At 37.1% G+C, this 71,295-nt stretch overlaps 6 protein-coding genes across 11 annotated transcripts; 3 read left to right on the top strand and 3 right to left on the bottom strand.

Annotated features, from left to right (window-relative positions):
• The first annotated feature begins 12,739 nt into the window (after nt 1-12,739).
• LOC126689983 (uncharacterized protein At2g29880-like) lies at nt 12,740-15,593 on the top strand. Its single transcript, XM_050385132.1, has 3 exons — nt 12,740-12,868; nt 12,947-13,051; nt 15,006-15,593. The coding sequence occupies exons 1-3, from the start codon at nt 12,740-12,742 to the stop codon at nt 15,591-15,593; spliced, it is 822 nt and encodes a 273-aa protein (XP_050241089.1).
• Nucleotides 15,594-30,238: 14,645 nt separating this feature from the next.
• Nucleotides 30,239-31,876, top strand: LOC126733254 (uncharacterized protein At5g64816). Of its 2 annotated transcripts, none has more exons than XM_050436481.1 (2): nt 30,239-30,365; nt 31,320-31,876. In XM_050436481.1, exon 2 carries the CDS (start codon nt 31,353-31,355, stop codon nt 31,731-31,733), a length of 381 nt encoding a protein of 126 aa, XP_050292438.1. In that variant the 5' UTR covers nt 30,239-30,365; nt 31,320-31,352; the 3' UTR covers nt 31,734-31,876. The 2 variants fall into 2 exon arrangements, with proteins under 2 accessions (XP_050292438.1, XP_050292439.1); XM_050436482.1 differs by having other exon boundaries at nt 30,265-30,365; nt 31,323-31,876.
• A 1,176-nt stretch (nt 31,877-33,052) lies between these two features.
• LOC126689982 (uncharacterized) lies at nt 33,053-33,613 on the bottom strand. The gene is made up of 2 exons (XM_050385131.1): nt 33,369-33,613; nt 33,053-33,266 (listed from the first exon to the last, which is right to left on the bottom strand). Exons 1-2 carry the CDS (start codon nt 33,611-33,613, stop codon nt 33,053-33,055), a joined length of 459 nt encoding a protein of 152 aa, XP_050241088.1.
• A 2,360-nt stretch (nt 33,614-35,973) lies between these two features.
• On the top strand, nt 35,974-40,849 carry LOC126733253 (DNA-directed RNA polymerase II subunit 4). Its single transcript, XM_050436480.1, has 6 exons — nt 35,974-36,156; nt 36,989-37,097; nt 38,509-38,586; nt 39,428-39,461; nt 39,553-39,621; nt 40,631-40,849. The coding sequence occupies exons 1-6, from the start codon at nt 36,108-36,110 to the stop codon at nt 40,706-40,708; spliced, it is 417 nt and encodes a 138-aa protein (XP_050292437.1). The 5' UTR covers nt 35,974-36,107; the 3' UTR covers nt 40,709-40,849.
• Nucleotides 40,850-41,785: 936 nt separating this feature from the next.
• Nucleotides 41,786-46,974, bottom strand: LOC126733252 (uncharacterized). 5 transcript variants are annotated; one of them, XM_050436478.1, is made up of 8 exons: nt 46,634-46,974; nt 45,291-45,521; nt 45,107-45,190; nt 44,917-45,014; nt 44,508-44,803; nt 43,526-43,760; nt 42,633-42,837; nt 41,786-42,150 (listed from the first exon to the last, which is right to left on the bottom strand). In XM_050436478.1, the coding sequence occupies exons 2-8, from the start codon at nt 45,381-45,383 to the stop codon at nt 42,028-42,030; spliced, it is 1,134 nt and encodes a 377-aa protein (XP_050292435.1). In that variant the 5' UTR covers nt 45,384-45,521; nt 46,634-46,974; the 3' UTR covers nt 41,786-42,027. The 5 variants fall into 5 exon arrangements, with proteins under 5 accessions (XP_050292435.1, XP_050292434.1, XP_050292432.1 ...); XM_050436477.1 differs by having other exon boundaries at nt 45,291-45,441; XM_050436475.1 differs by having other exon boundaries at nt 45,291-45,427.
• Nucleotides 46,975-63,751: 16,777 nt separating this feature from the next.
• Nucleotides 63,752-70,732, bottom strand: LOC126733250 (ABC transporter F family member 5). The gene is made up of 9 exons (XM_050436474.1): nt 69,613-70,732; nt 68,128-68,469; nt 66,601-66,741; nt 66,318-66,497; nt 65,963-66,118; nt 65,033-65,134; nt 64,799-64,927; nt 64,274-64,378; nt 63,752-64,158 (listed from the first exon to the last, which is right to left on the bottom strand). Exons 1-9 carry the CDS (start codon nt 70,468-70,470, stop codon nt 64,063-64,065), a joined length of 2,109 nt encoding a protein of 702 aa, XP_050292431.1. The 5' UTR covers nt 70,471-70,732; the 3' UTR covers nt 63,752-64,062.
• Nucleotides 70,733-71,295: the final 563 nt, after the last annotated feature.

Genomic DNA, 71,295 nt, shown 5'->3' with positions numbered 1-71,295 from the left:
TTATCGAAGGACACAGGTATAAGAAGTCCATTGCATGCCTAATGAGCATCAAGCAACGGGAAGACGAGACACTGAGGTCTTACATAACCCGTCTCAACAAGGAAGCTCTCTCGATAGATAAAGCTAATGATAAGATACTTGTTGCTGCATTCACCAATGGTCTGCAGAAGGGAAAGTTTTTATTCTCCTTATACAAAAACGACCAAAAGACCATGACAGATGTGCTTTATCGAGCTACTAAGTATATGAACACAGAGGATGCGCTGCTAGCCCGAGAGGAGAAACCCAAGAAGAGGGAAAGGTAAGAAGAAGCCCGGCAGGAAAAGGGATGGAAGATGACTAAAACCAGAGACTGACGGGAGGACAGGCGCTCTGAACCCCCCCACTAAAAGGTTCACCGACTTCACCCCGCTAACTGCCTCGATTGATCAGGTGTTAATGCAGATCAAGGATGACACGACCTTGACGTGGCCCGGCAAGTTAAAGGGAGATCCCAACAAAAGGTTCAAAGACAAATATTGCCATTTTCATCGGGACCATGGTCACGACATGTGTTATGACCTGAAGCAGCCAATTGAAGCCCTTATTAGACAAGGGAAACTACAACAATTCATCAGCAAAGAAAGGGCGGATCCACCACAGGAGCAAGTTGCTAGAAGGGAAAACGAGCACCCCAGGCCAAGGACGATTGTAAAGGACACCACGACTTTAGGTTCATCCAAGAAGGCCCATAAGACCTACCTTAAGATGGTTCAGAACGTCTAGCTGACAGGCTTCATCCCAAAGACAACCCTATAATTGGGTTCTCAGAAGAAGACGCTACCACCCACACGACAATGCACTCTTTATTAGTATTCGAGTAAGGTACTACAATACTCACTGGGTCCTGGTTGATAATGGAAGCTCTGCTGATATCCTCTACTACCCGACATTCCAACAGATGAGGATCGAGAGAGAACGACTCATACCAGCCAACGTGCCACTCATTGGGTTCAAAGGAACGAGGGTATACCCCCTCGGCGTGGTCACATTGCCCATGACGGTCGACGACTACTCTCAGCAAATTACTAAGGATGTTACATTCCTCGTTGTCGACTGCTAATCTGCCTACAATGCCATACTAGGTCGACCTACCCTCAACTCATTGAAGGTCGTGATTTCAACCTATCACCTGATGATCAAATTCCCCACTAAGTATGGAGTAGCATGTGGGGACCAAGTGGCAGCACGAAAGTGTTACATAGCAATGTTGGAGATGGATGACTAGTTGCAAACCATAAACATTGAAGAACAAAGGGCGATTGCAGAGCCCATGAAAGGATTGGAGGAGATACTTCTCGATAACTCTAGGTCTAAACGAATGACTAGGATCGGCACCCTTGCCAATCTACCAGTTCGTCAAGCTCTCACAGCAATCCTAAGAGAAAACCATGACGTCTTTGCTTGGAATCCTGAAGAGATGCCCAGGACCGACCTTTCAGTCATGGTGCACAGGTTGAATGTGTCACCCTTTTTTCTCCCTATCCGTCAAAAGAAACGAGTGTTCACCCAAGAACAAGACTGAGCTATAGCGGAAGAAGTCCGCAAATTGCAAGATGCAGAGTTCATCAGGGAGGTGTACTACCCTAACTGGTTGGTCAATGTAGTGATGGTTAAAAAAGCCAACGGAAAATGGAGGATGTGTGTAGACTTCATGGACTTGAACAAGGCGTACTCCAAGGATAGCTACCTCTCCCGCAGTTTGACATCCTAGTAGACTCAACGGCAAAACATCAATTATTGAGCTTTATCAACGCATTTTCTGGTTACAACCAAATCAAATTGGACAAAGCTGACCAAGAGAAAACTTTGTTCGTCACCAGCCAAGACCTCTTCTACTATAAGGTAATGCCGCTCGGTCTCAAGAATGTGGGCACAATGTATCAGAGGCTTATGAACAAAATGTTTGCACATCAGATTGGAAGAAATGTCCAAGTTTACATGGATGACATGCTAGTGAAAAGCCAAAGAGAGGACAATCATTTAGACAACCTTAAGGAGACCTTTGACACCCTCCACTCTTACAACATGAAGCTCAATCCAAGCAAATATGCATTTGGAGTGACGGTTGGAAAATTCTTAGGGTTCATGGTGTCTCAAAGAGGTATCAAAATCAACCCAGACAAAATCCGGGCCATAATGGAGATGGCACCACCAAGGAACACAAAAGAAGTGCAATGCCTCAACAGCAAGGCAACTACGCTGAACAGGTTTGTTTCAAGGCCGACAAACAAATGTCTACCTTTCTTTCGCATGTTGAAGAAGTCCTTCGAGTGGACGCCCAAATGCGAACAAGCCTTTAATGATCTAAAAGCATACCTCTCCTTCCCACTGTTGCTAAGTCCCTCCTAGCCAAAGGAAGACCTATTTCTCTATCCAACCGTCTCCCCAACTGCTGTTAGTGCGGCCTTAGTCAGGAGAAGCAGACGGGGTGCAGAAGGCCGTGTACTACACTAGCCAAGCACTCCGTGGCGTAGAGGAGTAGTACCCACTCATGGAAAAGTTCACCTTCACTTTAGTTACCGCAGCTCGTAAGCTCAAGCCATACTTCCAGGCCCATATTGTGGTCGTTCTGACAGATAAACCTCTACGAAGGGCAATGAGTAACCCTGAAGCGGCTGGATGGATGACACTATGGGTAATAGAGTTAAGCGAATTCGATGTACAATATCGCTTGCATACTACCATAAAGAGACAGGTGGTCGCTAACTTCATTGTAGAATTCACCAACATGGAAGGCCAAGGAGCAGGAGAACATGCCCAATGGAGTATTCACATGGATGGATCGTCTAACAGGCAGGCTGGTGGAGCAGGCATAGTGCTTCGTTCTCCAGAAAAGGGCGAGTTTCAGACTAAGTTTGTTCGAATCCCCAATGAAGAGAACGAGTAGGTCGACCGTCTTATGAAAGCCGCATCAACAGAACACATGCTCATCCCCAGTAAGGTACTTTCTTTTGTTCAGCTCTTACCTTTGATACATGGTGTCAGAGTGCAGGAAATAGGCTTGGGAAGCAACTGGACCACACTGATAGTTTCTTATTTAAAAGACGGCACACTACCTGACAGTTAGGAGGCCACAAGAAAGCTGAAGGTCCAAGTAGCACGTTTCATCTTGATAAAGGATGTCTTATAGAAAAGAGACTTCTCCCGCCCATACCTAAGGTGCTTAGGCCCCGAGGAAGCAGACTATATCATGAAAGAAATCCATGAGAGGATCTGCGAGAACCATTTTGGGTCATGGTCGTTGGTGCACAAGCTAATTTGGGATGGATACTATTGGCTCACCATACAGAAGGATGCCCAAGCCTATGTCAAATCATGTGATAAATGTCAAAGGTTTTGCCACGTCATCAGACAGCCTTTAGAAGAGCTCACTCTGATGACGGCCCTATGGCCTTTTGCTTAATAGGGGTTAGACATCATGGGCCCATTCCCAATAATGATGAGACAGGTGAAGTTCCTAATGGTCGGTATAGATTACTTTACCAAATGGGTGGAAGCTGAAGCCCTGGGCACCATCACAGAGAAGAACATACGAAGCTTTGTATAGAGGAACATCTTCTACAGGTACGACATACCTAGAGTACTGATTTCAAACAATGGGAAGCAGTTCGACAACGACTCGTTCAAAGATTTTTGCTCGCAATTGGGAATCAAGAATCACTACTCCTCACCCGCCCACCCTCAGGCCAACGGACAAGTTGAGGTCACAAACCGATCCTTGCTCAAAATTATCAAGACTCAGCTCGATGAGGCAAAGGGTATATGGCCGGAAGAATTGCCAAGAGTTCTATGGGCGTACAGGACAACGGCAAGGATGCCTACAGGAGAGACACCATTTCAACTAGCATACAAAAGCGAGGCCATCATCCTAGTTGAGGTTGGACTCATAAGCTACAGAGTAGGAAACCATGATGAGAGCAGGAACGATGAAGTTATGCACTTACAGCTTGACTTGGTGGATGAGGTCAGAGTAGCGGCTGAACAAAGGTTAGCGCGGTACTAGAACCTCATGGCCATGGACTACAACATGAGAGTTAGGCACAAAGACTTTCAAGTTAGAGATCTCGTCTTGTGAAAGGTGACAGGCACTATAAGAGATCTCTCCCAGGGAAAGCTAGGACCTAATTAAGAAGGACCCTACAAAATCGCTTCATGGAAAAGGAAGGGAACCTACCACCTAGAGATGCTAGATGGGCAAAAGTTGCACCACTCGTGGAACACGAAGCACTTGAAGAAATACTACCAGTAGACAACGGCACGAAGAACAACACTCCTCATTTCCATTTTACTTCATTTTAGTTAATTTTTACTATCTACAGTACTTTTTAAGCCCAAAGGGAAGCTTTTTATTCTTTCAAGAACAATTTTTTACTTATGCATGCATTTATCACAATAAGAGGAGTTATTCAGATATGACCTATGTATGAATATATGTCTCTACAAAACTACATCTATTATTAAGTCCACAAGTGGACGAATTCATTATTAAGTACACAAGTGGATGAGTTCATCCCATAAGGATGCCTTGAAATTGTTAAATTCCACAAGTGGATGAATTCATTATTAAGTCCACAAGTGGATGAGTTCATCCCATAGGGATACCTTGAAATTGTTAAAATCCACAAATGGACGAGTTCATTATTAGGTCCACAAGTGGACGAGTTCATCCCATAGTGATGCCTTGAAATTATTAAGTCCACAAGTGGACGAGTTCATTATTAAGTCCACAAGTGGACGAGTTCATCCCTTAGGGATGCCTTGAAATTATTAAGTCCACAAGCAGACGAGTTCATTATTAGGTCCATAAGTGGACGAATTCATCCCATGGGGATGCCTTGAAATTATGAAATCCACAAGTGGATGAGTTCATCCCATAGGGATGCCTTGAAATTGTTTAGTCCACAAGTGGATGAGTTCCTCATTAAATCCCTAAATGGATGGGCTTATTATTAAAGTCCTAAGAGGACGGGTTAAATGTTAAATCCACTAGTGGACAAGCTCAGCCTATGGGAGGCTTTGAAAACATTAAGTCCTCAAAAGGGATGATTACATTCAAGTAGACGGATACATCCAAGTAAACGGATGCATCCTAACACGTATGTAAAGGCATATGGATAAACACAATAGGAAACAAGGCTAAAAGCGACGAATGTAATAAAATATTAAATAAAGCCCATAAAAAAGGGAAAACGTTTGCAACAAATCCCAAAAACAAAGGCATTTAATATTGTTTGGAAATAAGAGTGGATACATAAAAAACTAAGAATTAAAGATAAGCATTCGAGGCGTCCTGGGTAGCAAGGTTCTGGGTGTTTTGAGTAGAGGAGTTCGGGGCGTTCTGGGCAGCGAAGTTCTGGGCATCATGAGCAAGAGGGTCGACACAATAGATGAGACCAAGGGAGTGACAGGCTTCTCAAGGGCAGGTTGAGCAAGGACCACACCGTCGTCTTTCGGATCCTGCTCTGTATGAGTGGAGTCGTCGGTCTCCTCGCTGACAATGTCGCCAAATGCAGGAGTCGTCGACATCGAGTCGTCCATGGTAACCTTAGATAAGTCAAGGTTTAGATAGACAGACCCAACCTACTTCAGGTAGTCTTCAAACCCGTCACCATAGTACACTACACATGCATCGATAAAAGGCTGGGAAGCCTTGAACTCTGCTATGGCATCAGCCTTGGCCGTCTCTACCTGCCCACAAATAGCCATTAGCTCTGCCTCCAAATTCACCTTGGCCTCTTACACCATCTCTTGGAGAATGGATTCTTGCTTCAGTTTTTCAATAACAGCCGTCAGCTCCTTGTTAAGTGTGCAAACAGCCTCCTTGTACTGATCCATCTCATTGTTTTGGATATCTTGACGCTTACGAAGTCGACAGATCACTCCCTCTCTGACGACGCACCTATCCTAGAGTGCCTTCATGTGCATCAATGCCTAGAAACAAAAACAACCATCATCAAGAGAAGAAAATATGAAATAGAACAAAGTATGAGAAAAACATACCCTGGCTAAGTCGAAGAGACTCGATGCACCTAGGTCTTCCGTCAACTGCTCAACACAAAGGTCGAAGTCCGTCTCCTTGATAATTGACTCAACCATCTCAACGGCATGTTCCTTATGTGTGAGAAGACGACATATAGTTCCCTGCGTGACGGGACCAGCCGATGTCATTAGACCTTTACCAGCTCCATGGCTAGGTTTGGGAGGCGATGACAGCTTTGGCTGTTTGTCAACAGTAAGAACGCTCGGTCCTTTCTTAAGCGGACAGTCATCCTTCCCGTCGCTCTTCCCCTTGGATGTTCCCTTGTCGACACCCTTAGGAGCTGACAAGGAGGTCCCCTCCTTCTCCTTCTCCTTCTGCTTGCGCGCCACGGCTGACACCCTTACCAAGGCTCTTTGCCTCACTGCCTCCATTTCTACTAAGGGTAAGAGACAGACGTTAGATAAGCAAATGAAAATAAGAACAACGGGAAGAAAGAAGCAAAGGAACAGGAACTTACGCCGTCGGGAGTATGTGTTTAGTTTACGAGCTGCAAGCGTCAACACAGGACCACCACCATAGGCGTGCAGTGTATCAAGGGTGATTAGGTCCCTGCACTTCCTTTCGTCAAAGGGTATCTCAAGTACCCAACAGATGAAAGCCTCCTGCTCGTCGGTTATACATGGAAGCTGAAAAAGAGAAAAAGCAGTCGACGTTAAACACTTAGACAAATAAATAATGAAAAAGTGAAAGGACGGACGGTACTAGACCTGAATCCTTGACAATACCCCAAGTATTGTCAAAACCTTGAGGCATCGTCACCCACTCTTCCTGATGGCATACCCAATTCGTCCCTTAAACAAAAAAGTATCTACCCTTCCAATTTCTATTGGAGCCGGGCATGTCCGACACCAGCCTAAGTGTCTTCTTCCTCGCTGCAAAATGATATATCCCCTGAGATGAGGAGATATGTTGGGGTCTGTAGCACCAAAAGAACTCGTCCAGAGTAAGCTGACAGTTCCCCTCACTAAGACGACTCTAAAGGATTTCAGCCCCTATGAATATACTCCAAGCATTTAGGGCAATTTGGCTGACGGATAGACTAAGGAAAATGGCCAACTGACGGTGCAATGCCATCAAAGGCAATCTCAATCTTGCCGCAAACATGGCGTCATACATGCCGACATCTGCGGCCTTCCTAGAGTAGCACTTTTCATACTTCCCAGGCAGATGGATTGGAATGTTGCCAGGGATTTGGTAACGATCCCTTAAGTTATTAAAAATTTTGGTCGTCATCGTCAGCTTAAAATCATTGACGGTTCATATCGTAGGAAGGATAAAAGGACAAGTATAACCATCCCTTAGGCTTCCTGAACTTCCTTCCATAGAAGCACTCCCGCCGCTCTCACCCTTATCCTCGTCATCCTCTCCCTCACAACCCTTCTCGTTCTCCTTATCCTCTCCTCCCTTTCCTTCTTCCTCTCCGTCATAACTTTCCTCTTCGTCATCAGGAGAATGGGCAGATGGTTCCCTCTCTGACAACCAGGATATGCTCTCTTTGGGCCCATGACCTGACGGGTAGACTTCATCGTAGCCCGCTCCCTCACAGACTAATGACGACTACTCACTTGTCGCTTCTCTATCACTTGACATCTATTCACCTACAAGCGATGGAGACATTCTAAGAACCTATTTGACAAGTCTCTCAATAAAAGTGATGACCAACTAGGAAAACGAAAATAAAAAAGGAATGAAAAGAGAAGAGAACTTACAAGAATAGTAGACGATTCCGTAAAGGTGACGGGATCGGTAAGTTAACGGCAACAAAGTTAATGAAATTACAGCTCTCTCTCTTAAGATTAGCAAAGTTGAAATAAGGGAAAATGAGAAGAGGTGGTGAACTATATATAAGGCAAAAGAGCACGACAAATGAAGCGATGCCTTTGTTTAGAAATGAGGCCAATTAGCCTATGCCACTTGTCCTAGCATTAAATGAAATCTGCTCAAAGAAGCCATTAATGAGCACCCCTTTTTCCAACGAATAAATAACAAAAGGAAAGTTACATTCCACGACCCGTCAGTTAAGGCTGACGGAGCCATGGAGTAAGGGGCAGCTGACAAGAGTGTTTTTAGGAAGAAATAAAAGAAGCTAACGAATTCATTAAGCCCGTCAGCTTCATATGCGTGTGAAGTAGTGCGGAATTGACAACGCCATAAGTTGATGACATCACCTCAATACCCGACAGTATCTACATAAGATGATGAGGATTCCCAAGCCGACGAGAAGAGAGAAGCTGACGGGAGTAAAAGAAGCCAACGAGAATAAAGAGCATGATGAGTCCAGCATGGCCTTACTTGACCCCCACGGATATCTATACAAGGAAATATCTTACACCTCACAATTAACCCTAATCAAGGGAATCCCTATAAGGAAAGGATCCCGCCAATTTCGTGCACTTATGAGGATGTTCCCTACAAGGAAAAACCCTCTTCACCAAGAAACGAATGCCAGCTCTACGCCATTATAAGAACTCCAAAACTCTCACAAACCAAGATACGCATAATTTACCCTAACTCTAGTACTCTAAAGTTGTGAAAGTTTTCTAACTTAACATTCAGAGGGTATTTGGCGGATATCACACCGGTACTCTCTGCAAGGTTTTCTTTGTTTCTATTTCGCAGGTTCTGTCTAGAGCACATGAGGACTGTATGACTCACTGACGATTTTTGGCATCGTCACACCCTTATGTTCAAGGGATTTTTTTTCATTTTGGATCTTATTTTCTCGTGTTTTCATTTTATCCATCTTAAAATTCTCTTTTCAACTATACTCATTTTATGAATGTTTTGCTTCTTGACATCCCAACATTCGATATTGTAGAGAATAATTGGTCTTATATATAGTAGTCTTATAAAATTTTCCTTTCAACTTAATAGAAATTCTATGATCACATGATACTATTGATGTGCTTTTCCACTTCATCTATCCTACTCTTTTTCTATATTTCACATCATCTTCAATCTCTCCATCTTTATATATGAATTATTGATCATAGATATCAACAGTGTTTACTCTTTATTATCTCTTGGAGTTTCATATAGAAACACGATCATAATAAATCACTAGTGAGTTGCCCAAAAAAAAGGAGAGAAAAAAAAAACAAAACAAAACAAAGAAGCCTAATGCGAGATTCTAGGAGGCTGTTTGGTTTGTCCTTTCAAAACACAGTGTTCAGTGTTTAAACACTGAACACTAGTGTCCAAAATTTGAAAAAATATGTTTGGTGACAGAGGTCAAAACAAGGTTGTTTGGAAATGGTTGCTCAAAAACCCATGTTTGAAATACATTTTTGGAACGTGCTCGGCTGTGATTTTAAACACTGAACTGATGTTTCGGATGGCACAACGATAATAAAATTGAACTCACTTTTGGACTGTGCCCGGACCCACTAATCAGCTTTTTTTTAATCTTTGTCTCCTCTCCTCTCTACTCTCATCTCTTCAGTCTTCACGCCCCAAACACAAATATACAAAGAAGATCACAGTCCGAACTCACCCACCTCCATAACTCTCACCCACCTCTATTACTTCTCTGACCCAGCGGCATTCCACCTCACCCCTCATGGATCCGGCGCCATTAATCCTAATAGTAGCTTCATAAACGCGTCAAAATCCCACACACACATCATCACCAATAACCCCTATCAATCACAGTAATCCCTCTCTCCCAATTAATTCCTCACCAACGAAGCTCTGTTGCTAAGGAAAAGGCAAACTCACACAGTCCGAAGGGGTCGGTCAGGTAAAGGTTTTTAATTTTGTTAATTACTTGTTTTAGCTTTCTTTCACATCCCAATCAAGTTCAGATCATTTCACATTAATTCATGTTAGGGCTTCTTTTAATCCCATATATTCTTTCAGATGGAAGCCTCACTCCCATCCTCATCCACCTCTCTCGTGCATTACAGAGCATCTGCTTCCTCCTCTCACCGTGTTCCCTTAATGATACGTCTGTGTAATATAGTGAATCATGGTTCTAAGTTCTGTTTTAATTTTGTACCTTAGCTCATTGAAAAAATCTCTTCATTTTGTGGCTTGCTAATGTGTGCTTGTTCTGTGTTATGGTTTGAGATTTAATGTTTTCGTTGAAGTAGAAAGGGAGTATGTATAAACGCCCGTGTGAGAGAGAGACTTCAACTATTATATAGGGTTCCCATCCCCTACAAATGTCTCCAAACATTTTAAAATCCAGTACATGAAAAAAACTTATACAATACACTGTAGGTCTATTTAGTTGCCAAAAAGTGGAAGGAGGGGAAAGAAAGTTTGGATTCCTAAAACTACCATTTTAATCCCAGATAGCTACAAGATCCCTCAGGAAATAAATGAAGTATAATTCAAATGTGGGTAATCACAAATTGTGAAAAAAAACCTGAATATACATAAAATTTTATAAGAACTTATTAAATGGCAGAAAGGATTCTTCATTTTCCTTCCACAGACCCACTCTTTTCTTTTACTATTACTTATTTGAATTCTTCGTCTTATTATTGACAAGCAAGGTTTTAAAGTTATTATCAAATTTTTCTTTTTTTGAAATTATAAGTTGATGAAAAAATGAATGTGGTAATTCACAGCTAAGATTTCTGTTGGCCTGCTTGAACTTGGTGTTACTAATGCTATTAACCTCTTTGGAGGCTCTTGTTGTTTTGAGTGTGGCCTTTTGGCCTGACTGTGTGTTGAGTCTCTTGTTGTTTTGAGTCTGGCCTTTTGGCCAGACTGTGTGTTGTTGTTGATGGTAGTTCCAACTTCTTATAAGTTTCTTGATTATTAAAAAAAGAAGTGATTATTACTAAATAAATAATCTAATAAATCATTTTGAATTATTATTTTTTAAATTTTATATTTAAAAGTTAACATATTAAACAGGGCCCTTTTTTTTTTCTTGCTAGTGCAGGTTTGAGAGTTGTCTTATACTGAATTGCTAATGTTTCTGTCCTATCTTCAGTTTGCATTGAAAACAGAATGTAGACCACTTTCTTCTTAATTTTTTTTAATCAAATTTTTCTTTTTTTGAAATAATAAGTTGATGAAAAAATGAATGTGGAAATTCACAGCTAAGATTTCTGTTGGCTTGCTTGAACTTGGTGTTACTAATGCTATTAACCTCTTTGGAGGCTCTTGTTATTTTGAGTGTGGCCTTTTGGCCTGACTGTGTGTTGAGTCTCTTGTTGTTTTGAGTCTGGCCTTTTGGCCAGACTGTGTGTTGTTGTTGATGGTAGTTCCAACTTCTTATAAGTTTCTTGATTATTAAAAAAAGAAGTGATTATTACTAAATAAATAATCTAATAAATCATTTTGAATTATTATTTTTTATATTTTATATTTAAAAGTTAACATATTAAACAGGGCCCTTTTTTTTTTCTTGCTAGTGCAGGTTTGAGAGTTGTCTTATACTGAATTGCTAATGTTTCTGTCCTATCTTCAGTTTGCATTGAAAACAGAATGTAGACCACTTTCTTCTTAATTTTTTTTAATCAAATTTTTCTTTTTTTGAAATAATAAGTTGATGAAAAAATGAATGTGGAAATTCACAGCTAAGATTTCTGTTGGCTTGCTTGAACTTGGTGTTACTAATGCTATTAACCTCTTTGGAGGCTCTTGTTATTTTGAGTGTGGCCTTTTGGCCTGACTGTGTGTTGAGTCTCTTGTTGTTTTGAGTCTGGCCTTTTGGCCAGACTGTGTGTTGTTGTTGATGGTAGTTCCAACTTCTTATAAGTTTCTTGATTATTAAAAAAAGAAGTGATTATTACTAAATAAATAATCTAATAAATCATTTTGAATTATTATTTTTTATATTTTATATTTAAAAGTTAACATATTAAACAGGGCCCTTTTTTTTTTCTTGCTAGTGCAGGTTTGAGAGTTGTCTTATACTGAATTGCTAATGTTTCTGTCCTATCTTCAGTTTGCATTGAAAACAGAATGTAGACCACTTTCTTCTTAATTTTTTTAATCAATTCTTATATGGTAGATTGCCATAGTTTTAAACCATAGGTTGATGTTTATATTAGCAAGTACTAACAATGGACCTTGATAACTCATTTTTATTTGTAAGCTTTATTAGGCTTTGATCATCTTCAATTACAACTTCTCAGATTTACATACAATCTCTGAAACATACTTATGGTCTCTTCATATATATATACGTGTTATCTAAGGTTAAGTTTAATTTCGAACATTACTTAATAGTTCTTTGAAGCTTCACTTCTCTATGCCAAATGAAAAATAGTATTGTGCATTCCTTGAAAAGATTCAAAGTAGTATAATTGCTTCTTTATTTCATGAACAAAAAAGGCTTCAGCTTTGGTTGATTCTGGGGCAACATAGCAGTACAACCATCCACTAAAAAGTTAAATATCATTAGTTTTATGAGAACAAAAGTTTGATACATTAAATGACATTAACCTTTCAACATATATTCAACTATAAATTTATAATATGCTCCTATGCCTTGATAAATATACAATGCCACTGCAAGTTGAGCTCAAACTGATGTGTATACAATGTGTATCTTTGTATTTTTCCTTTATATGGGGTGAATTTTCTCTTATATGCCTGCTGCTTGGGTCTTTTAGTGAGTAGGAAGTTAAAGTTTTTTAATCCATATCATAGAAGACCATTTTACGAGTCTATGTAAGTATACCAACATTTATTTAGATGGATGATGCCGAGGATAAGAAGTGGCCTGAAGCAGTCAAGAAACATTTCATTGATATCTTGTTAGAAGAGGACGCTAAAGGGAATATGCCCCAAGGCCAGTTCAAGTCTGGAACTTGGACAGCAGTTGTAAATGAGTTTAACAAGCATGCGTCTAAAAGTTACAGCAAGACACAACTTATAGAAAAATATCAATGACTGAAACAGAGGCACCGCACATTCTCCCAGTTCATCGCACGTACAGGAATGGGATGGGACCCCATTTCAAATACGGTGACGGCCAGTGAGGAAGCTTGGGCTGCTACATTTGCGGTAAGTCCTTTAACATACTCCAAACAAAATTTATTACAATTACCTATATGCATAGTTTATGGTTGTAATTTAACATGATGCTGAAATCTACCTTGTGTTCATACTAGCATGGCTCATCTTTTAAACACTGAATGTATTCACAACTAAAAAAGATAGTGATAACGCAAAAACAAACTTTCATACATATGGACCAGCACTATGTTGTAAGTGTATATAGCAATGTTAAAGCATGTGTTTTCTCTCACTTTTTTAACGTACAAATATATTATAGTACAGTTTTGGTAAAAAATAAAAATAAATTATTCCTACACGGAAAATTTTCATCACGGCATCCTTGAAATGTAAAGGAGAGGCAAAAGTGGAAAACCTACCTACACTTGACTTTTTTTCCTTTTTTTTATTATTTAATTTCTATTTTTAAAAGTTAAAAGTGGTCTTGACTTGCTGCTGTTAGATGGTCAATATCTGTGATTAGTTTTGATGCATGAATTAAGATACGTCGATGGTTATAACTTATAAAATAGGTAAAGATACCATAATCATTGTGATTTTAGCCTAACAAAGCCAAATAAACTATGCAATATTTTGAAAATGAAGTGTCTAATATGGTTTGAACATCTTGTTTTGAAGTGTACATAATGTTTGCTTATGCAAAAACAGAAGATAAGTCATAAGCTTCCCTTAAAGGAAGAAGAAGGAGAAAGATAAGTCATGGGCTTAATATCATACGCTGTATCTTTCACAAATAAAAGGAAGTCTTCAATGAAAAATAATAATAATAAAAGGATAAGTCATAGGCTCAATATTCTTCGCTGCGTCCTTCCAAAAACAAAGGACAAATTATAGGCTTCAAAGGATATAATTTGCTAATTGATCATGAGCTAAGAGAGAAAATCAGTATTTGATAAGTGTGTGTTTAGTTGGTTTTATATTCAATTTATTGTCTTGTTTCATTTTTTTTTTTTTTTTGGGTGTTGATTTTCATAGTTACAATTCAGTGGGGGGAACCTAGATAATGAAATGAGTAAATGATTAATATAATATAGTGAAGTCAAAATTCATTGTATTAAACTTTTGCATTAAATAGTATTTGTATATATTATATTTACCATCCGATAGGACGGAGACACCTTTCGTGCAAACAATGAGCAATGAGCTGCAATGCAAGATCTCTTGTTTGACTTATTAGGTAGAGTGTGTAAAGGAATCTCAATCTTTAAAGACTTTTTTTATATAAAAAAAAAAATTGTATTTGTTTGGCAACCACTTAAATATCTTTGTTTACCTTTCCCTGCATATCAAAAATATGAGGTTTATTGGGTTATGAGTGTATTAATAAATAGTGGCTTTAAATAGTTTTTTTGTAGCATTTTCTCATGATGATACTTTTAGGAATGGAATAAAATCTGACTTATATATGGGGTTTAATGTGGGTTTCATGGTTAGAGTGACATTATTGTGAGTTTGGAGTTATCTATCACTGCTTGTTTTGGGAAAGTGGGACCAATGGGATTGTTTGACAAGTCTGTCCATTTATGGTTTGCAACATTATTTTGGTATGCATTGTACTGTAGCCCCTGGTCATTTGCCTTTTCTAGATGCCAGGTTCAGCAAAGGGACAGTAACTTCCAAGTTTTGTCCAATTCCTTTTGGCATTTTGAATGGTCTCCAGCTTTTACTTATTCTTCCTCTGGTCTGTTCTTTTTGGTCCGAGTCTTTGAGGTATAAACATGTACTGCATCACAGGTCTATAGAGTCCTTGACTTATATTCTTTTATTTATATTATTCATCTGCGTAAATTACTCAATGTCTACAATTTCTTAAAAAACCTTTTTGGCTTTTTGAAATTTGGAATAAAGAGTATTGTTATACGGTTATTATAATTGCCCATCTACTTTGTATTGGGTTTTATATCAATAAAACATCTAACCCAATATATATGGTTGTTAATAGGTCAATCATAAATTCAAGGAGTTCAAGAAAAAGGGGATGAGACACTATGACTTGTTGGGCACGCTTTTCAATTCAAACACAGCCACGAGTTTCCTCCAAATTTCATATACCCAACCAGCTCCCAATAGTGATGAAGAGAGAGAACTTGATGCAACCTTCCTATCTGAGGGGGTACATGCCAATGTCAGCACCGATGGTGTGGATGACGTGGAGGAGCTGCCCTCACCAAGTGAAGCCCAAAGCCGGAGGCAAGCTGAAAAGCGGCCAGCTGAACCGTCTCATTCAAGCGGAAAAAGGAAGAAAGGGCACTCCCTTGAATCCATGACTGAGGCAACATGGGGTTTTACTGACATGAGGAACCGTCGGGGGAAAAAGTCCACCAACACTGGAGACTCTGCTGTGGGGGCTAACCCTGAGTCAATTACAGCAGTTGTAACTCTTCTAAACCAGCACACCGATGTGGATCATGTCACATATTGCAAGGTCGTGCAGGAGCTTCATAACCCCAAGAGTAGAGCTGCTTTTTTTGCTATGACGGTTGATAGAAGAAGGGCCTGGATTGAGTTTATTGGGGGTGGATTACAGTAGTGGTGGTTGTGGTTCACAGCCTAGGAAGTTAACTGATGATGTGCACCGTGTAGATAGCCTAGGAAGTTAATTAGTACTCTTAGTTTGCTTTAATGTGAATAGGCAAAGCCTGTATTATGTTAATATTTTGAACAATGTTTGCATTATGCCTTCCTTTATTATGTTAACTTCCTTGGGACATCTATGGTATTTATGTAAGAAATATGTTTTGTGGTTGTCGTGTCTTCTATGAATTTCTAACTTTGGTGACATATATATATATATATATATTTAAAAAGTAAGCTGATGCACTCAATTTTGCAAATTTCTTTTTTGTGTCACATATCTGCTTCATACATTGTCAGCTATTCCAAGAATGTAGTATTTTATTGAGCATACAAGTGACATTGGCTGGAAGGAGTATTTGGCTCATCCTTTCTCTTTTGTTAGTTATTTGTAGTTTTGCTGGAATTAGTTTGAAAGCAGCACATGAATTGTCTGCAAAATTTGTATACAACACTGCCTAAAAGGTGCAAATTCTTTGAAATCCGCAGGTATCAGAGAGCCAAGCCTGTTATAATTGATCCAGGTCTATATAGCTTGCATAAATCAGGTGTATTTTGGATCTCAAAGCAAAGGAGTGTACCATCTGCATATAGGCTATTTACAGGTGAGGATTTTTGTTTATTGCCTCTCATTACTAAATCTTCATGCCTCCACAACCAGCTTTAGCTTTCAGGTATTCTTTTTTATAAATCTTTGTTTCATTCTTTGTTAATTACATTGTTAAATCTCTAATGTTGTCTGATTTACTTAAGTTATTTTTAAGAACTGGTGCTTAAATTTGAGGTTTTGATAATTGTTGGTCTTAGTAGTAGGAATTTGAGGTTTTAATTATTGCTAAAAGAAATTGAGGGGGAAAAAAAAGAGTTTGACTCATTTGACCATAATATACGATTTACTTTTCTATTTTTAGAAATTTATATATGAATGATGAAAGGATCTGCATTTCTAATCGGCTCTGCTAGTCTAATTTGATTTTTCCGGCCTTTCGTCTTGAGTACATACTTTGTTCATATGCATAATGCGTATTGATTGGTTTGCCAAAAAAAAAAATGACATTTTTTAGAACCTATCCTTGTGGCTCAATGGCATTGACTAGTTCTCTCCATGGGGAGAATCTGGATTTGAATCTCCCATATCCACTTGTTGTAAGAAGAAAAAAAAAGGCGTTTGAGTGTGTCTGGTGTGTATCATGTTATAAGAAGTATTCATCTACAAGGTCAAGGCTAATGGTCCATAGATTACTTAGCACACACGTGTTTTACTAAATGTAATAAGAAAATATCAAACTAAATGTATAGCAAAGAATGTAGTGATTTGCTATTTGTAATTCATGATCTATACCTTGCTTTTCAATGCGATAAAAATGTAAGCATTTCTTTAAATCCCTGCTTGCTGAATTCTATCTTTGATTCACTAAAATTGTGCTTAGCCTAGTGATTATGCCAAAAACAAGCTTATATTTATTAGATCTTCTTTGTTTTTTTGGGGGCTAATTACTTTACAGACAATCCAATTGGCAAGAACATGTTTTGAAGTACTATTAACAAGTTTTTGTGCTTGGATATGCATTTACGTATCACAGGAATTAGTCAGGTTCTGGGAATGGATAAAAAGCATTGCTTGTTGAAAAAATATAATTATTTGATGTCATTTTGCAATTAAATGGAAGCTTACAATTGATTTTGTCAACAATATATATTTTTTGGGTAGATGGATCAGTTAGAATCTTATTTAACATAGCAAAAACAGTGATTCAAGAGCAGTAGGCTTGAGATTCAGCAGAACACATACTGCAGAGCCAGAACTACCAAACAATAAACACAACACGACAATGTTTGAGAAAACCATAAAGCCACAACAGACTTAACCCATCTAGCAACAGCTACTTTAGGCAAGTAAAACTCAACGAAGTAATTTCAATGGTAGATTCAAATTAAAAACTCGTAACAACCTGCCAATTAGGATTTATTGTGAAAATGTTGTAGACGTAATTCTCTTTATGTAAATATCTATCATTATTAACCACACACAAAAAAAAAAAAAAAAAAAAAAAAGGAAATCTTATTTCAATTTATTTGTGTTATGTACATGTGAAGGAGTCTTTAAGAGCAAGATGAACTTGGTTAGATCTTATCAATTTAAAATACAGAGTAAGTAGACATAGAGGCACATGGCAAAGTACAAGTGAAATTGCGCATGCACCTGCACATGTGTGAACAAAATGTACCTAATAAGCAATTAATATTTGCTTGTTGCTTTGCATGATCATGATCATGAGGTGGGGCTGAAGAAGGTACGACTGATAGTCAAGAAGAGCCATAGGGGACCGTCAATAGTAGTGCAGCAGCAGCAAGCAAAGCATTAGATCTTATATTTATTATCATCATATTTTCTCTCCCATTAAGATTTACAGTTCAATAATCAAACACACACTTATATGCAGAAATATATTTCTGTATGCATATATATTTCTGCATATATATATATATGCAGAAATATACATACAAAAATATGCAGAAATATGAGTATATATATGTAGAAATATGAGTATATACTGACTTATATATGCAGAAATATATACTGACTTATATATGCATATAGCTTATATATATATACTTACTTACTCAGAATTATAAGTACTATTATGCAAGTGATGAATATAACTCACGTATATATACATACAGCCATATATACTCATTTATATATATACTAAATTATATATATACATACAGCAATATAGATATATATACATATAGCGATATAAATAAATATATATATATATATATGTACTTCTTTATAGTGGCTGATGTGAACTTAATGGCTGCCCACAGGTGTGATTCAGTTATGGCCGACACCGATTCAGATCGTGATTCAGGCATGGTTGAGTCCGATTCAGATGAGTACAATAGTGAGGTGGAGCTCGAGATTGCCACAGCCTACGTACAGTTGTGTATAGAGTACATGCAAAAGTACTACATGAAGCGACCTATGTGCACTAGTATCCTGAGTGGGAGGTCATATGTGATTGAAGTACTAGAAGGAAATCCCCAAGTGTGTTATGACATATTCCGCATGGACAAGACCATTTTTAGACACTTGTGTAATGAGTTGAAGCGGCTGCACCTATTAGAGGAGGACACTGGTTGGGTTTCAGTTGAGGAGTCAGTTGGGACAGTGCTATTTATCGTCGGACACAACGCTGACTACCGGGTAACTGCCAACCACTTCCAACATTCTCTCAAGACCATTCAAAGGCTTTGGGATGTATCATCATCCGGCCCAACGTTGATGCAGCTCAGCTCCCTCAATCACTTCGAGGGAATGAGAAATATTATCCATGGTTTGAGGTATGCTTTGATTTTTCTTTTTTTAGTTCTTAGCTAAATTATCCTTGTGATGAAATTCAATTGTGAAAGATCTATAATAGAGAATAGAAAGAAAACAATATGAAGTATGAAAGAATTTTGAAGTATTTCTAGTTTTTATAATTTGAGGTTGATTGGCAAATATTAAATAAAGTAGACAAGTTAACATATCAAAGTTGATGTAGACAACCTTGAATACGCAAACCATTGAAAAAATTCCAATGTCAAATGCAAGTACTACGTCCAACCGTGACTATTGGTTTCTATGAATTGTTCAAAATGTTCCAATATCTCTAGCTACGTACCTAGGTAGTTGGACAGAATTGTTCAACCTGTAATAATTGGATACATACATTTTTGTACTAGCAAACTTCACTTTGGTGAACTTCATATTGTTCACACTATATTGCACATAAGTTTAATTTATTAATTACAGCTACCTATTTTTTTAACAGAAATGTGTGGGGGCTATCGATGGGATGCACATAAGTGCTTCTGCCCCATCCGGTAGGACCACCGCATTTAGAGATAGACGGAGTGATATCACCCAAAACGTGATGTGTGCATGCAACTTTGACATGCGGTTTTCGTATGTGCATTCGGGATGGGAAGGGAGTGCAAATGATTCACGAGTCATGCAGGACGCACTTGGACATGTCGAGTATGAGTTCCCTTGGCCGCCTAGAGGTAAAAAAAAAAATTAGCACATTTGGTTTTGGATTTGGTCATTGTTGCATCTGACTTCGCATTTCCAAAGTATTTGTAGCATAGTACAGATGTGAAAAACTATTCAAAATGGGATTATGGAGCAGTAGGATGAAATTCTTGTCTATGATAATTCTCAAAAAGGGTGTGAATTTTTGTGGGTTGTGTGGTTTATATGTCATACTTTTTTTAATCTCATGTCACATATTTTATTCATGAATGTCTTTTTATGGGTTTGTTTAAATTTAGATATTTACCTTAGTTCACTTATAAATCCAAACTGAGGTCAATGAGTTTGTAACTACTTTATATTTTGTCCTTTCTGTAAAAAAAAAAAAAAAAAAAAAAAAAAAATACCTTGTATACACTACACTTGATTGGTAGCTAGGTAATTTGATTATAACTGAACTAATTAACTCAATATATGAACTGTGTGATTCACATTTAGCACTCTATATCATGGATAAAAGGCCATGTAAAAGTTTGTCATCTCACTAGGAAAATTTGCTTTCATGGAGTAGTAAGTTAAAGTTAGTTACTGCATGGTCAGTCATTGTTTAAGCTAACATCAAAGAACTTTAGTGCAAGCTTCGTTTTATACATGTATAGATACACTTTGGTAGTAAGGAACTAGCAAAAATAGTTGTGTTGGGTAACATTAATTGGCAATGGTTATCACTCGTATTGTAGGATCGTACTACCTCGTTGACTCGGGGTACGCAATAGGCAGTGCATTCCTCCCCCCACACAAGTCCACACGCTACCATGCCCAAGAGTTTCGGGATGTGAACCGGTAGCCTAGTACCCCACAAGAGTTGTTCAATTATAACCATTCCTCATTGCGGATGGTGATTGAACGATGCTTTGGCGTCTTGAAGGCGAGGTTCCCGATCTTGACTGGAATGCACTCCTTCTCTATCTCTAGACAACGGCTGGTTGTGACTGCTTGCTGTGCACTGCACAACTTTATCCGCATGTATAACCGGGCGGATGAAATGTTCCATGTGTGGGAAGGATCATTTGTGCGTAACAGCAACGCAAACCTAGCAGGAGCTACACGCGTAGGCAATGGGGGCACTAAAGAAGCTTTTAATTCTCGGGCACAACGAGCAAAGTCAAAGTATCGTGATGCGATAACTGCTGCTATGTGGGCAGATTACACAGGCAACCATGATTGAGCTTTTTGGGAATAGATTGTAAATGTGGATGACATGGAACTTTGTATAAGTCTAGATGAAGATTACTGTGTTTTGTTTTTTTATAGGTTTGTATAACGGGGTAGTGGGCCTCTTTATTTTGGAGTGCAAGGGCTCTTACTGTTGTTTATGGTGAACTTAATGGCTGCCCATGAAGCTAGATGATATCGTTGTGATCCATTGTAAACAAGACTTTTTCATTGACAGGTCTGATCCTAGATAATGTCCTTGGTGCTTTCTTGTATCTGGCCCTGGTCAATTTGGTTTGATTTGGTGATAAGTTCTTGTTTTCAAAAGGGAAATGCTATCGCTTTTTTCTATGTACTTATTTATTATGTAGTTGAGCTGTAACTTATACAAGGATTGTAATTTTCAGCATGACTCATTGTGAGGGTTTCAGACTTTTTATAATGCTTGCCCCTTTTTTTGTCTTGGTGTCTTGTTTTTATTGGTATTTTTATATGTAAAATTATTTTATTAAAAATTTTAGAATATGTTGATTTAAAAATTACACTATGATTCGTAGAACCATGCCACCAACCTTTAGATTATAAGAGTAGTCAATTTTTCGCTTATTAAAAAAGTGTGGTCAATTGTAAAAAAATTTAATACCTTTTTTTTATATAACTTTAACAGTTTACATGAGACATGAATTTATTGATATGTTGAGAAATAACATCCGATTAATACATAGTTTGGCTTGCAAGTTAGGAACAAAAAAAAAAAAAATGTGATCTAATAATAAAATTTCAAAATATTAATCTAATAAAAAAATGTGGAGAGGTGTATCACAAAAAGTTTTTATTAAGGCTCCATTCGATTCACATATTTGAGTAACAATGTTGGATTTTATATGTGCATGTTTAACTTATAGTTAAACACTAATTGTATATGCAAGTGATGAATATATTTAAAAGCAGTCTCATATACCAAATCTTGTTCGTTCGTACTCAACAAATTCTATCAAAAGGATATCGTTAACAACCTTTGGTGGCATATTTGAATAAGTCTTAAAAATAAAAAAGATGCCTACTATTATCATCCAACATGGATAAGGTACAAATAAACACCCAAGTTAAGCGTAAGTGGATATAGAGGCAATATCCTGACAATGAACGGCCTATATTCAAATTTATATACTTATTATCATCAATAATAACTTTGTCAAATAATTACTATCATCAATATTCTAAAATTGTAACTTATGATTCTCCTATCTTCCAATAAATTATCACTACTATAAAAGTACCATTAAGCCAATAACATACTATTGTAAGAGTCAAGAGTCAGCCCCATACATATTGTATACACTAGCAAAATAGATGACTCAAGATTGTCTAAAAATAGATGACTCAAGATTGTCTAAAAATATTACACAGCGCATCAAGTTCAAAAGGAGTTAGTAGTACATAATAAGATAATATGGTTACATAGTAGGAATGAACACATCATCATAACAGTTTGGTTTAAACCATCATCATAGTTAGCAGTAGTGCAAGCGCGGTGCAAAACAAACACCAAGCAATGAACCTAATCTTCACCATTTTTTTTGTCTGATCTAAGGGGTGGACCTTGTCATGTATGACCCTCAATTCCTCTCGTAATACACATAGCTCTTCTTGTAGTTGCTGGAAATCCTCCGCATATGACAATGGCGCCTTCAAGGGAATATACCATTGAAAAAACCGACATACATCCTTTGGGCAACATTGGAAAAGCCTGTACCGGTTCTCATTTCGCTTATCCGAAATCTTCACACTTACTTTCAAGCCACGGAAACAGTTGCAATTTCGGAACCGAAGGCCATCATCAATATCGTCATGCATTGTGTCCGACATCTGCAAGAAGAAGCCACAAACCTACTCACTTACACATTACAAAACATAATCAACACTACTAAACAACCATTTGAACATGCTATCGATTCGTGCAACAAAAACTATAGTAACATATCCAAGCAGACCAATTGAGGAATCCATGTTGTTACTACTGATTAGCCCGATTTTTTTTTTTTTACTTAATAAAGATTGTAGCTAAGACCTAATTGAACCAATTCTACATTTTAGCACCTTTTATATATATATATATATATATATATAGATATAGCTCACAGGAAGGTTATTCAAAGAGAATATTGATATGGATATAATTACATAGCTCAACTTGCAATAATCTAATCAACAGTGAACTAATCAAGTCCATAAAATTATGCCTCCTATAATTCAGGAATGATCTTTGACTTCAACTTCAAGGAAAAGTTTAATACTACACACTTTCGTACACATTTTGTTAATTTGTTACAATTGTTCTACGTGCCAAACTGTAAGTAACAAAAATAAATCATGTGCCAAACTGTAAGTAACAATTGTTCTAAAGGAAAATTTTAACAAAGTCCCTAGAGAAAGGGCTGAAACAAAACAGTGGCCAACCAGGTTAGCATGAAGACAAAAGAATTAGGCGAAAAAAGCCTCCTTAGAGAAAGGGATTGTTGGTCCAGGAGATTAGGCAACCAAGTAAGTGGCTAAAGGGAAGACAAAATTTATTAAAGTTCCAAGAAAGAAGAGTAATCAAACTTTAGTATGGATCCAGGCAAACTCAGAGTAACATGAGCAAACTAGAGTATCAGCTAAGAACTCAACCAATTTATTGTAAAGTCCCAAAGCATCAAACAATTTTGTACCTCCTTCACATGAGATTTCCTTTATTATACACACCTGACTCGGGAATGTGGGGGCAACTAAGAATTAAGATGGATATAATTACATTGCTGAACTTGCAATAATCCAATCAGCAATGAGCTAGCCACACTCCATAAATTATGCTTCGATAGTTAGAAGCCTTTACTTGCCATTTACCATGACATCACAATTCAAGGAAAAAGCTCTCCATCAATAACCTCTTGATATGTTCTTAAAAGGAGGCAATCGATAAACAAGGTATGCATAAGAAATCTCCTAAAAAAGTATTGCTCTAATACTTTGGCAAAGAGAAGCTATTATGGCTACAAACTTTCAAAATTTTTTCTAGAAAACCACTGTTCACCACAGAACCAAAACAGAGAAAACCGACAGTACTCAAACCTCACAAAACCTTTGTTTTGCTCACTATAATTGAAGAACACATTATATCCATCATATCCAAATTGAATTCAACAAAATTCAGTCAAACCTGTCACAAATTCATGAGTAATTAAACTAAACCCAATCAACTAAAACTAACAGTAAAAATTCACAAATGAAACTAATAATCAGCTACGGAGAATTTCATATTAGCTTAAAAATCACACTCAAAAGACCCTCAAATTTCAAACAGCAAGCAAGTAACATTGGAGTTTGGTAGCTGTGAAGCCCTAGGAAAAACCACAAGAAATTATTAATATAAGGAGTTCAAAAGATTTGTTAGCATTTTTTTTTTTGTTTAATCTTCCGACGCTTTCTCGGCAACCAAACAGAGTGTTAAGAAAAATGAAAAATCGAATGGGTTGTAAATCAAAAATTGTTTCAACAGCAAAAGATTTCGAGAAAACCCTTCTACATTTCGAGAATGTATGGCGTGTATGTTTGGATTGTAAATCAAATATTGTCTCAACAGCAAACAAAGAACAGGAAAATTGGTTTTCCCGATTAGTGAGGAAAAAAAAGAAAAAAAAAATAAAAAACAAAAAAGTGAGAAATCTGAGTGAAGAAGGAAATGTTCACTCTTTAGACAAAAACCCATTGACAAGCAAGGTGAAAGTGAGATTCGAACCTGGATCTTGGAGTGATGGGTCGGCGGCAACAAAAGCTCGATCTCGGGCTGGATCTTGGAGTGCTGACGGTGGAGATGAGATCCGACGAACGTGAAGCCCAGCCATGGATGTTCTGAGGCATCGATGGAGATGAGGAGTGCAGGGGTTTGGTTTTCTGCTGAGGGAATAGAAGGGATAGTGGAAAGAGATAGCAATGAATGGAGTATTCTCTCTCCTGATTTAAAAATGGTTATTTCGTACAATGCTCAGCTTTTTTTACAAAATTAAACACACGTACCAAACACATTTTTTATGTTATTTGAACACTGAAACACATTATTTAAACCATGATACCAAACACATTTTTTTGTTTTATAAACACTAAAAACACGTATTTCAACAACACTTTTTAAACCATAGTTTTCATATCTTTTTAAACAACAATTTTTGAAAACTATGACCAAACAGGCTCTAGAATACAAAGTTTCATATACAATAATAATAATAATAATAATAAATGTCAATTAATAATTATCATATCAAATTTCATGGATAATAATATCAAGTAAAACTTTCTAGTGTATTAAACAGGTTATTTGGCTAATGATGTAATATTGACAAAAAAAATTGTACTGAATATAGCTCTCTCTCTCTCTCTCTCTCTCTCTCTCTCTCTCTCTCTCTCTCTCTCTCTATATATATATATATATATATGTCAAGAAAGATGACTTAGAAAAACTAAAATTGTGCAAGTAGATGTGATTTTAGTTGTACTTATTTTTCACCTTATGATATTGTGAAGTTTATTTTATTTTATTTTTATTTTTATTTTTATTTTTTTTTAATTTTTATTAACACAAAAACCCTTTTATTTTGGGGGAAAAAAAGATGCATTAATAACCAAAAATGTTATAGCATTATTTTATAGGAGAAATTGTTCACTTCCTTTCATAAGGTCTCATTTGTGGGTGAATAAGGCTCCATTTTCCATGATGAGGAGAAAAATTACCCTCATCTTAAAATAGTAAAGCTAGCTTCGTCCATCAAGTTGGCCTCATCCATCAAGCCAACTTCATCCTTCAAGCCAGCTTTGTCATTCGAACAAATGACTACGGCATGCACTAAATGAATCCTCCATTAATGACACCAGACAGGCGAAAGCGTAACCGAAGGACCAATGGGTAGAAGACCATTGATGATGATAAACGCCTCTGCATTCAATGCTATTAAGATTGTCATTGATCAAAGAAGACGTTACACATTTATTACGCTGATTAATGATAAAGAGTAACAGACGAAGCAACGGTAACGAATGAGCTGTACATACCAGACATGAATTCTGTAACGTATTAGTCGTTGAGCATAAATGTAGGAATTCATTGCCCATTGACACAGCAAACAACTATAAAGGGAGAAAGCACCAAAAACCTATGGTACACTTAATTACACACAAAAAACTCTACGAAATCACTCTTTGCTCATTTTCTCTCTAGAATCTTTCTCCCTTACTAACTTAAGCATCGGAGGTGGTTTGGCTGAAGACACACCAGCACATTACTCTTCCACCTAGTTCATTTTGCAGGTTTTTTATCTACGGAGACGATCCCATTCACAGCATCGTTCATCCGCTACAACGAGGAGCTCAACTGTTGATTTTTTGCATTATCAATTTGGCGCTGTCTGTGGGAACCGACAAGCCATTCAAGCTATCTTTTCCAGTGACAAAAGAGATCCTTGCAATACGAGATGGATGTTGACTCTGCACGACAAATCCAGGCTCTCCTGGCCAATGTGGAAGAGCTGACTCGCCAGAATGAAGAGCTGTGAAAGACAATGAAGTCCCAAAATGCAGAATGTCGATGAACAAGTGGAAACCAAAATGATGAAGAATCAAACTCCTAAGCCAACAAGCGAGACAAGACCGCTGGAGAAGATTCCTCCAGGATGGAGAATGAGCTTCACAATATAAGAAAGGAGATGGACGAATTAAGAAATGCCATAAAGGACAAAGACGAGGAGAATTTGGATGGGATGATTCGAAGGATGGACTCACCATTCACTACTGAAGTACTGAACCATCCCCTCCCACAACTAGAATCATATGACGGTTCCAAGGATCCCTTGGATCACATTGAATCATTCAAGGCACTAATACTATTGCAGATGATCCTAGATAAGGTGATGTGCAGGGCATTCCCAATGACACTAAAATGAGTAGTCAGAGTATAGTTTAGCAAGATACCCCCAGGAACTATTACAACTTTTGAACAGCAAGGGTTTTGTTCATCATTTCATTGGGGGCAAAGATAAAAGAAGCCGACTAGTCATCTTCTCAACATTCAACAAGCAGAAGGAGAATCTCTACGACAGTACGTGGCACGCTTCAACAAAGAATTGCTGCAGGTAGACGAAGTTGAAGATCAAGTCATCTTGATGACCTTCAAAGCAAGACTTCTGCCAGGAGATTTCTTCTTCTCAATCACCAAGAGTCCACCAAAAATAGTCGCGAAACTACTCCAAAAAGCTCAAAAATATATGAATGCAGAAGGTGCAATAGTCGCGAAGGAAGAGAGACGAAAGGAACTTATGAAGTTGCACTCACCCACGAGGCATGGAGTATAAAAAGAACTTTTCCTTTGAAATCCCATTTTTAGCATTAAGCAGGTTTGCATTTTTGTACTCTTGCTAGAATTTCTATCATTCACAAATAAGGCAAAAAAATAAGTTTACTAAAAAAAAATATATACATACATTCATACATACATATATATATATATATATATAAATATATAAATATATATGTATATATACATATATCTTTCATGATGTATTCCTTCTTCATCTCCTCCCTTCACTATCATCCACGATTGAAGAAGGAAAACCTAAAGACGAACAAGCGTGGGTATAATTCATGCAGCGCAACAACGTCATGACTAATAATGTCATGACGAAAACCTAAAGACACACAAGCGTGGGTATAACTCATGCAGCGCAAAATTGTCATGACTAATAATGTCATGACGAAAACCTAAAGACACATAAGCATGGGGGTAACTCACGCAGCGCAACATCGTCATAGGCATCAAAGTTGTTAATACATAACTATCAAAGTTGACTAAATCAAAATTTGTTTAAACACAACTATTATAATCGTCATTCAAACATGAATGAACAAAAAATGGTTAACCTAAAGATGCTCCAATAACGTGACTTTAAGTCATGCATATAGCGTAATATCGTCATTTAAACATGACTCAATACAAAGCTATTCAAACACAGCTAAACATAAAAAGTTGTTCAAACACAATTAACATTGTCATTCAAACATGACTCAATAAAAAAGCTGTTCAAACACAGCTAAACATTAAAAGTTGTTCAAACACAACAAACATCTTCATTCAAACATGACTCAATAAAAAAGTTGTTCAAACACAGCTAAACATTAAAAGTTGTTCAAACACAACTAACATCATCATTTAAACATGACTTAATTAAAAGCTATTCAAACACAGCTAAACATAAAAGGTTTTTCAAACACAACTAACATCGTCATTTAAACATGACTCAATAAAAAAAATAAAAATAAAAACTGTTCAAACACAAACAAAACATGAGAAAGTTGTTCAAACACAACTAATACCATCATAACTCAGTTGTTCAAGCGCAACTGAATGCAAAGAACTCATTACCATCGTCATAACTAATAATGTCATGACGAAAACCTAAAGACGCATAAGCGTGGGAGTAACTCACGCAGCGCAACATCATCATGGCTAATAATGACATGATGAAAACCTAAGGTCAAGTTTTACTAACTTTACTCTACTGATCAGGTCAATTGAACGAGTGTTAATGCAAATAAAGAACCCATGTTGGTTCTAGTGAAAGGCCTAGGTGTAAGTAGGTATTGCAAGTTTCATCAATATCATGAATATCGCACCGACAAATGCAGGACATTTAAAAAGGCAGATGGAGACCTCGATTCGTAAAAAAAAAAAAGAGTTGCAAGAGTTTGTACGAAAGACAAATTCACACAGACAACACCAAGACTCCCACAAGTGAAGTAAGAATTTCTACCATTCATAAATAAGGTGAGAAAAGAAGATTGCTTAAAGCAAAAAAAAAAAAAATATATATATATATATATATCTCTTTCGTGCTAAGTGTATTTCTCAGTCTACATCATCTCAATTATGAAGATTCTACTGACAAGCATAAGCTCAGGTAGTCAATCTATATCATCTCAATGATAAAGATTTTACTGATGAGCGTAAGCTCAGGTAGTCAATCTATATCATCCCAATGATAAAGATTTTACTGACGAGCATAAGCTCAGATAGTCAATCTACATCATCTCAATGATACATATTCTACTAACGAGCATAAGCTCAGGTAATCAATCTACATCATTACAATGATAAAGATTCTACTGACAAGCATAAGCTCAAGTAGTCAATCTACACACCATTCCACAATAAACGCGAGCACACGAAAAACAAGGAAGGCAAAGTTTCAAAATCATTCCCGCCTTGTCACATAGACAAAGACAGGAATGAGGGGGCAACTGATGAGGAGAAAAATTACCCTCGTCTTAAAATAGAAAAGCTAGCTTCATCCATCAAGATGGTCTCATCCATCAAGCCAGCATCGTCTTTCAAGCCAGCTTCGTCATTCGAACGAATGACTACGGCACGCACTAAATAAATCCTCCATTAATGACACTAGACAAGCAAAAGCGTAACCGAAAGACCAACGGGTAGAAGACCATTGATGATGATAAACGCCTCTGCATTCAATGCTATTAAGACCATCATTGATCAAAGAAGACGTTACGCATTTATTACGCTCATTAATGATAAAGAGTAACGGACGAAGCAACAGTAACGAATGAGCTGTACACACTAAACATGAATTCCGCAACGTATTAGTCGTTGAGCATAAATGCAGGAATTCATTGCCCATTAACGCAACAAGCAACTATAAAAGGAGAAAGCACTAGAAACCTAAGGTACGCTCAATTACACACAAAAAAACTCTACGAAATCACTCTTTGCTTATTTTCTCTCTAGAATCTTTCTCCCTTATTGACTTAAGCATCGGAGGTGGTTTGGTTGACACCACACTGACGCATTACTCTTCCACCCAGTTCATTTTGCAGGTTTTCCATCTACAAAGATGATCCCATTCACAACATCATCCATCTGCTACGACGAGGAGCTCAACTGTTGATTTTTTGCATCATCAATCCATATGGCAGCTTCGTTATAATTTTTTTTTATAGGAACATTTTTTTGTATTGTTGAATGTTTATTTCATTGTAAAGCTCTGATCAAATTCCTAAAAGTTAAAACATTGTATAATAACTGGAAAACACAAAAACTTGGAAAACAGTTTACACTAAAAACATTTTCGGATGAATACAACAGTATAAATTTCCCTTTTTTTTTTTTTAATTTCCTTTTTGGAATAATCTGGTATAGTTGAGAGTGAAACGTCATATAAAAGAGTTATAGGCTTTTAGCTTTTTAGGGTTTTTTTATAAAAATATATATAATTACTGTTCGGTCCAGTCCAGTCCGGTCCTGGACAGGGACCGAAAACTTTTTTTTTTTTTTTAATTAGGACCGGTCTAAACGGGTTTGTTTTTTTTCACAGTCAGTCGCAGCAGAAGCAAAACTCACTTGCTCCTTTTTTTTTAAACCTTTCCAAGCTCCCCACCGTTTCCTTCTTCCAGGTCAGACCTCTCTCTCTCTCTCTATCTCTCTGCTTCAATATTTGTAGAAATCTTTTGGGTTTTGTAAAATGCTTCTTTTTTATTTTTTGAGTTTGATTTCTGTAGCTACTGATCTTGATTTCTAGGGTTTTCTCTGTACTATTTCTCTGTTCTTATTTTATAGCAACCCGAAACGGTTAAAAGTTAAAACCCAATTCCTTAAATTTAATTCAGTTTTAATGTCTGGAAATTATTTTGAAAATGGTGGCCTAGTTGGTGGTTTGGTTTTGTTGGGATTTGTCTTTAGTTGCTCTTTTATGAATCATAGATGTGCATAGCAAAAATTCGAGTTTAATCGTAATTGGCTTTAGTATTTGCTTATTAGTAATTTATGTGGCAGTACATTGGAGTGGTTACTGATAATATTTTTATCAATTTAAGCGTTACTCATGTGATTAAGGATGGGTTTGTTTGAATTGATGATTATAAGTGCTCTGCTCAATTGGTTTGGTATAGTTCAATTTTCGACTATTTGAATAATATAGTCATATTCGACTAGTGGATTTCTTGTTAATATCTAAGATGAGATTCCAAAAACCAAGTTGAACAATATAATCATATCCATCTAATATCATAATATGATAATCTAGATTTTTTTTTTTTTTAATTATTTATAATACATGACAGTATAGTTTATAAAGATTTTCCATTATAGGCATGGGCATTGAACTTCATGTTAATATCCTTTCCTGATTTCATTTCCTTATGAAATTTGAATAGAGAATTCAACATTTTGTAGAATTTATAGTTACTGCAAACAGTGTGAGTCTTTTATTTGACAACATTGCTTCTGTCATTAGAGTTCAAGAAATGACATTTATTTCAGGATTTCCATTGGTAGAAGTTTCTTATATTAATCTAAGCAGTATGCACAATGCACGTCTAAGTTTGTAACTTGTGTGCACATTTGTTAAGAAGGAAGAGAGGAGCTTGAGCTCTGCACCGGCAATGGTGGAAGTGTGGTGGTCCCTATTGGGGGCTGCTATCCCAGCAGTTATTGCAGGGCAAGCTTTTAGAATGAAGAAAAGGCATGCTGAAGAGCAGAGGCTAAACAGTGCCAGGGGGAGGGAGAAGAGCTCTGATGACATTTTTGTTTGCGAAAGGGTATGTACATCAAAGAGAATGTTAAAGAAGGTAGGTTCCTTCTCAAAGGACCCAATTCCTGATACCTGTGTTACTGTATGCGGTGTATCTGAGCTTGATGCGTGCGCTGATGCCTGTGCTCGCACTGTTTGTGTTAATCAACATCAAGTGCCTAATTGGAATGATGTCTGCTTAAGGAGATGCCAGAGTGAATGTCTGAAACTCTCTGATTCCCGTTCTTCTTAGTGCAATTTTTTTCCCTCATTTAGACAGTAAAATTTGTGTAACCTGAGTTGGTATCACAGTGATGGTTGATTCACTTTCTAGAATGTATTATCTGACTCTGAATGTTTTAGTTTACAACCAATTTTAAGCTCCATGAGCTAAAATATTTTGCAGGATTGCCTCAATTCTTATGTTGGGGAACTTGGTGAGAAGGCACCATTTGCATATAGGTGCTGTATGTTTATGTCTCAGGTTAAAAATGTTGCAGATGTAGGTGTTTTTCCTAGTCATTACACATATCTGCGTTTTGACTTAGCTTTCATGCTGTTTCTGTTAAACCTAATTTACACTCTCTACCTGTCCAATACTCTGTACCTTGATCTGCCAATGAGTTTTGGATCAATTGGCACTTATTCCTCCCATAAGAGTGATTGGAGGATGAAGTCAAAAACTCAGTGGGTGCATATGTAACTTACCAATAAAAAATGCCTACTACATTGTTAAAATTTTCTTTATGGCATATAGTTTTATATCTAGGACCAAATCTGGCTTGTGTCATCGTTGTTTGGATCCAAGAAAGACTATCTCTCTGCCTGTTCAATGCCTGTTTACCTTGGTCGCATATCATTCTGTTATTTACTACTGTACAAATATGCTTGGTGTGGTTCTACTTAAATAAGCCCAGGGTATAGCTAAAGGTGGAGAGTATGAGTACCACATCTAAGTATGCAATAGTCACATAAAGGTATAAATGACATAGTAGCATGCTCACATGACACATCAGAGACTTACCCGTAACTCATTTTCATCTGTGATGAGTTTCTAGCAATTCTTGAAATTGTGTATTTATGGTGATGTATTTTGGTTGTGCTTGAATGGTAGGCAACCTAAGAAGCTCTCTGAAGTAACATTCTTTGCCCACACTTTCCCGGCCCTCTTTGGTAATGGAGTAACTCATGTCCAATGATCATAATCTGAAATAGTTTTGTTATTATTAAGGTGAATGCTTGGTTAGAGCACCTTGCATTTTGGCCCCCTTATGAAGGATAAAAGTGGAGAACAATTTGTTTTTAATCCTTCCATGTGAGGATGTAAAGCAGTAGTTCTCTTCTGCAACTGATACCACTATCTTAAGTTAGACATTGAGGCATTTACAGAATTTTGTTGAGAATGTGGATGCAGATTGGGCATACCTATTAAGCCCATGCCTGCAATACTGTCTTGAAATCATTGCCCTTGATATCATTAAAATAAAGGGAATATATAGATCATAAGAGTTTACAGTGAAACGTTGATTCTTAAACAAAACAAATTATCTCACTATTAAACAACAAAATTGATTAAAGCTCTGCATCAGACTCATCTTTATCAGATGTAAGACTCTCCTTCACCTTCTCTTTCTTCTTGTGCATCGCCTCTCCCACTACTTTAGCTGCCGATTTAGCAGATTCTTCCACGGTATGTTTGCTTGTTCCAAAACTATTTTCAGCCGCCTCTTTCATCTTTCCTCCGGCGTTGCTATCCTCAGGATTGGCTTCATCCTTGCCCCTGAAACTGCACCAAAAATTTTAAACTAAAACTTATGAATTTAGACAAAAAAATTATGTATGATGAAAAATAAACAATTGGGGGTGTCTAAGAAATCAATAAACTCACTCAAGATTTGGAGGGGAAATTTGCAAGTGCACTTGTTTTATAATAGCTTTGATTTTGTTCCAAGAACTTTCATGGGACTCTTTCATTATAGAAATTGCATCTGTCACTATCTTTGCAATAGAGGGTTTCTCCTCCTGGTTTTGGGCATAGTGTTGTCCTCCTTCTCCAATGGTTGGGAGAATTTGAAGAGCAATAAAAATGAACCAAAAAAGAAATAGTATAGTGCTTCTGGTAGATCTATCCATGCTGGTAAATTTGAAGGAAAAAAAAGAGAGAGAAGGGATTCAGGATGATTTTACTATTGGTAAGGTGGTTTGCAAAATGAAAACACTTTCCATTTACATGCAAGCTAACGTGGGGTTAGCATCTTACATGTAGGTGTTCACGTTTGAACTGTTCAAAAGTGATTTGAGCTAGGTATGAAAGAATAGAAATTATAGAATACAATAGTGCTGTAAAATTAATACTTACAGGAATCACATCACATTTTGTTTTGGTCGTTAAAAATGGAACTTTTATATGTCTAGTAGATGATCAAATGGTGTATAGTAACTATCTACCAAAAAAAAAAAAAAAAGTGAAAACATTCCATTTGATCCCAAATTTTTGGACCAAGATCTATTTTAGTCCATAAATTTTGAAAAAAAAAATGTAAAAATATAAGTTAGTTCTTCGGTAGATTTGCCATTGTAATAAAGCGCCACATCATTTTATTGAATTTTTCCATATAATGATTGTAATTGCAAGGATCTTGAAAGTAGGGGTGGCAATTCGTGTTAGCGGGTGGGTTCGTGTTGTGTCGAGCCATGAATATTCGGCTATATGAGTTGACTTGAACCCGACCTAAATAGTAAACGTGTCAAAAATCCTCAACCCTAACACGACTTGTTTATTAAGCCGATCGACCTAACATGACACATTTAACCCATTTAATTAACAGGTCATGCAAATGTCAATACAAATGACCTATTTAATAACTTGTTTGATTGATGGGTCATACTTAACCTAAACAACCTATTATCAATTCTCATATATCTAAAATTAAAATACAATTACAACCATAAATATAGTAATAAACATATAATTACAACCACAAATTAAGCAATAATAATAACAAAAACTAATACATTTATAAGCTAAACGGGTCAGACGAGTAAAACGGGTTTTCATGTTGAATACTAACGTGACCCGTTTATTAAACAAGTCAGCCGTGTCGACCCGAATATGACCCGAACCCGTTTAGCCTCAGCCTATGACTTGTTTATAAATGGGCTAATCATGTTAGGTTTGCGAATCGTGTCAAATTTTACCACCCTTAATTGAAAGCCTAACTCTTTTTTTTAGAGAGTTTTAACTTATGGCGTCCGCTTTTGATAATAGATTTTTATCATCAGATTAAGACACCAATCGGTTTTTAGTGTAGACGGGGATTGAATTCCAGATCTCCAATTCAACCATTAGAGATTTTACCAGTTGAGTTAACTAGAACCCATCCAAATGTATATTTCTTTCCCCACCCAAAATATATAAATATATTTGAAAAAGAAAGAAGTGGTGTATTTAAATCAAGTGATCATTGACATATTAACTTTTTTTTATATAGATAATTTGATTGTAAAGTTAGATTTGAACCAATTATTTTTAGTCCAATTTTAGCCTATTCTCAAGTCTAGTCGAGTGTTCTCACTTTTAATAAACATTGTGAGTTCTAATTAACTCAATTGATAAAGTCTCTAATTGTTGAATAAGATACCTAAGGTTCAATCTCCCACTTACATCAAAAAAAATTAATTAATGTCTTTGTTTAATGATAAAGAGTACAAACATTAGAAGTGGACACTATAAGTTGAAACTCTATAAATTTTAAAAAATAATAATTAAAAAAAAAAACAAACATACCTTTACACCCATTAATATGTTTGAGGATAGATATATTTTGGGATTAATCGTTAAAATAATATAAATAAATTATTCTTTTTTCCCCTTCATATGATTATCAAAAGCATTATCTATATAACGATTAAAAAATAGTTGTAAAGTTTTTAATATGAATAAAATTTTGTGAACAAAGTTGTAAATTTGTAATATTCATGTGTATTTTAATCACATGACTCGTTAAAATTATTTAAATATCATATCTTAAATTTTGTATTTATGCCATGCACTAGCCAATGAACACACTACTCAATGGAAAGGGTCAAATAAATTGATTTTTTTCCATTAAAAAATTACTTTTTTTTTTTTTTATAATTTCTATTGGAAAAAGTTAATAAATATTGTAAGAGCATTGATTTAGAATATTTTTTTAGAAAATTTTCATGGGAAAAGAAAAAATTAATTTTTTTTTCGATTTTTTTATATTTTCTATAAAAATAGTGTTAAAAAATTGCTAAAATTGTTTATTAACAATTACTTTAATGACACTGTTAAGGATATTGACCCCTATATCTCTTTAATATAAGGATAAAAATTGCTCTTTACCGAGTGGAGCTTGGAACACACCAAATAAATTGATTTTAATTATACCCATTACCCACCGCCCAGATAAATTTTTTTTTTTTTTTTATACAACCGCCCAGATAATTTAAACCGAGTGTGATTCGGACTTTTTAACTCAGGAAGACTCCTATATATATCGACAGGCAGTCTTATTGTCATGTCTGATTATTCATAGTTCCATCACAGAAACCCAAACCCAAACCCTCCAAATAAAATTTCGCATTAGTTTTTCTCAATAATATGTCTGGGGAAGAAGAAGAAAATGCCGCTGAGCTCAAAATCGGAGACGGTAACTCTCTCTCTCTTAGGGTTTCTGTTAAGTGCATCCGAATTCAACACGCTTTTCGTGTTTTCGCTTAATTCTTATACTTCCGGATTTCGGAGTAGGAATTGGCTGTTGGCTATTTGAAGTTGATCATCATCTAGCCTTTGAATTCATTGTTCGGATTGAAAAAAATATTACAAATTTAAAGTTTTCTTTTTCTTTTTTTTTTTAAATAGTGAAAGTAGATAATGAATTCTAGAAGCTACATTCATCGAATTATTGTTTGGTTACTTGCAATTAATCAGTGTTAGCAATCAATACGTGTTATGATGGCGGTAAAAACGCCAAACGCACTACCAATTTTACTAACCTAGCAATGAATGTGCCAATCAGTTTGTGTTTAAAGTCGAACGCATTAGTTTGTAAGGTTTATACAGTAAAAATTGTTATACTCCTAGCATCACTATAATCATATTAAGTGCAGCGAATTCGAGATGCTTTGCTTCTTCTTATTTTTGATAACTAGGGAACCTTTCTAAAGAAGAGCCCTTTGGACTCGGCTCTAGCTAGTAGAACCTACTGGTGACTAACCCCACCTGCTAGAACCAATTGCCAGGGGGCATTCACCCCTGACGGGCTAGGCAGTTTATGCTTATGCCCATGAGCAGAGATGCTTCTCTTTCTTATTCTTGTGTTTTAGGATTTTTAAGGAATTGGTGTTTGGAAGACAGTATGTGGTTGCCAATTCACTAAGCTGATGATCTCTGTGTGCGTGTGTGTGAGAGAGAGAGAGAGTGAGTTGCTATTTTTACTTTTTTTTCCACTGATAAATTTTCCTCTCTGTATCTCTTTCCAGAGTTTTTGAAGGCCAAGTGTTTAATGAATTGTGAAGTTGCTTTGATTCTTGAACATAAGTATGAGCAGCTTCAGCAGATGTCTGAGGATCCAATGAATCAAGTTTCTCAGTGAGTACTTTAGAAGCACATTTTTTTATATATACTCTGCTGCTCTAGTTGCATATTCACATGTGTCTTTCTGTGTGTGTGTCTCACTCTTCATTCCAAAGTTCCAAATATTACTTGATAAAGTATCAAAGTTGTATTTTTTGGTTCTCTGTTCTTTGTCTTAAGTGTGCTGTTGTTTACTTAACTCTGACTTTTCTGGCTTTTGTATGTCATTTTATAATCTGATACTATGCTATCTCAACCATGATTCCTTCCTGAGCAGCATGTAATCTATCACCATGATATCATTTACTGTGTCACTTGTGTAATCTTCCCCTTGTTGGACTTAAGCTATACAGTGCAAGTTGGATAAATGAGTTGTTGGGAACTGGTATACGAAAGTGCCTGTGCTTCACTTTTTTTAACATATTAGAATTTCTTCCTTTAAGATGTGTATAGATACAAAATTTATGTCTCAGCTGATTAGGAAAGTTCTTGCTTTAGAGTTTTTTTTCCCTTTGAATTTTTTCTCGTCTTTCCGCTATTTTACTTAATGAGTGTTTATTTGGAGTCTCTACCACACTGTATCTAGGAGTATGGAGTCAGGTCTATAACTTTTTTTTTTATCAGTAAAATGTTGTATTTAAGTGGAGTCAGGTCTATTACTGAACCCTTTCATATGCTCTTCCCTCCCGGTTGAGTGTTACCATCTTTGTGTATATGTAGATTTATTCTAATTAATTGGCTTTAGCTTATCCAAATCTTATAAATAATCTAACAAAGTTTGCTGAAAATTTTGGGCCAAATTATATGTGCCAGTCAACTGAATTTTTAATTGGATGATATAAAATCATACAATTAGCTAGGTCAAAAGGAATACAGCAACATCTTTTTTTCTTTTTTTCCAACTGCTGTAGGGGAGGTAGTAGTATGATTCTCTATTCCCAGATTACAGGGAAAAAAAATTACCGGATGAACTGCTAAGCTAATTTTGAGTTATCTTTATCCATTCTTTATTCCAGATTACAGGAAAGAAATTACCTGCTGAACTGCTAAGCTTATTTTAAATTATCTTTCTCCATTCTTTAATTAAGTGGAACTATTTAGTATTTATCTTTGATTTTATATGTCCATAATTCATAATTGTTTTTTTCCCTGCAACCCCTATATGGTGAATGCTGTAGGGGCTTTTTGGAAAGCATAATTTTTTATATGACTAAATAATGGGTGGGTGAGGGTTTTTCTGCAGTGGATTCTTTATATTTTATGATGAATTTAATTATTTATTTCCTACTTTTTGAATCTAAGTTGCCAACCTGCCTGCCTGCTAAGATGGCTACACAAACAGAAGATACTTAAATCCTTGCATGACCTTAAACTGTATGCCCTATAGTTAAATGTGATCTAATCATTCTTCATTCTTTTTTTCCAGAGTGTTTGAAAAGTCACTGCAGTATGTGAAACGATTTAGCCGCTATAAGAATCCTGATGCTGTTAGACAAGTGCGAGAGTATCCTACAAAATTCATATGATGACGGAGTTCCATTTCTTATTTGTTCATACATACGTGCATACATACATACCTAACTACACACAAAATCGGCATTTGTTACTTGATTTGTTTTGTTACTCAATCTTGCAAAGAACTTATGATGAAGTCTTATGGAGTTATAGTTCAAATATGCCATCTATGATAAACATCAGAAATTATGGTTTATTTAAATTTATCAAAAGTACATTTCAAATGTGAAACTTAAGATAAGAGAACAGATATGTTGGACATCTATCTGCTCTGTTTTGACAAATGGCGTACTTGTTTTTTCATGATGAAGAGTTTAATATATTCCAAATCTAGTTCATAATAGAATACTTAGATCTGGGAATACATTCTTGAGTCCAATGATGGGATATCCACAAAAGACAAAGGAATTATTGACCCAATTTTATTGAGTTATGGAATTGACAGCCTCTTAATTTTTGACATTTATGGGCCACTATTATGGACATTCTTTAATTTAATAGACCGAGCTCATTTTTGTTGATAATATTCCCTAATCGTTTCATGTATCAAATTCATCTAGCATAATATTAAATGGTCTTAAGTCTTAAGCAACTGGGGGCAGCAGAGTTTGCAAATGCATCTGAACATGACTCCTGTTTTTAGTACAAATTATCCATCTAAGGTTGCTCAAAGACATGGATATTATGTACTTCTTTATAAAATGCTTGATAACAGCTGCATGGGCAATGATATCTGTGGGGAAATGGTGTGTTTGTGTTAGTTATTTAGTTGCACTCAAACTTAGATTGTTGTTCTTCAAACTTTTTTGTCTTGCTTAACTGACATTCAGAATCCTGAGTAGATACCAGTTGGCTGAGTTTGAGGTAATTTGCCAAGTCACTTAGCAAACTCTATCTAGAACATCTGTTCTCACACGAAAAATCTAATGAATGTATATCAACCTTTGTTGTGCAGCTCTGTGTTCTTGGCAACCTTTGCCCTGAAACAGTGGAGGAAGCAATTGCTATGGTACCATCTATCAAGGTCTGTTTTATTCATTCACTTCTCTCCATGTAAATATATTTGTATTGAGACCCTTTGTAATTTGTTTGGGTTGGATATGTCATCATTTGCATACATGGTATACTGTTATACATGTTAGTGCAGATACAACTGGAGAAACCAAATTGATATAAGTCATATTACCCCCTCACTCTTTTATTTACATCAAAATAATGCATTGATCACTGGGACCACCTAAAGCTACATTTTTCCCAGTACTGATATGTCATGATACTTGCTTTCATCATATCAAGTTAATTTATTAGCCTCCTGCCTCCCTATAGTAAGCAGGTAACAGGAAAAATTATAAGCTTTATAAAATAAAGATGTTATATATTTATAATCATAAAAAAATTTATTAAAAAAAATTAAACTCAAGTACACTATTACTATACTAGAAGAGAGTGCAAAAGGTGGGAAAGCGAGATTACACTCTTATGATCTTTAGACCTTAGAATAAAACTTGACAGAATGTATATAAAAATTTAAAAATGATGGGGGAAAGAAAGACTGGGTTACTGAACTTGGAAAGACTATAGAAATGTATGAACTTAGTTGGAAATTGGAAAGCAAGGAGTTTGCACTGCAGTTCTTTGAGTTCTCATTCTCAAAGGGAGGAAAGAAGATGCAAACTCATTTCAAGAGAGCAAAATTTTCAAGTTTGCTCATGTGGACATTGATACAGAAAATTATGCTCCTTTTGGAAGTGTGTAAAATCATGTGCTTATGTCAATTCAAGCTTCCTTGCTCAACCAGCATTTAATACCATTTTCAGCAGAAGGCCTTGCATGAGACTGCATGTAGGCTCTTTTGGCTGCTTCTAATGGTTGAAGAGAAATGCTACCTTTTTTAGTAGGTTCTTACAGTACACAGGAGTCCTTTGTTTTTGTTCATCTACTTGGCATTACTTGAACAAGGAACATACTTAGAACTGTTATATATCTTATTTGATTTGGATTGATATATTTATTGGGCCAATTTTATTGTGCAGACCAAAGGACGGGCTCATGATGATGAGGCAATCGAGAAAATGTTGAATGACCTGTCACTCATCAAGAAATTTGAATAGAGGGTGTTATGCTGGACCAGATCTTTATTGATTATGCAAACGAGATGTTTTTGAAATGTTATATTTATAGCAATCTTACGATCCTAATGTTGTAATATTGTGATCGACTGATCGTATATTGCCACTTGCATTTTCTGATGATTTTGCTTGACCCCTGACACAATGATTAGGTACAAGATAATGCTGCAAGTCGTTTTAAAGTACAAGTTATCTTGTATGAAATTATCAACAACAAAAATAGAAAGTTATTTTGTATGCCACGAGCTAGTCTTCCTATCTCCTTGAAAACTGGCCAGGAGTCTTATAATATAACTAGTACCTTACGGTGTTTTAATCGAAGACGTCCAAGCCTTCTAGGGTTCAAATATATCGTCTCTTATTGTAACTATTCAATTTTCCCAAAAAAAAAACATGAAAATCAACCTAATTTAGGTACAGCCTAACCTCAAATCAATTTTCTCTCTCTCTCTCTCTTTCTCTCATTGATTCAGTATGAGTTTTTTTTTTTTTATTGAAAATAAAAAATAAAAAAATAAAAAACTTTGGTGTGATTACTGCACTGCACCACTCAAACTCTTGTGTTGGTGTGAGATCACTTGGACACTACTGAGTTTTGCCACAACTCATACAATTTCCAAACTTGTAAGTGTGATAAGCCATAAGAGTTTATTACCACTAAACCATCTCCCAAATTAGTGCTTATGAGCATCTATTTCATGATTCATCAAATCAAAATATTAATAAATTTCTTTTTGCCTTTTCTGGTATAATTACATCTCTCAATTCAACAAAAAACTGGATCTTTTTTTTTTTTTTTTTTTTTTTTGAGAAGCACAAAAAACTTGATCGTAATTGAATTAACTAGAGCCAGCTATAATCAATTCTCACAGAATTGAGTAGTTAAAATATTTACGAGAGCCATTATTTAATAATCCACATTTACGAGAGCTAAGATTTAATAACCCAATTGAGAGAGAGAGAGAGATGACTTAAAAAATGAAATTAATTGTCCCTATCAATCTTTAACCCGGCCATGCAAACCGCAACAATCTCCATAACTCATCTTCACAAACAACATTAATGTAACCCTTCGTTTGAAATTCAGGTCGTAACGAGAAAAACCCCTTGTGACTCTTTCCTAAATCAATGAATATATCTTCACTCGTTTCTGTAATAAAACTACACACCCCATCCATAGCCATGTTACAAATTTTCCTTGGTGATTCCTAATATATATGAGCAGTTCACAAACAGGCAATTTACTTGCAAGTGGGACAAAATTTGGTGTTCATTTTTTTTCTTTGAATTAATAATACAGATCATGAGAAATATCTGAGTTGAGCTGACTCATCCAAGGATTTATCACATTGTACCACGACAGCCTCCTCTGCCACAATCCAGCCCCCGGTGTAAGAATCTTGATCAAACAATTGAGAACAGTTCTAACAAACAAAGGGCAACAAGAGTATAAACACATGTTCAAAATATACCATATGTTATCAGAAATTGGAAGGTATCAAAGAGATATGCAGACTTTGAGAGAGACCCTCAATATACCACTAAACATACAGGAAAAAAAAAATTTAAGACCATCAAAAGGCATCAGAGACAATCTACAGGCCAATATGCACAGTAAAAAGTGGGCATCTCTGCTTCACTAAGGAAATTTGTTAATATGGAAAGGGTCTGGGTTGCCTTTGGAACACATAAAGAGATTAAAATGTTGCAATAGACCAGATCCCAACAAACCCCTCCCCAAAAGAAGAGAGTGGCTTGACCTCTCCATACTCTTTCTAAAGACAATTTTAAGATATTACTAATGCAAAAACTAATTTGTTTGGTACACACTGCAGTGATTGTGAAACTCATAGGAGGGGAGAAAGGTTTGCCATCTAGACTAATTAGGGAAGAGTTGAAAATTCACCTTGGAGCAAGTATATACAATAAGTGTCATCCAGTCCCAATTCTCCAGCAACTGTCTTTGACAATCATCAACTGCTTCATGTAGAAAATATAATAATGGCGACATTAGCTGCATTTCAAAGTGCCTTGATCCACCACAAAGCCTGCACTTCCCAAGGTTTCCTTCATCTGCAGCAGCTAGAAGTGGCTTCCCACCATATGAGTATCTGAGCACACGAGAATATGAAAAAACTATAAAAAATGGAAGGATAAAGGCAACAAAGTGGAGATAAAGAATACAATTTACCAATTCTAGAATTGATATATGCATCATGCTAGAAAATTAGAGCTGCATCAGGAAACAACTGTCTACAAATTATGCAATTTTCAGTTTATGGCAAACTAGAAGCTGGACAAGTTATTCATTCTGTTGAGTTCTTCTGTAATTACACTTCTTGGTGGATCATTGGATAGTTAAACATGTCATCTGTTGGTTGACTTAAAGTTGTCACAAGGGCATCCAAAATTTCAACAATTAAAGAACTGACACTTTTTCCTGCCTTTTCAACTCAGCTAATTTTCCTTGACAGTTGCAACTAAGAAATAAACTGGTAGAACTGAATGTGTGGTATGCTAGTGCAAACAGAATCAAGCTTGAAAACATACGTTCCTCTTTTACTTTTTTAAAACAAGTCTCAAGTCCAATGTAGAGTATGCCTCACAGTCTAAGTGCCTCTGTAATCATTGTTTGTTCAAGAAGCCAAGGTGGGGTAACCTAAGCTCCTTGACCCATACCACAAGTGCAATGAGACTGAAAATAAACAATGTGGAGAAGTGCTCCATCAACTAACAGCTAATACACGCTACCGGTAGAATCACATGTCTGAGAGGTCTAAAACTTCATTGGGTTTATACCTGAAACATTGTTCTGGGAATGCATCCAATCGTTTCTTAAATTTAAGATAAGTCCTATCAGCAGTCAAAGCTTTATCATATTCATATTGTTCCTCTGCCCAAGCTTCTTCTTTTCCATGATCCTCAGCATCACTACCATTCTCCTTGATGGAAAGTGATGAGTAAGTTGAACACATTGAAGTAAAATCCCTCAAGGATGGCTCTTCCTGAGTATAAATATAAAAGCAAGGCACCACTGCAATCAACAAACGCATAAATCAAGTATAACACTTTTGATGCAACATATATAGCTGAGGAATAACTGGAAAATCAATTTGCAAAATTGACGCCTCCGCACCAAACTCAGATTTTAATAAGGGAGGGTTGGTGGGGAATGATAAAATCATGTTACAAACATTTTGAAATTAATATGGCTAAATCATGTTGCATGCACACACACGCACACACACGCTCTTCGTCTGTTGTATCGAACTCCAATAAATAGTTAAGATCAAATTTAAGAATTGCACACCATTCCATATGCAGTATGAAAATATATATATATATATATATATAATTTTTTTTTTTTTTTCTATTTGACATAACAACAAAACAACCATTAATACATCTTGATTCTACTAACCTAGTCCTTCATTCACTTTGTTTCATACAATGAAAGCCAATTCAAATTCTTTTTCTGACATACCTACATTTTGTAATCAGTTCTTTTCTTTTCCAAAGGGCATGATTTCTAGTACATTGGTTGCTCCAGGTCAGATGATTACATTGTGTTTCAACACAGGAGGGGTGGTTAAATTGGTGAGAAGCATGAAGTTAGCATTTTCTCATGAATAATACCATACTACCATACTACAGTATATGGGTACAAAATAGATGATGCAGGCCTGTGTATCACATACAACTCATAAAATATGAATATCAGGCAACAAAATGCAGAAAGGGAAATGCATGTTCTAAGTTTTTATCCATGTGATAACCATACCTGGTGTGCTGGAGTCCATCATACTTGTTCTTGGGCTTACAGGTGTGGGCTTTGCCTTAGACATAGAATGGTGTTTACTCTGTGGTTTCTTGGACTGAGAAGCAGAGGTTGCAGCTTCGGAGAGTGCTTTACTCAATTCCTCCAGATCCATTTCTTCACCATTTTCGTCATCAAAACCCTCCAACCAGCTGGTATTTGAAACTGAAACAGAGGGTGCAGGTGAAGACACCACTTCCTGAGAGGTGGTAGGTGATTCATCTGTATTGGGTGACTTCTGAACACGAAGAGCTCGCCAGCTGCACAAGATGAGAATTAGCATGAGATAGAAAAATATGGTTAGTCAAAATTATTTTACTAACAATAGTATCTATATATTTATAAAAGATCAGTGAGGAATATTGAAGAAGACCTAAGGGAAGTGGTCCCACATTTTGGCATCACACAACCAAAAATAAAAAGAACACGCTCTTCAATCTCTAAACTTTTACTTGAAATTGGAGCATAAACCTGGAAGAAAAAAAGTCATTTTAGTGCTTGCACACTTCAAATGATACATTCTCAATAAAAATTATAACATATTAGTTTGAAGTATTTTAAACCTGTGCAATAAGACAGAGTTTGCTTCCACATGCACTACACTCAAGCAGATTGGGTCTCGCAGCCTCTTTAGGAAGAGGCCAATCCTGTTTAGAAAGGTGGGGAAGAGATTAATAATAGCACATTTTCAGATATATATATATATATATATATATATATGCGAGCAGATCAGTTGCAGTTACTTACAGGCAATCCACCAATTTTGGTTGTATAATGATCAGATAGTTCACAATGATCAGTGGCCCATGGTCCTGGCATGCCCAGAAAAACTGCACCCATCACGTACTCTACTCGAATGGAAACAGGAACAGTCCTACATCATCCTTGGATCACAAAACTAAAAAGATAAACACTCATAATTTCATGCCATGCCTAATGAAAAACAATTTCAGTAGCCACAGTATGTTTCAAAGATACCTGGGATCACCCAAAAAAAAAAAAATACTAATGTAAAATAACTATCAAAACAAAAGCATAAAACTACCATAAGCAAATTCTAAAGAGTAATACTCTCCATTTCATTTCTGATCATAAGAAGAGCAGAGAAATTTAAATGCTTCCATTTTTACATATTTTCATTATTTGCAACCTGCTTCCACTCAATTAAGCATGTAATAATAATTATTTGGATTAGATTTGCAAACTGTGAGTTTCTTATTCTTAAGAAACCAAAATAACAATATTAACTTCTAACATTATAGCTCGTTTTCTTCTCCTGAATTTCCTCAGCAACCAAAGAGAGGGTATACTGTATACCCCCACCTATCAACTAGGAACCATGTACTAAACCCAAGGGGTAGCTCAATCAACTAGGAACCACACCTCATAATGCTCATTGCGGAGGTCACTTATTCAAATCTCCCTTCCCCCGAGGCCAAATTCACTCGTCAAAAAGTAAATATCATAAAACACCCATGTAAGCAATGATAATTTGCTGATGAACACCACACACTAATCCCACCAATCATCTCTATTCTAAAACAGTAATCCCAAGAATACTAACTTGACCTCAGAATCCCATACCCCACAATTGCTTAATTAAAGCCTTAGAACTCAACAAGTCCTCATCTTGAACACACAATTCACTGTCCACCCTTTAAAAGAAACTACCATTTGAGCTTAGCTTCTTTGCCCTCTACAAAGTTTTCAACTTTTTATGCCTAGTAGTAATATGAAAAGAAACCCATTACTTATCTTCAATTTCTACTTACTCCAGAACACGTATCCCATAAATTCACTCCAAAATATACACAATTTTCACTTTCTATGCCTTCCTAGCGCCAACATATCAAATGGGGTTCTTTAGCATTGAGTAAACATAAGCTCAACAAAAACAACAACAACAAAAGTAAAAACTTTTCAACATTCTGAAACAAATTTACCGTTTCCCATGAAACATTGTCCACAGAAACAGATAGCACCAGCATTAGTAACCAAAAAGAAAAGTAGAAAAGCATATCCAACTAGTAAATTTGGCGCCAAGTGTTCAAATAATGATAATAATATGATTGTTGTGCTAATTCACGTACCTTCAACCCACAAACCAGCCAAAAAACCCAAATCGATAAACCAACGCAGCGGTAAAAAAATCCAGATATGAGAATCGGTGGGTGAGTCGACGACAGTGGAGGTGGAGCCGGTGATGGAGGATAATGAACTGAATGATTGGACCGAAAAAAGAAAAAAACAGTGGAATCGATATTCGATGGTTGGATTCGACGATGGTGGAGATCGAGTCGGCGAGGAGTGGCGGTGGTGCTGGAGGTGAGTGACGCCGACGAACCTGAGAGTGAGAGGGAATGGGGCTGTTGTAGTCGTGAGAGAGAGGGAGAGTTGCGCGAACAGAAAGGGTAAAATGTTTAACACTTTTACGCTTGGGAGGTTATTTTATGGTTGATCAAATTTTACACCCAGAGAAAGATGGTAAAATGTGAAAAATATTCAAAAAGTATTTTACGTCGTAATAAACAGATCGTTCTTATTCCGCCAAAAAAAAAAAAAAAAAAAAAAAAAAAACAGAACGTCCTCAATTTAATTTGGTGCCTCAATTATTAATTTTATTAATTTACTCATTGTCGGGGCGAAAAAAGTTTTTCTTCCAACAAATAAGATTTATGTTAAGTTATAGGTTTAAACTGAAACTCGACGATGGGCTTGATGCACGACCCAAAGGCTATCGGTGAAGATCTAAGAAATCTACTATATTTTATGCCTTGGGGTTAGATTGGAACTAACAAGAGTGACCCATGAACAATCCCTACAGCGAACACGTCAGCACGGTTAAAAAACATACTGTAAGAAATAACCCAGCAGTAAAGTGTTTTTGCAGAAAACAGCCCAGCGGTAAGGTGTTTCTGCAGAAAATAGTCCAACGGTAAAGTAAGACAAAACAGGGTAAATCTCCAGCTATTAATTACTTCACAGATTAAGGAAAATATCTACACTTTCGGACTCATCATCCGTTAGCTCTGGAGAGGAGTCTTCTAATACAACAATATGAGGGAAAAATTCTATAGTAACAGTTACATCATAACCATTAATAGTAAATGAATAAGTAAATATCATGGGTTCCATAGTAAAAAAATAATGGAGAAAACTTAGTATGAGATTAAGGTAGAGAGAGAGATCCCAGCTAGCGTAGCAAGATCATTATGGTGCCAAGACATGCTCATGAATATATAGTGAATAATGAGAGATATTTAGGATAGTATGAGTAATGAGAGTCATTTGTGAGTAGTATGAGTAGTGAGTGTCATTTGTGAGTAGTATGAGTAGTGAGAGTCTTTTGTGAGTAGTATGAGTAGTGAGTGGGAGTGTATAGTAAGTAGGGGTGGCAATTTTTATCCATATCTATATCCATGAACTCGTCCATTACCCATCTTATTTGGATAAGTCTTAACCCAACCCATTTAAATATTTGGGTTAAATGGGTAAAACCCATTTGATTATTTAATTAGATGGGTCTAAATGGATAAATCCACTAATAACCACTAAACCCATCTAAAATTTAAATTTAAATAAACCCACAAAAACCCATTAAACCCTTCTAAAATCTAAAACTTAAATAAACAATATAACTCACTCTCAGTCTCACTCTCCTTAAACACTTTCCCTCTGATTTTCTCAGTAACCAAACAAGACTCAAAAGTCAAAACACACTTTACCACCTACTCTTCAACATTTCCCACATTTTCCTTCCCTAAACATGAAGAGGAAATCCTCCGCCTCTGGACGGAGATAAAGGCCTTCGAGACTCAGCTCGACCGAACCAAAGACTCGCCGAAGTACGTTTTCTACAACGGTCCGCCATTCGCCACCGGACTCCTTCACTACGGCCACATCCTCGCCGGCACCATCAAGGACATTGTCACCTGGTACCAGTCCATGAACGGCTTCCACGTCACTCGCCGCTTCGGCTGGGACTGCCATGGCTTGCTAGTTGAGAACGAGATCAATCGCCGGCTCAATCTTAAGAAACGCGATGATGTTTTGAAGCTAGGGATTCTCATACCCGACCTGATCCACGATCGGCGAGAAGGCAATTTGGCTCTCAATCCCGGCGTTGCGTCGGAGAAGCATAACGTTCTCCGAGACTTTCATTTTCCCTGTCCGTATCTCTCTTTCTCTCTCTAACACTTTGTTTGGTTGCTAAGAAATGAAAGGAAAAAAAATGATTTTTTTATCTGATGGGTCTTTTGTTGCAAAGAAAATGAAAGGAAAGAGAAGGAAAAAGTGATTTTTGAACTTTTTTTTTTTTTTTTTTTTGAAGTTAGACAACTTTAACTTTTTCTCTTTCTTTCTCTGATGGTCTGTTTGGTTGTCGAGTAAAATAGAGGGAATAGAAGGGAAAGAGGAAATGAAGGTCATTTCGATGTGCTTGAGACTCTTTCATTGCTGAGAAAAAAAAAAAACAGAGAAGAAAAAAGTCTTCTTCTTTTTTTCCTCCCTTTGTGGCTTTGTTTGGTTGCTAAGAAATAAATTTTGTGAAGGGAAAATGAAAGGAAAGAACAGGGAAAGTGATTTTTTTGAACTTTTTAATTTTTGTTTTTAAAGTTTTTAACAAGTTATTTATTTATTTGGGTCCTATTGGGTTAAATGGGTGGGTTACTAATTAAATGGGTTGGACGGGTCATGGATAATTAATTTATATATAAACGGGTCATAAATGGATAAATGGGTAATTATACACCCAACCCATTTATAACCCAACCCGCCCATTTGCCACCCCTAATAGTAAGACTGTTGGGGGTAGCTAAATGTTTATGAGTAGAGCTATGAGCTGGGGAACTTAGTTTCTAGACTTGAAACTAGGAACTCAGTGCTTTTTCAGAGCTCAAAGAAGGCCTTTTTTACAGAGAGGTAAAGGAAAAGTCTTGGTGTGTAGCTTAGTGTGTTGTTGAAGCATTAATGAAGAGTTCCATTTATAGATGGGTTTTGAGGGGGTGATTTAGCAAATAATCTTTACTAAATCTTTCTCAATCTTCAAAAAATCTTTTGAGAATTGTTCTTAGGATTTTAGCTAAGAGTAGTAAACTCAACTTTAGAAGGTTCTTGCTGTTTTGGGTAATAACAGCTGGGTTTCTGGCTTAGCAATGAATGCTAATTAGCCTTGACTAATGGGATTAGAGCATGCTTTAGACTAATGATCTTGATTGTGCTGCAACTAAAATCAGAGCTCCCTAGGGCAGATTGGACCACCCCAAGCCAGGTGTCAACCTTGGAGCCCTTGCTAGGAACTCTACTGGGATCCCCTTGGTGCCCTCCAAACCACATTTCCCTAAATTTCTCCATTTGGGGTTCATGTGCTTGGTCCATGAACCAAAGAATACACATTTTTAGTATGAAAATAAGCTGATTCCATGTTGTTTCAGGAGCTTTAATGGCCTGATAATGGCTGCTCTTGATTTTTGACCGGTTGGGTTGGAGAAGAAAGAAGGGACAGCTGGCTAAAATTTTTCAACTTTTTGTCACATCCATCTTAGCTTTATGTCACATGAGGAATAATGGGATTTTAGCTTGCGAAGGAAGGATTCAACCTTTGAGGGACACGTGTCCTCTTCTGATTTGATTTAGACAAGTTGGGACTTGATAGGAAAGGCTCCAGCTGTTTGTGCTAAGATTTGGCTGGTCACTTTACGTAAGCTTTCAGCTACTAGATTCTGTGTGTGGGCTGGGCTAGTCCAGCTAGGCTTTGTAGTCAAGCTTCCTTTGGGCTTGATCATCCCTACAAAAATGAATGGTTTTGCCATGGGCAACATACATGGGTTTTTGTAGTTAGTTGATTATGAAAAAATAGGCATACTTCCCATAAAATTTTGTGAAAGAAATATTTTTTGAGAGATGAGTAATTTGTATTTCCCATGAGTTAGGAACTTTAGCATATGTAAAATAGGTGTCGAAATAATATTTGAATTTAGTAAATATGTGCCAAAGTAGCATTTAGGCTTTATGAAATAGTTGCCAAAAGAATATTTGGACTTTGCAAAATAAGTGCCAAATTAGTATTTGGGCTTTGAGCATAAAGTAATTGTTTTTGCCAAAATATTATTTTGGGCTTTGTAAAATAGTTGCCAAAATAGATTTGGGCTTTGTAAAATAAGTGCCAGATTAGTATTTGGGCTTTGTAAAACGATTTGAGATTTTGTAAAATACATTTTCGTGTAGCAACGGGCTTTAGTAGAAGTGCCATATCATAACGGGCTTAGTAAGAGTGCTGTGTAGCAACGTGTTTTAGAGATGCCGCATCGTAGTGGGCTTTAGAGGTGCCGGATCGTACCGGACTTTAGAGGTGTCGTGTAGCAACGGGCTTTAGAGATGCCAGATTGTACCAGGCTTTAGAGATACCGGATCGTACTAGGCTTTAGAGGTGTCGTGTAGCAACGGGCTTTAAAGGTGTCGGATCGTACCGGGCTTTAGAGGTGCCGTGTGGCAACAGGCTTAGTAAATGGTATTGTTGGGCCCTTTTGGGCTTTGCGCACAAGTAAAATGAATTTGGGCTTTTTGTGGAGATTGTGTAATTTTGTGACCCGATTTTGATAGTAATGTGATAAGTATTATTTGTGGAAAATCTAAGTTGGATAATATGAGTAATATCTGTGAAGGGGCCCAAGGTAATTTATAAGGCTTTATATAGGAAATATTTGTGGGAGCCCAATATCATGGAGAATATTTGAGTAATACGTGGGAAATATTTTTGTGGGCTTAGAATAATTTATGGGCTTGTGTGGGTATCTTTTTGTGAGTGGGCTAATGAATTTAAGGTCCGAAAATTTGTACCTCAACACTCATTTCACTTAATTGATAAAATCTTCTTTTTTTTCATTTGTTATTGTTTTAAAAAAAATGTCAAATAAGGGATATTGAATAATGAACATTGATCCCATCAAAAAGAAAAAAGAATAATAATAATGAACATTGATTTGTATCCCATTTATTTAATTTGAAAAACAAAACAAAAAAATAAAAACAAAGAGTGTATATATATATATATATATATATAACTTTAAATTGACATAATTTTAATATAAATGTGCTAATTTTGACTTTCAACATTTAAAATCAAGTTAATTTTATTCTTAGAAACTGGTTTTAGAAGTGTATGAACAAAATTGATACAACTAATAGCTGGGAAAATTGATTTGAAAGTTGAGGGACAAAATTAATACTATTAAATGTGGGGAAAAGTTAACGATGCCCTAAAAGTATAGGTTTAGAAATTGTGGGGAATGGAAAAGTCCTCATCTTGCCTGAAGCCCAAATATTTGTTGGACCACGTGGAGTGGAATGGGCTAGACCCATATACTCATTAAGAAGGCCCAATAGTTTACAAGATCTAATGGAGTGGAGTAAGGTTATCCCGAGCATCCGGGAAGGTAAAGGAATCCATGTAGAATGTTCCCGTGAGATGGGTAGCAAGCTACATGGAGCGAAGTTCTATCCAAGGAGATGTGCACAAATGATCCGTGTCTAACCTACAGCTGACTTTTAGAACCTTGGGAAATCTTCCAGAACATGTAAGAAGGTTAGAGATCTTTACCTTTGCACTGATGAGGGGATTACCACCTAACCTCTACCACATTGAATGCATATGAGACAACCTGAACAATACAAACACCCCCAAAAGTCATGTTCCAGGATAAGAAAGGGAAAGAAACCGATAAAGGAGAGGAAAATATCCCTGAAAATTCGGCCGGAGACAAAACAGCTATACGGATAAAGGCAAGAAATGTACCTATATAAGAAGGGGGACAGGCAAATAGAAAGGGGTGGGAAAATAGTGAATAGAGAGATCTACCTACTTGATGTAGTGTAACACCGTGGGAAAAAGTAATTTTCCTATTGTAATACATTAGTCTCATCTAGAATATATGAGGGTCTTGGAAATCAATTGTTTGAGTTTTCCATTGTGGAGTGTTTTATCCTATTTCTCTTTTGTATAAATAAATTGTGTCTATCAATTGAACCATATCCTAAGGATACCTTCGGTACCCTTAATTTGGATCATTTTTTGGCCTCTTCAATTGGTGCCGTTTGTGAGAATTCTCCACCAAGTAGTAGGCTCAAAAGTTGATTTTCTTTTTAAAAATAGCGAATCGATCCCGAAGTGGGCTTGCCCATCTATCTCGTCCAAGCATTTATGAAGAATCTATCCATGTAGATTGACGTTTGCAATCCGAAGTTCATAAAAAGACTCAAAGACAGCCTGACCCACACCTGTAGGAAGAAAGGTCGGCCATTAATATAGTAGGTCCCTCTCACTCCAATAGGGATAGGAGATGGAAAGGTTAAGGGAGCAAGTGACGATGTTGCAGCAGGAAGCTGAGAGAAACGAAGAGCTCCTTCGAAGGAAGGATGAAAAGCTTCTTCATCAAAGGGGACCGAGTCTCGTGCAAAGTCACTCCCAAGGAGACGAGCACAGTGTAGGAGAGCAGCACAAGAAACAAGAAAGAAGGCAACCCCCTCCCTATAGGGATAGGAGGCCATCTCCTTGTCACCAAGACAGAAGGCAACTCCCTCCCCATAGTTTTAGGAAGCAATCTCCTCACAAGGAAAGGACGGTCTCTCCCTCCTCCTCCCCCACACAGGAGGAATAGAAGGAAAGAGCGATATAGGGAGAAGTCTAAAGGGCCAATCCCTCAGTGTTCAACGTTTCCCAATCCCTGAGATCCAGTTACTCCTTAAGCCTCTGGTACTAATGCCAAAAGCAAAGCCTTGCAGCAAATATCTCAATCCCCGCTTTCAGATGAAATCGAAAAAACGGATTTTCCATGCAAATTCACGAGGCCGACTTTCACGATATATGATAGCAAAATCGATCCCATGGAGCATGTCAGCCATTATAACCAAAGCATGGCCATCTACCCTATAAATGAAGCTCTGATGTGTAAGATATTCTTTTCTAGCTTGGGTCCCACTATAATGAGATGGTATGATGGATTGGAAAAAGGATCCATCCAAGGGTATGATGAGGTAATTAGAGCGTTTAGGGCGCGATTCGTGACATGTAGTAGAACCTTGAAGCCATTTGATTTGCTCCTCACTATGTCTACGAAGGAGGGGGAAACTCTTAGGGCCTACTCAAATCGTTATTGAAATTTATATAATGAGATTGTGGGAGATAACGGAGGGATTGTGACTAGCACATTCAAAGTGGGGCTCTCTATTAACTCCGACCTAAGAGCTTCGTTAGCCTTGAAGCCAGTCACAGATAAGAACAAGTTAATGGAACGGGTAGAGGAGTACAAAAGATTAGAAGATGACCAGTTGTAGGATAAAGCTAAAGCTAAAGTACCTACTACGGAGAAGAAAGAGGTTAAAACGGATCAAGTTCCCCGACCCCGAAGGGACTTTTCCTCTAGGTTCAGAAACCAAGATCTGAGATAGTTAACTCTCTATACAAGAAGCCCATCTATCAAATTGTAGAGAAGATAAAGAATGAGTCTTACTTTCGTTGGCTGAACAAGATGAGTGGGGATGTTACAAGAAGGAACTAAAGCCTTTATTGTTCATATCATTGAGACAGAGGGCACATAACTGAGGATTGCTGAACCCTGAAGGACCATTTGAACCAACTCAAAAAGGCAGGGTACTTGAAAGAATTTATGGTATGGGAAGATCCTCGGCCCCAAGATCCTAAAGGGGCGAACACCTCAAGAACTTCGGTTCCATCACGGGGGATCATAGGGGTGATACACGCGGCCAAGAAGTGGGTCGAGACGAGACAAACTTCATCCTAAGTCATGGTCATAGCCTCAGTTTTAGATCCAGAAGCAGATTTACCCTCTCCCAAAAAGGGATGGTGGGAAAATGAAAGCATTGGTTTCACAGGGAATGACATGGAAAGTACTGTTCAACCCCATGAAAATGCACTAGTGGTGGCACTGCGGTTTAGGGGCTTTGATGTGAAAAGAGTTATGATAGATCAGGGAAGCGGGGCAGAAATAATGTATCCCAATCTGTATGAAGTATTAGGCCTCACCTCTAATGACTTAACCTGATATGACACTCCCCTGGTAGCCTTTGTTGGAACTATAGTCACACTTGCTGGACAAGTGACACTACCCGTGGAGGTAGGAAGAAGGAAAGAGCTAGTAGACTTTATAGTGGTACACTCTTACTCCCCTTATACAGCAATCCTCAGATGCCTTTGGATTCATTCCATAGGTGCAGTACCCTCGTCTTTGCATCAGAAAGTGAAGTTGCCAACCAAGTAGGGCATTGTTGAGATCCGTAGAGATCAAAGTATTACTCGGAAGTGCTAGGTAGCTCCTATTGGGCACAAACAGAAGGAAGAGGTCGAACTAGAGAATTCATTATAGCAGTTACAATCTCCACTAAAGGACATATATGAACAATTGGAGAAGATACCCATTGACCTCGGAGACAAATACTTTCAGGTAGGGGAAAGCCTCCCGATCTCAAAGAAAGTGGAGCTAATATTATTTTTAATAAACAATCTGGACGTGTTCGTGTGAAGCCCGTATGAGGTGCTTGGAGTAGATCTGGAATTCATATGTCATCGACTTAACGTCGAACCTCGATGTCCCTCGAAAAAGTGGAGACCTCGCAAGTCTTTAGATATCCACGCTGGAGTAGTGAAAGAAGAAGTGGATAAGCTTAAGGAGGCTGGGGCAATCAAAGAAGTCTACTATCCCGAATGGCTAACTAATATGGTAGTAGTAAAAAAGAAGAATGGAAAATGGCAAGTATGTTTAGACTTCATGGATCTAAATAAAGCATGTCCAAAAGACCCCTTCCTAGTACCTAAGATCAGCTTGTTGATACGACCTTTGGACATCCCAAAATGAGTTTTCTTAATGTTTTTCAAGGATACCATCAGATAGCCTTGGCTCCTGAGGACCAAGAGAAAACCTCCTTTAAAATGCAGGGTCTACATATCAAAGAATGATTACCAAGATGTTCAAGAAGTAGCTAGGAAGGAATATGGAGGCTTATATAGATGATATGGTAGTGAAGAGTAAGGTCATGGATGATCATCTTTCCAACCTCGTTGAAACCTTCGAGACTTTACAGAAACACCGATTAAAGTTGAATGCCTATAAATGTGCCTTTGGAGTTAGCTTGGGAAAGTTTATGGGTTACTTAGTTACTCATCGAGGGATTGAGGTTAACCCAGACTAGATCGTAGCATTGCAGAACCTAAAATCCCCAAGAAACCCCAAAGAGGTCCAACGACTTACCGGAATGACTACAGCACTCAACCGGTTCATTTCAAGATCTGCGGATAAGTGCAAGCCATTCTTCCAGTTACTAAAGAAATGGAAGGACTTTCAATGGACAGATGAATGACAAGAAGTGTTTGATGAACTGAAGCTGTATTTGTCTCGGGCTCCAATCCTATCCAAACCAGTGGCTAGAGAGAACTTTATATGTATCTGGCCATGACAAATCATGCGGTAAGTACTGTTTTATTAAGATTAGATCAAGGTGTTCAAAAGCCAATCTTTTATATTAGTAAAACTCTTGTGGATTCCAAAACACATTACCTCCCTTTGGAAAAAGTAGTGCTGGCAATAATCCACGCTGCTCAAAAGCTGCCTCACTACTTTCAGGCTCTTATAGTACATTTTAACCGAACATCTCTTACAAGCATTGCTCAAAAGATCCAACTTCACGAGAATGATAGCTAAATGGGGAGCCTCTTTGGGAGCCTTTGATATTCAATATAAGCCCCGAGCCTCTATTAAGGGTAAGGTCCTAGCAAATTTCGTCGCGGAATTCACTCTGAAGCACCCTGAGGTCCTGTAAATGAAAGGGATCACATCGAAAGAATCTCGAGAAAACACATGGTAGGTGTATGTGGATGGGGCATCGAATTGCCGAGGAGTAGGAGCTAGTATTATCTTGATTTCTCCGGAAGAAATTAGGGTGGAAAAATCATTCAAATTGGGATTCCAAGCATCAAACAATGAAGCAGAATATGAAGTTTTTTTGGCGGGGCTTTGGACGTCCAAGCAAGTCGAAGCAAAAAGGTTACAGCTGCATTGTGATTCTTGGCTAGTCGTTAGTTAGGTCAACGACGAGTTCAAAGCTAAAGATCATAAAATGATGAGCTACCTAAAAGAAGTAGGAATCTTAAGGTATCAATTTGAGAAAGTGGAAATTTCACAAATCTCTAGAGGCAACAATAGCCATGCTAACTCTTTGGCTACGTTGGCCTCCTCCGTGGCTAACCCACTCTCAAGGATCGTATCAGTTGAGTCTAGTGTTTCCTCTTCAAAGAAAGCTATAATCTTAATTATTCACCCCTCCCCCAGTTGGATGGATCCGTTTGTAGCATATCTCCAAGAAGAGATCCTCCTTGAGGATAGAAAATATGCTGAGCAAATCAGGCGAACGTCACCCAGGTATTGGGTATCCGAAGAAGGGAAGTTATACAAAAGATCATATTCGGGATCTTATCTGCTGTGTATGCATCTCGAGGCAATTAAGGTACTTCTGGAAGAATTACATGAAGGAATATGTGGAAGTCATACAGGAGGAAGGTCTTTGGCCCACAGAGCCTTTACTTAGGGGTATTAGTGGCCAAACATGCAAAAGCAAGCGCAGGAATTCTCTAAAAAGTGTGATTAGTGCCAAAGGTTCGCTCCGAGCATCCATCATCCTAAGGGCCTTCTCAACCCAATATCTAGCCCATGGTCATTCGCCCAGTAGGGGCTGGATATAGTAGGACCTTTTCCTAAGCAACTGGCAATAAAAGATGCCTCCTAGTAGGGACCGATTACTTTATCAAGTGGGTCGAAACTAAGCCTTTAGTTAATATACGTGATACTGATGTTAAGAGGTTTGTTTGGAAAAATCTTGTGACCTGGTTTGGCATGCCAAAGGTTCTTATATCGAATAACGGACTACAATTTGATAGTAAAGCATTCCAGAGGTACTCCTCAGAGTTGGGAATCGTCAACAGATATTCTACCTCGTCATACCCCTAAAGTAATGGCCAGGTTGAAGCAACTAACAAGTCTATTATGAATGGTTGAAAGAAAAGGTTGGATGATTCAAAAGGAAGGTGGGCAGAAGAACTACCTAGCGTGTTATGGGCATATCGAACCACTCCGAGGCAGTCCACTAAGGAAACTCATTTCTCAATGACATACAGAGCGAAAGCCGTAATACCTATGGAAACGGGGCTACCTACTTCACGGACTGATGTATTTGAAGGTGAAAGGAACAGTCAGCTACTTTGCAAACATTTGGATCTCATAGAAGAAAACCAAGAAATTGCTTCGGTAAAGCTAGCTAACTATCAACAGAGGATCAGCCGTGGATACAACAAAGGCATCAAATGCAGGGAGTTCATACTAGGAGATTTGGTACTGAGGAAAGTCATGGGGAATACTCGAGACCCTACCATGGGAAAGCTAGGGCCAAATTGGGAAGGACCCTACAAGGTCATGTCATTGCTGGAGTTGGAGCCTACCTATTAAAAGACTTGGATGAAAGACCTATGGCGAAGCTGTGTAATGTATTTAATTTGAAGAAGTACTACTTTTGATGAATATATGAAAAATTTGCATTACTTATATTTTATTCTCACTTGATTCAAGAAATGAGGATAGACAGTAAGGAGACTCGACCTATGGCGTTAAGATCCTAAATAAGAAGTAAATCTCGTGGCACTAGACCCTGTCTTTTCCTCGGGTGAGTTTTAAGATGTGTTTTCCATCTTAGTCTCACCCCAAGGTCACTAATGGAAAATGAAATTAAAACTTAGCAAGAAAATGAGAAGTAAATCCCATGGCACTAGACCCTGTCTTTGCCTCGGATAAGTTTTAAGCTGAGTTTTCCTCCTTAGCCTGACCCTAGGGTCACTAATGGAAAATGAAATTAAAACTTAGCAAGAAAATAAGAATTAAATCTCGTGGCACTAGACTTGTCTTTGCCTCGGGTAAGTTTTAAGTTGAGTTTTCCACCTTAGCCTGACCCCAGGGTCACTAATGGGAAATGAAATTAAAACTTAGCAAGAAAAAGGGAAACAAATCTCGTGGCGTCAGACTCTATGATTACCCTGAGTAAGTTGTAAGCTATATTTCCTATCTTGATCTAACCCTAAGGATTACTAAATAGAAATGAAGTCAAGATCTAACAGAAAAGTATATGAACATGTCCCACGAAACCAACTACATTTCCGGTGCGGATAATTCATAGAAAGAATGCTAGTAAAAGAAGTAGGTGAATATAAGAACTTAGAAGTATTTTCAAATAGATAAAACCATAAAGCATAAAATGTTCAAGGTATCAAAGGAAATTAATTGTTACAAAACGAAGGCCCCCAAAAATGGGCAAAGTAAAAAAACGTTTTGAAATGAGAAAAGTTAAGGTCAAACGGGCTCCTCGGTGGTAGATACCACCGCAGAGCTAGTTACTTCTCCACTCGACACTACAACTGGGCCAGCCCCTCCAACTTCACACGGAGGAGATTCATCATTGATGATAGCTTGGATCTCGAGGTTCGAGACAATGATTAATTCTTCAAGGATAGGTAGTTGTCAGCCTGCCTCAGGGCGAATGAAACTTCCACTTGCATAGTATCCAAAGTCACTGTCCACCCCTTTGAGAAGTAGACTTGCAGATTTTGCTGCACCTCAGGCTTTATGGAAGCAATGCAGTCATACTGTCCCTGGTAGTAGGCAGCTTGGACTTTGGCGTTGTCTGCTGCCACAAAACCTTTCAGCACAGTGTCCTTATCCTCAAGGGCCTTTTTAATCTCCTGCAGCTCTTTCTCTAAGGCCTCCTTCCTCTCAGTTCTGGCCCTGATGTTCTCATCAGCCTCGAACTGTAGCCTCTCGGACTTAGAAACCTTGTTCATGACATCAGAAATCTTCTTCAAAAGATCCTCATTATCATTGTTAAGCTCCTCGGCTTTGGCTTTGGCAGCCCAAAACCTTTCCTCGATCACCACGAAGTATTGGTGCCCATTACCAGAAGACAGGTAAAAAGGGCTTAAGTATGAGAATTTATTTATTTATTTTTTTTTTAAAAGAAGGAAATTCAAGAAGAGAATTTATTACCATGATGGCTTCCCTCTTCATATTAAGCAAAAGGGATTTATCATCCCACTTTGCCCAGTGATTCATATCCTTGGGAAGCAAAAGAGCTTGGTCCACACACTCAGCAACCTTACCCCTACAGCCCTCTCTCTAAGGCTTGACCCTATTAGTAGCAGGAAGTGGCTCCCCGTCCACCATAAAAGCCTTTACATAGGCTGGGGCACCCACAGGGTTAGCTGAAGTATCACCCAAGTCAGGAGGAAAGTTCTTGGGGTTAAGCAATAAGCACCATTACTGGCTAGCTTGAGCTTACCCCTCTCGGACGCTTCCACCTAGCTCTGGCTTCTCGGGTAGGAGTAGTAGCTATCGTAGTAACTAGAGGGCCCACAGGAGTAGTAGCAATTAAGTTGGGAGGAGTGTGGACTTAAGCCACAATAGGTGTAGCTAAAATTTGGCTAAGAGTTACCTATCCCCTTTGGAATGACATCTCAGCCAGGATCTCTTCCAAAGGAATGGCAGTGTAGATTGCAAGTTCCTCATGGACCGATGAAGGGCTTCAAGAAGGAGCGTTGCTCGTCTTCTTTCTTCTCCTGCGCCGTAGGCGATTGGCCGAGGTTGGAACAGCAACAGTAACTCCAAGGTCTTCCAGAGTGAAAGGGGGTGGAAAATTGCTTCAGTGCCTTCCTTCCTCTCTCTAAGCTCGTTTAGACGGGGCTAAAATATATCCCTTACAACGAATGTCAATGTAAGGAAGCAGTGGATGGTTCTTGGTGATAGCTCTTCCCGCAGCTTGATAACTCCAATACACGGGATAATACCCAAGAATGAGGTATGCTGCTCGGGGCTGCTCGTCTAAATGTGGGTAGATGGGGGACCTCAATAATCTGTTCAAGTCAATGGAGTTGATAAGCTGTATTTTCTTTTTTGAAAGCGTGGTCCCCTGGAAGCAGAAAGGAAATGAAAGTTAGCAAAAAAAAAAAAAAAAGGTATATGATAGATAACTCAGGAATGTAGAAAGTAATGAAGGAAAGAAACTCCTATAAGATCTACCAACCTACTCTACCCGCAATTGTGGGGTAGTGGATTCCGCCGGGGTACCAATTCCTCGAGATGACTAGATAGTCCCTTTATGTCTCTTTGTCGGAATCTGGAAAGCCCAAGATGAGTCTCACCTCCCGGTGCCGTATTTCAAAGTAAAACCTAGAAGTTTTATTATCTTGAAAACTATATATATGGTTAATATCGTGCTCAGTAAGCTTCAAGCTGAGCCTTTTAGTAAGAGCATCTACACTACTAACTATTCTAAATACATTGGGAGTACATTGGTCGGGACAGACTTTAAAGTGCCTTAAAAAATTGGCAAGTAAATCGCTCATGGGGATCCTAACTCCCCCTTCTACAATAGCAACAAGTGGAATTACCACTCTATCCTGCCCCCTTGAGAGTATTACCTCAGACTTTAGGCAATACCTCACTTCAACATCATCAAGGATGTTATACGTGTTCCTAAACTCAACTAACCTTTCAGGTGTGTCAACCATGGGTTTAAACTTTCCCATTGTCTACAAATTACTATGGTATAAACTAAAACAAAAAGAAAGAGAAAAAAAGAAAAGACAGAGACAATGCGAAGAAGAAAAAGGAAACGGACTTACAAGACAAAGAAAAACAGAAGAGGCGCAGAAGAGTTTGCCTAAATATCGCCGAAGAAATTCACAGTGAAGAGAAATTTTTTTTTTTCGAGAAGAAGATAATAGAAAGGAACCCAGAATTTGGTCTGGGTTCCTCCTTATATAGAGAGAAAAAGGGAGTGGGAAAGGGCAAAAGTGACCCTTCATTTCCCGCCCATTTTTCGTTTTTCAAAAGCTTAATCTAACCGTCCATCATGTAACGCATGCCATTAATCGTGGGGTGGGAAGCTCGAGCGTGCCCGGGGCATTAATTACCTGACGTCACCCCTTCTCATAAATGGCAGTTAATGATTACCCTTTTTTTCCTCGAACCAAGATCACCACTTCAGCAGTAATGACGTGGAGATCATGGAAGGCTATTATGGGGAGTGGAAAAGTCCCCATCTTGCCTGAAGCCCAAATATCTATTGGACCCCGTGGAGTGGAATGGGCTAGACCCATATACTCACAGGAAGGCCTAATAGCTTACAAGATCTAATGGAGTAGAGTACGGTTACCTTGAGCATCCGGGAAGGAAAGGGAATCCACGTAGAACGTTCTCATGAGATGGGTAACAAGCTACATGGAGCAAAGTTCTATCTAAGGAGATGTGCACGAATGATCCACGTCTAACCTACAGCTAGCATCTAGAACCTCGAGAAATCTTCCAGAACATTTAAGAAGGGTAGAGATCTTTACCTCTTCATTAATAAGGGGATTACCATCTAACCTCTGCCGCATTGAATGCATATGAGACAACCTGAACAATACAAATACCCCCAAAAGTCATGTTCCAGGATAAGGAAGGGGAAGACACCGATAAAGGAGAGGAAATTATCCCTGAAAATTCAGTTGGAGACAGAACAGCTGTACGAATAAGGTCAGGAAATGTACCTATATAAGGAGGGAGACAGGCAAATAGAAAGGGGTGGGGAAATAGTGAATAGAGAAAAACGATAGGAAAATCTATCTACCTGATGTAGTGTAACATCGCGGGAAAGAGTAATTTTCCTATTGTAATACATTAGTCTCATCTAGAATATATGAGGGTTCTAGAAATCAATTATTTGAGTTTCCCATTGGGAAATCTTCCAGAACATTTAAGAAGGGTAGAGATCTTTACCTCCTCATAAACAAGGGGATTACCATCTAACCTCTACCGCATTGAATACATATGAGACAACCTGAACAGTACAAATACCCCCAAAAGTTGTGTTCTAGGATAAGGAAGGGGAAGACACCGATAAAGGAGAGGAAAATATCCTTGAAAATTCGGTTGGAGACAGAACAGCTATACAAATAAGGGTAGGAAATGTACCTATATAAGGAGGGAGACAAGCAAATAGAAAGGGGTGGGAAAATAGTGAATAGAGAAAAAAGATATGAAAAGCTTTGTACCTGATGTAGTGTAACATCACGGGAAAGAGTAATTTTCCTATTATAATACATTGGTCTTATCTAGAATATATGAGGGTTCTAGAAATTAATTGTTTGAGTTTCCAATTGTAAAGTATTTTATCCTATTTCTCTTTTGTATAAATAAATTGTGTCCGTTAATTGAACCATATCCCAAGGATACCTTTGGTACCCAAGTTTGGATCGTTTTTGGGCCCCCACAGGAACTATTTTTAAAAACTTTTGATAAAAAAAAAAAAAAAAAAAAAGAGTAACTGACTTTTTGTCCTTTAAAATGATCCAGTAACAAATATTCTAAGGGTATACGTTAACAAGAGTCAACTAAAACTAAAACTGTGACAAATTTATAAAAATCAAAAAATTGTAGTTTGGCCTTTTTTTTTTTTTTTTTTTTTTTTTTTTTAGGATGGCCATTTTATTAAAGTTACTAAAAAAAATTCACACCTAATGACATTGGCTTGATTTTGAAAGTCAAGTGATTAAATTGATACAAATAGTATTTCTCAAAAAAGAAATATTGATACAAACAGTAGTTGAGAGTTAAATTAAATTTAGCCCAAATAGTTAGAAACCAAGTTAGTAATTTAACGTTCCATTTATTTTATTTGTTTACAAATCTTTACCAAATTCTACAAATCATTTTTTTTTTGGGTAAAGAATCTACAAATCTAGTTCAAAGTTTGCATCTGTCATTGCCAATGGTTGCAAAGTTTCAGAACAGCAACAACAACCATCTTTGATGCAACCACTATTATAGACAAAATTTTAAGATTCATTCCAAGAAGGTTCATGGTAGGCACCCCAACCTTCAATGTACTTAATCTAACACAATACTAGCTGTGTCAGCCAAATAATAATAATTAACAACCAAAGCAATACTAGCTGGCTTACGGGTTTTACCTCATTCTGGGAGGCTACCATGTCATATTTGAATGTATTTTCTGCTTTAAGGCTTCATTTATTTAGCACACTTCAGACATTTTGGATGTACTTTTAAAATTTGATGCAAGAACTCTGTTGGATTTATGGTAAAATGAGATCTAGAACCAGGTTTTCAAAGGGGGTAAAATCAAACAGTCCCTGAACTCTGCCTTCATGTTTTCCTTACAGTATGGTTTTCGAAAGCATAAATGCATGTTGTCAGGGTTCTGCAATCATTAGTAAAGGAGCACAAATTGCTAGAACAAGATTTTTAATTACAGCCTTAATTTCAAGTAATACCTGTAATTCTATTTAAATTATATACATGAGGACAACTACCTGGCTCACAACAGGCCACCTCATCTCCTAGGCTTTTTTACAGGTAAAAAAAAATAATTGAAACATTGGATGGATCTTCAATGAAGAATTTGGGTGAATCAATCAATTCCACCTCTTAGAATTCTTCGTTCCTTTTGATTTTTGTTTTGCCTGCTGAAATGCTTGCCTTTTCTGCTTCTTCAGGGCTTCCTTCTCGGCCTGTTAGAGGAGCAAAATATAAATTTGGGCTCAGATTGCTACAGCATAAGCTTATGAAGCTATATCATTTCCTTTCCTGTTTCATAATGCTGGTAATAACAACAACAATGCTTACCTTAGACATCTTGGATTTGGCTTTAATTTTAGGAGCCTTCTCCTCAAGCTCGGCCTCACGTTCTAGCTCCCTCATCCTCGCATCAAGATTTTTCTCAAGATAATACTGTAATGTACACATTTCAAGGTCATAAAGTACTAATAAATTTAGCAATTGGATAATTGCACTGCATGGAGGACAACGTCCAAACTCCCACTAAGCTATGCACATGGGATATGATAATTTTATTTTTTCATTTATAGTTGCATAATGGGCTTAACATTGTCAATGATGTATCTTAATCACAAATTAGGCCTCAATGGGCACTTAAAACTTTTGTACGCTTGGTTTGATATGAAATGTAGGCACTAGGCACTGCTAAGCCTGATAGTCTTAAATTTGGTGCTCTAGTTGTCATCACAGCAATGTCAAGTGCCATAAAATCATGACTAGGTTCTCAGGCTCAGATTTATTTTCCTCAAAAAGCTTGTAAATCTTAAATTATGCTATTCTTTTAAGAGAGAAGAGGGAAGGAGGTGGGCTTACATTGTAGTCTCCTGCATAATCTTGTAAATTGCTGTCTTTAACTTCCACCACTCTATTAACTATCTGCTTTATAAAGTATCTGTCATGAGAAACTGTGATAACGGTTCCCTGGTACTCATTTATTGCCTCCTGATAAGTCATCAAATGATTAAAGTAATCATGAGGTTTTGCACCACTACATTCATTAAAGATTACAGTGCTAAACCAGAGAATAACTGAAAACATAAACCAAACCTCTAGCATCTCTTTTGAAGGTATATCCAAGTGATTAGTTGGTTCATCCAAAACTAGTAGACTGGACGGTTTCACCATGAACTTACAAAAAGCAAGACGCGCCTAACAAAACAGGAAGAAACAATCAGATATGTCTCATTAGAAGGAAAATGTACAATATAAATGTATTGATACAAAGACATGGTAAGAAAATAAGCCTGTTCAACCGAAAACAAGTAAAGTAATGGAAATATATTTAACAGACAAGCATACATATTTACACACAGGCACGAGTGTAACCCTATGCCAGAAAAAAAATTAGACATGTAGATCGCTGGATGCATTGAAATAGATCCAGTTTAAGTCCTACATCTAACTTCCAAATGATACATAAAATCCACAAAATATTTGTGTCTTCCACCCTTCCTAGAATCTCCTTGGGTCCAACTAAAACTCAACAAATAATCTGAAAAATCAGGACACTGGAATTAAGAATGACATAGAAAAAATCATCTAATGGTTTCTAGTTGTATATTTTGTCTATCATCTCAGCAGTTTTCATTCAGGAAATCACAAGACTTTGACCAAAAATCCTCAAACTATCACCGGAAATGAAATCCACCAGATTGTACTGCAATTTCTTATTTCCATTAAACTACAATAGTACTCTTTAACATTATGAAATATATACAAGAGACTAGGAAATTCATGCTGGTGAAAATTTCTGCTTTCCATTAAAGTACAATACTACTCTTGAGTATATACAAGAGACTAAGAAAATTATAAATTCATTTTCCAGTTAAAGTGTTTTTTTTTTTTTTTTGATTGGTAAATTTTCCAGTTAAAGATCTGAAGCACAAAACAGAACTTGTTATGTAACACATAAATGCCAGATGAATGTCCACCAGGAGAGAATACAAAATCGCATAAGAGCATACAGTTTTAGCTTACCTTCTCACCACCACTCAAAAGAGAAACATTTCTATCAAGCATATCAGCTTTAAAATTACAACGCCCAAGGAGTCCCTTTATGTCATCACTTCTCCAGTCCTCTGCAGCTTCTACTACTGTCTCAAGCACTGTTTTATTCAAATCAAGTGCCTCAGCCTAAAATAGAGGTAGGTCAGTGTCAGTCAGCACAAGCAATAAATTAGCAAAACATACAAACTGCCAATTATATAAAAATATATATGAAGTACATGTATATGTTTGTAAAACCATTGGAGCTTAGAATTAAGCATGAAAAACTAGAAACACCATGATCCTTAGATAAATGGGAGATACAACATTGTCGACACTAACACACCTGATTTTGCTCAAAATAGTTTGGTAGGACATTATGCTCCCCAAGCAAAACTTCACCCCCTCTTGGCTTCTCTAAACCCATTATCAATTTCAGCAAAGTGCTCTTTCCACATCCATTTGGGCCAATTATGGCAAGTTTTTCTCCCCTTTCAATTGTAAGATTTGCCTTGTTGAAGAGCACCTGACACACAACTCATCAATTTCATAAAACATTAAAAGTCAGAAATAGATAATTCAATGTTTCTAGAACACTCTTCCTAGTTTGATTAAGTATATCAATTCACCTTATCTCCAAAGCCAAATTCCAAGTTATTAATTGTTACAACAGATCTTCCACTTCTTCCACGCTCAGGGAACCTTATTTTCATTTGTTTACGTTGAAATGGCTTCTCTACTAATTCCTCTTCTTGAAGTCTCTCCAGCTTCTGTTGTCACCCAAAAGCAATCAGAGAGAGTTAGGAAGGAATTACAGTAGCCAGAAAATAGCATGAATGAACCATGTAATAGAAGCTAGATTTATTTCAGTAATAACCAGATTTCCAAGTGACTTCAAATAATTTCAAGTTATCATCACTAACAAGGTAAATAAAACTGAATCAAGAGAAGTTTAGATAACATTTTGATGTAGAACGTGTAGGTGAATAGAGATAAAAGAGTAGCAAAAAGGATAAACAGAATGAATTCTAAGCTTTGCCACCTATGAATCTGCCTTGAAACCATAGGCATCACCACCAAACAAAAGAGAAGCGCATTCTCAACACAAAATTCTTATTTTAAATCATGATACCCTCACCATTACAAGAGCCCTAGTTTTTATAGGGTTCAGGGATTACATTAATAGGGAAATGTTGAAGTAACATTGCTGCACATCAAGCTTGCTTTGAAAAACAAGTAAAAACAAAATGGAAAAACTTTATTGCCAGTCAACAATTTCGACTAAGCATGTGGATACATTCCATGAATGCTTCCAGAATAATTTCAAATTCAAACATAAAACCTTAGAAGATTTTGATGCTCCTTGCATCACATTTTGTGTTAACTCATACTGAGCAATAATTTAATAGCAACTCACTGCAAAGCTTTATACAAAACATTGCATTTTTGACTGATGTGCGTCTACCTGCTTGTAGGTTCCACAACTAAAAGATATTTTCAAGCAACAGCTTCTCAAATGAATAACAGTAGCATTGCAGAAGAAATGAAAATGCCATAAAATAAATATTTCTTAAAAATAGATATTGGTAACTTTCTAAGAAAGAATCCATTGAAAGAATTTTTAAACTTTAAATCAGAAAACATCATCACATAGTGTTCCTAAGCTGTTGTATTATAATCACATTTTAGGAGACAGATTAAATAAAATATCTCCCGAACAAGTATTGCACCATAAATGCATTGTTTTTTAATTGATAATTACACACCTGGTGGGCCATGAACCCACGACCTCACCTTCCACCTTGCTTTTACAAGGGGAGGAGGTCTCAACAAATGTATTGTGATTTTTTATATGCATAAGTGCACCATTTCAGTAACTGAGTTATTCATCACTGCATCAGTCCTGTCAAAACTTGAAGAGATACTAAAGCACCAGGTTTGTACAATGGTCTTTCTAGCATTGTTGATGTTGAGAATAAATAAACATCTACTTCATCACCTATATGTACAATGCCCTAAAAATTGCTATCCTAAATAAATATCATTAGCTACTATTAACCAAGACAGGATATTTCATGTTTTTATGATGAAGTGGCGTATATTAGTATTAGTTCGGCATGCCTAACTATTCACAAGCTCAGTAAATCTAAATGTACCTTTTCAGCAGAAGAGGCACGTCCGGAATTTGCTCCAGCACCTAACCTGCTTATTAAGTCTTTTGTATGCTCAATTTCCTTTTGCTGCTTCTCCCATGCAGCATACTGTGCTTCAACCCATTCTGCCTTTGAAATGATATACTGGGAATAATTTCCCTGAAATGTCCTGGAGACACCCATATCAGTCTCCACGATTTTTGTACACAGTTGATCAAGAAAAGCTCTGTCATGAGATATGATAACCATTGGCACGTCTTGCTTACTGAGATAACCTTCAAGCCACTCAATCGTATCAAGGTCAAGGTGATTTGTAGGCTCATCCAAGAGTAACAAATCTGGCTCCTGCAGAGAAAGACACGAGACAACAATCACACTGTAAACCAGTACATTTAATGCATGCCTTATATGTAAACAATTGACCAGCATCAATTGTAATTCAGACTGTATAACCCATGCATATTACCAAGAGCAAGCATACAAAAAACAAAATGACTTTCATTAGGCATGGAAAAATTCCAGCGTAAATTGGTAATAACGAGATTCAGAAGAGTGGTCCATTTCCTCTAATGATATCACTTAGTCCACTTTATACATGTGATTGACCTCACATTGAAAAGTAACATTTAGCCATACACTGATGGAACATAAAATTCTGTGGAAATAGAAACTCACTAATGATGAATTCCCATTGCTTTTTTTTTTTTAAAGTAAAATTTATTAGAAGAAAGATTGGTCAAATGCAAGCCCTTAAAGAAGAATTCCAATTGCTCATTCATCAACTTGTTTCTTATACCACACAACAACTCCTCCTCCTCATCACAGCATTTTGTTGGCAAATAAACCATATTTTCATATTAAAGCAAGCAGAAAAAGCACAGAGCAACATTTTTTTTTTTGATGAATACAGAACAACAAACTTATCCATACATAAAGCATAGTTCAATTTCAATCTCCTACACTAAAGTTACATATCACCCAAAAAGATAAAAAATGGAGTATACCTGAATTAAAATCTTCCCAAGTGGTAAAAAAGTGATTCAGGAAAGTTGTCCATTTCCACTAATAATATCACTTAGTCCACTATATACATGCAATTGACCTCACATCAAAGAGTAACATATAGCCATAAATGGAACACACAACATAAAGGAAATATAAATTCACAAATGATGAATTCCAATTGCTCATACATCAACTTGTCTTTGAAACACCACCCAGCAATTCCTCCTCACAGCATTTTGTTGGCAAATAAACTATAGTTGCATAATAAAGTAAGCAGAAAAAGCCCAGAACAACCAACTTATTAATACATAAACCATAATTCAATTTCCTAACAGCATTTTATTGGAAAATAAACTATAGTTGCATGATAAAGCAAGCAGAAAAGGCACGGAACAAAAGACTTATCCATACATAAACCATAATTCATCCTCCTACACCAACTATGACATATTATCCAATCCAAGACACAAAAAAAGAGTATACCTGAAGTAAAATCTTCCCAAGTGACATCCTCATCTGCCACCCGCTACTAAACGATGCCACCAACCTATCTGAATCCTCGGGCGAAAACCCAAGCTCCGGCATCAACTTACTGACCTTAGCATCCACCTGAGCCAAGTCCACTGCCTGTCCTCTCCTCTGAAGCAAATCAAACTCATCCAATAGCCTCCCCATCAGCTCCATATCCTCCACAGCACCTTCCAAAGCCTTCTGCACTTTCTCTAACTTCCCAGCTATCTCCATCTCCTCCTTGAACGCACTCAGAAACTCCTCCCTCACAGTCCTACTCAATGAAACCTCAAACTCTTGGCTCAAAAATGCAATCTTTAAATTCATTTTCGATTTAATCACATTCCCACCATCCGGTTCTTCAAGACCAGCTATAATTCTCATCTGGGTCGTTTTCCCTGCTCCATTTACACCTACCAATCCAACTTTTTCACCTTTTTTCACTTCCCAGGTCACGTTTTTCAATACTGTGACACCCTTATAGCTCTTGGTCACATTTTCAAGCTTAACCCCAGATGAAATACTAGAAGCACCTGTATTGGATTGCTTATTGTTAGCTCTTTTTTGGTCCACTGAGGTGTTGGAGAACAAGGACTCGATGTCGGTTTCTTCGGTTGAGGTTTCGGTTTGCTTTTCAACGGCTACGGCTGATAATTGGGAGGCAATGATTTTGGAATTTGGGATTCTGGGGTTGATAAAATTTGAAACTTTGAGGGTGTTTGAGGTTTGGAAACGGGTTTTGAAAATGGGTTTGTGGGAATTGAGAAGTGGTGAGCCGGTGAGGAAGGTGGAGTTGAGGTGGAGGCGGTGGAGGTTGGTGGTTAAGTCCATGTTTGGGAGGTGAGAAAAGTGAGGATTTTTTATTAAAATTTTTTTTTTTAAGGGTATTGATGAGAATGGAATTTGAGTTGTGACTGTTTGAGTTTCTCAGCAACAGAGTGACAGAGAAACTCTCTCAGCCAGTGGAGTGCAGAAATGGTAACTAGACTAGTCTAAATGAGTGATGCAGGTGAAACATGACATTGTCAAGGGGGGGACTAACAGAGTGAGAATGTGAATAATATAATCCAGCCAAAAATATAGAAAGGAATATGAGAGTGGCGTGTTTGTCTCTGTGTGTGTCTGTGTTTTTTTTTTTAAACATCGAAGAAATAGATTTTTCAACTTAAAGGAATACAAGAGTTGTGTGTTTGTGTATGTCCTTTTTTTCTCCTTTTATTTTTTGTTTACTGTTTTTTTATTTATTTAAACTATATTTTTTATGTTAAGAATTTGTGTAGTTCAATAACATAGCTTTTTCTTCTTTACTAAGTCCCTGTTTATATTATCAAAAAAAAATTATCAGTTAAAAATAATTTTGGATTTTTCACATAACGAATTCCCTTCAAAACATGAAAAACCAATCCCCAAATGGAATCAACATTGTCAATCTAAAAATAGCAGGATGGAGGTGCCTTTTCTTGATATTTTATTATTAAGTTAGTAGTTTAAGTTTTGAGCATTATCATCATATATTTATTAATTTATGATACTATAGTCTTCTTTTCCACAAATCAATCCTCCAAATTTAAGAAATTTTCAATATTTAGTGGTGGTAACTTATAAATTTTTTCGAGTGTGCTAATTAAAAAACTTAAATTATACAAAATTTAATAA

The sequence above is a fragment of the Quercus robur genome, chromosome 6 (assembly GCF_932294415.1).
Source record: "Quercus robur chromosome 6, dhQueRobu3.1, whole genome shotgun sequence".
Taxonomy (NCBI): domain Eukaryota; kingdom Viridiplantae; phylum Streptophyta; class Magnoliopsida; order Fagales; family Fagaceae; genus Quercus; species Quercus robur.
The sequence above is the reverse complement of the archived record's forward strand: the minus strand, read 5'-3'. Positions and strand labels throughout refer to the sequence as shown.

Excerpts from the sequence above, each read along its gene's own strand:
- LOC126689983 (XM_050385132.1), top strand. The coding sequence starts at position 12,740 with ATGGATGATGCCGAGGATAAGAAGTGGCCTGAAGCAGTCAAGAAACAT. Across the intron at positions 12,869-12,946 it reads CTGGAACTTGGACAGCAGTT|AGGCACCGCACATTCTCCCA; the intron begins GTAAATGAGTTT and ends TGACTGAAACAG. Across the intron at positions 13,052-15,005 it reads CTTGGGCTGCTACATTTGCG|GTCAATCATAAATTCAAGGA; the intron begins GTAAGTCCTTTA and ends GGTTGTTAATAG.
- LOC126733254 (XM_050436481.1), top strand. The coding sequence starts at position 31,353 with ATGGTGGAAGTGTGGTGGTCCCTATTGGGGGCTGCTATCCCAGCAGTT.
- LOC126689982 (XM_050385131.1), bottom strand. The coding sequence starts at position 33,613 with ATGGATAGATCTACCAGAAGCACTATACTATTTCTTTTTTGGTTCATT. Across the intron at positions 33,267-33,368 it reads ATTTCCCCTCCAAATCTTGA|TTTCAGGGGCAAGGATGAAG; the intron begins GTGAGTTTATTG and ends TTTTTGGTGCAG.
- LOC126733253 (XM_050436480.1), top strand. The coding sequence starts at position 36,108 with ATGTCTGGGGAAGAAGAAGAAAATGCCGCTGAGCTCAAAATCGGAGAC. Across the intron at positions 36,157-36,988 it reads TGAGCTCAAAATCGGAGACG|AGTTTTTGAAGGCCAAGTGT; the intron begins GTAACTCTCTCT and ends ATCTCTTTCCAG. Across the intron at positions 37,098-38,508 it reads CCAATGAATCAAGTTTCTCA|AGTGTTTGAAAAGTCACTGC; the intron begins GTGAGTACTTTA and ends CTTTTTTTCCAG.
- LOC126733252 (XM_050436478.1), bottom strand. The coding sequence starts at position 45,383 with ATGGGTGCAGTTTTTCTGGGCATGCCAGGACCATGGGCCACTGATCAT. Across the intron at positions 45,015-45,106 it reads AACTCTGTCTTATTGCACAG|GTTTATGCTCCAATTTCAAG; the intron begins GTTTAAAATACT and ends TTTTTCTTCCAG. Across the intron at positions 43,761-44,507 it reads GATGGACTCCAGCACACCAG|TGGTGCCTTGCTTTTATATT; the intron begins GTATGGTTATCA and ends TGTTGATTGCAG.
- LOC126733250 (XM_050436474.1), bottom strand. The coding sequence starts at position 70,470 with ATGGACTTAACCACCAACCTCCACCGCCTCCACCTCAACTCCACCTTC. Across the intron at positions 64,379-64,798 it reads ATTATGCAGGAGACTACAAT|TATTATCTTGAGAAAAATCT; the intron begins GTAAGCCCACCT and ends TGTACATTACAG. Across the intron at positions 64,159-64,273 it reads CCAAATCCAAGATGTCTAAG|GCCGAGAAGGAAGCCCTGAA; the intron begins GTAAGCATTGTT and ends CTCCTCTAACAG.